We start from the raw sequence: 72089 nt of genomic DNA, 5'->3' as shown, positions 1-72089 counted from the left end.
AAATATCTGTTTAAGGGAATATTTTGTGCTGTGGCAGCATGCAGACCTTTTGAGTTTCACAACACTCCTCATCAACCAAAATGAAAAAAGAGGAAAATATTTATCTGTCATATATATATATCCATCTATCTAGCACAAACTTTGTCAGTAGTGTTCCATTACAAAGGTAGATTGCAAGCAGCTGGAGACGGTTGCAGAAGCAACCGTGGATATCTATTTTACAAACATTCAGTGCTATTAAGGAGATAGTCACAGTAGCTGAGAATTCCTGATATTGATTTAAAGCCATTTAAAGGTGATATGCCTCTGAACGTGAGCTGCTGAGCAACAAAAGTGGGGAGAGTGATACTGCACTCGGGTGCTGCTTGCGAATGTCACATGGGCCTTTGGTCATGCACTGTGAAGCTGGACTAGATTGGTCTTTGGTCTGATCAAGGCTCTTATCATCTTCTGTTCACCTCTTGTGTCAGTGTGACTTCTGCAGGGTTGCCTTTGAAGTCTTGCTAGAAACTTCAGTTATTTCAGAATATTTCAGCCAGAATCTTCAGAGGATGGGATATAGGACTTGTTTCCCTCTTTTTTCCCCAGCTTCATTGCCTACCTGTTCATTTCCAAACACAAGTCAAAGTTTTAATCTATAAGGCCCGAAACGGCCATGATTATCAGAATGACTACTTCCCTCTGTATAATCCTGCCTGTGAACTAAGATTTTCTACTGAGGCCTTTTTCACTTTTCAGGAAGCTGACATGCACATGAAATTCTTTTCTGTCATAGTCCCCACCCTCAGCTTTCCTGCCCTGGGATGTCTGCGTGACTTCGCTGCTCACATATACTGGGACCATTAAAACTTTTCATTTTAATCAGGTTTTTGGAGCCCCCTAGATATTTTGGCTGTTCTGGGTTTTGTTGGTTGTTTTTTTTTTCTAACTTTACTGTCTGCAATGCCCATGTATTTGATTTTTATGAAGGAGGGAAAGTGGGACATAAATTAATTTTAAATAAATAAAAGTATGCAAGGCAGTGAGTTGGCTGGTTGTGAAAAAAAATGAAAGGCAGTGTGAGTGGGTTTTGTTTTTGTTGTTTTGTTTTCTTGCGACAGTGCTGCTCCTGTGTCCATGCTCAGCCATGGAGAAGGAGATTGCAATAATCGGATGTCTACCCAGAACTGCCTAGCAGTAAACCAAAAGCCTTGACAATTCCTGTATGCAAATCTCATTTAGTTTTTCCCTGCTCCAGAACTTTGCCACAAAGAGTTCAGCACATCTCTAATTGAAAGCAAATAATGTCTTTAATGATTTGAGCCTGAATAAACCTTACTCTCCCATCAAGAACTATGCCGTCTCTTAAAGAACAAAACACCTGCATAAAATCGCTGCTGCAGAGCACAATCAATCCCTCAATCTCAGCTTTGTTTGCCTTTGTATTTTCAACGGCTTCTTCAGTTCTCAGGCCCAAATCAATCATTTGCTAAAGAAAGAGATGTGCAGCTCAGGATGTCCCAATGGAATACAGATAAGCAGGGAAGCCACTGTTTCATTCAGGAGGCTTAATTTATTTCAGTGAACTACATAAGCTGAGCATTAGAAGGCAGTTCAGGGAGCAGACTTTCCCTGGCCTAGATAAACCTTCTGTCCACCAGGAAAACACACCTTCCTTGCAACTTCTGCTACTATATTTAAGTACCCTCCATTAAATCATTAGTCTTTCGATTATAACACTTAGGACCAAGTAATATAGTTATATGTGGATTCATGACGAGCTTTCCTCCCCCCCTCCACTTTCCTAAATCCTTTGCAGCTACTCTGCTTTCTACACGGAACATACCACCGATCACTTAGTTGTTTTGAGCTGATCACTTAGTTTTTGGGCCCTTGGCACTAGCAGAAAATCTATCACGTCTACCATTTACTTAGTGTCAATGCAATTTGCTAACTTCAAGAGCCAATTTGAATACAAATTGTGTTTGCAATAGGATTTGTATTGAATCTGACTTGATTTGTAATGCTGCAAACGGAAGCCTATCTAAAGGTGGGATTTGTGTTAGGAAGGAGACAGCGTACTGTAAAGAAAAGCTACCATCTAGCTCGCATGAAAATCACGGCTGTCTCAAATCCATATTTCAAACACCCTATATGAATGCCAGGCCCCAAATCCTGAATGAATTACAGCTGCATTGTTTGTTTGTTTGTTTGTTTGTTTGCGTACAATTCTGTTCCAAAGAAACCAAAATCTATGGTAAGACCAAAGTACGCAAATCGTTTTAATATGTACAATTTGTTGAAACTTAAAGGAAATGTTCTGCATATCTGGGGATGTTTTGGAATGAAAAAACACAGGGACTATGTAGTGGTTGAAGGATGACATTTTGAATATTTGTAGGAAGAGGGGAATTCTTGAGCCTACTGAAGGACCAAACCCTGTCCATTTGGAGTTCTGCACATCTACAATTGTTTTCTGAGGGTCTTATTGACATGCTACACCTATCATGGTGAGAATGTTTAAAGAGTTTATGCCTGGTGATAATTCTACCCAGAATTATCTGCAAAGGCAGAAAGTTTCTCAGATGTGACTCTAATCACAGAGACATTCTATGTTAGTGCTGGGCATTCCTGGTTGAAGGTGGCACACACACAAACATCCTCAAATCAGGGCTATCAATATGGTGAACAGCTTTCAGACACTGTGGCCTATACATGGCGAGATTTGATGCATACATACCTTACATGCCTCATATGAATGTTGTTTCATTGTTGGTAGCTGCCTCTTCTACAGTCCTTCCTAAAAAGACCATACAACAGCCTCTTCGGCCTTGATGTACTTTGGACTGACAGTTAAAATCCTTAACAATTAAAATTATGAGCATTTCATGACACTACAGAAACTTAGCCACTGGTTGAGCATAATGCCCAGTCAGATTTCTGTGACAGCACACCAAGTTAGTCAATGGCTAGTGACTGCTGATGGTTGTGGCTCTACATCTGTAATTTGCTTCATGACATTTCTTTATTTGTGTCCATATTGACCACATGAGCAGTTAGGCTCGGTTGGTTGGGTAGAGTTCATTTTATAGGGGCTCCTTCCTCTGGCACCTGGCCCTGTAGTGGAGAAGCAGCCAATTTAAAGCTCAGATAGGATGGGTAATGTCAAATGGCCTCAGGTAGGGGGAGCTAAGATGGCTTCCTGATGTGCAGACAGGTAAACATGGGCAATAAGGCAGCTTGGTCCAGGCAGTGGCTCTCAAGCTGGTATTCCCATTTATGAGGGAGCAATTTGCCTCATGACTTCTACCGCCATTTGGCAGGACAGCCATGCTAGGTCCCAGGGTGTGGGGTGTGTGCAGGCATTCTCCTCCAGCACCAAACTTTTATTCTGTACTTGTTTATTTGTAATGTTTTGCAGAATTGTAATGGTTGCTTTACAATAAAGTTGTGGCCTATTTTATTCCAAGCACTTGCATCCATCTCTTCTTTGTAAGTTCCCTAAAATGGAATGTGGGCAGCGTGGAAACCACATAAAGATGTACAAAATGATGGATAAAGAGATAACTCTGTCACCCATGTCTGAGCACTGGACTTTGAGACAAGTTAAAGACAGGGGAACTGGTCCAACCTAGCAACCTGCTGTCTTCAGTTTTCTTATACAGCTTATAGATCAGACTGTACATTTAAAAACTGTGCAAATAATTGTATCCTGTAATTAGTTAAGTAGTAAGGAAGTAAATATACATCTGTGGCTACATTTCATAATGGTTTCTTTTACATAAATTCATTCTCCTTCAAACAACCAGAAAGTCACCTTGATAATTCTATCCAGTATCACACTACTAAGGTTAATGAAATTTTCCAACAAGGCTCTACAAGCATCATTTGCACAGTTGTAGTTGGTAAGTTGTGAAGAATTTAAATAGCAAAAGACTCATTTTCAAGGCCTCTGTGAACAACGCACTGCAAGGTACAGCTCCAGATATTTCTGCTTGATAGGTGGTCAGGTTTATTTACTTTTTAAAGGTTAAAATAATAACTGCTTTAATTTTTTTCTCAGTGTGTCCCCTCTCTTCTTAGTTTACATTGCAAAAATGTATCCAGTTTAGAAGCTTTAGGAGATATCACAATGAAAATCTCATGTGATGGAGCAGAGAATATAATCTGATTTATCACACTGGATACAAGTAATCATCTTAAAAAAATATATACCTAAAACATTTATTAGCCATTCTTCAGCCATGGCTCTTGGGTCAGTTTATGGGATAAAACATAAATATACAATACAATACAAATTGCAGCAGAAAGTTAAAAACAAACATTTAAAACAAGAGCAGAGCAACATTAAGGGGTGAGGGCAATTTTTTAAAAAAATCTTCAGGCATCAGATTCAATTACAGGCTCAATTGCCAGCAACCCCAGTAGGCCTGAGAATGAAAACCAAGACAGCCACTTCCAGTCAGTATTCATAATGCTGATCTATTTGGACCACTGGTCTTACTCAGTATGAGACAGCTTCCTATATTAGTTAAAGGAGGACATGGAAGTAGGACATTGTGCTGAAGCCTTCATGGAAAAGATAGGTTGTGAGGAGGGATTTGAATGAAGTAAAAGAGGTGGCATCACCCAGGTGTCCTGGGAAGACAGTGGGGATGGGAGAGAGAAGGTCACAGGAAGGGATGCATTGGGATATAAGTAGAGATAGATACGATAGATGGAAGACTTCAGTCTTGTGGAAAACACTATTTGATAGCGAATTCAGTTCTACCACACTAAACATTATTTTTTTTAAAAAAATACATTCCACATCTCAATAAAATATACAATATACACAATTTAAAAATATAAATTAACCCTCCAAAAATGTATACCTGAAGAATTTTAAATCTCAAAAAAGCATAAAATCTGAGAAACATTCAGGGTGCAAAGGCCTCCTGAAAAATAAACAGGGGTCTGAAACTCAGTAAGGATGATACCTATCTAACTTCTTGTGGGAGGGAGTCCCACAGGCTTGGGCCCGCAGTGTCTCCTTATTGACATGAGATGTGTTTCTGGCCCATTTTGGGTGCACAGTTTGTAGCAACTTCCTACATGGCATCTGCATTAACACAGACCCAAAATTTCACAGGAAGGCTTGGATCAGAATTTCCACTACTACTCATCCAGCAGACAACAGGAAAGGTTCCTAGTTCATTCTCTATCAAATGCACCATGTTCAACCCTCAGAGTAGATTATCCACAGGCCAAATTAGGCGTTGCATGGAGATGCCTGTAACATTATCCTGACTGCCTCTAAAAAAGAAAAAGACAGTTGCAATAGGCTGCACGCTCTCTCTCAGCCACTGGAGGAGGGGAGTCCCTTTGGATGGGGAAATAGCCAACAGGGAAAGGCTTAATCATCCTATCAGTTCTCTGATCCTTATCCTCCTTCCCAAAGCAGCTGATCCTTTTTAAGCAGGGCCCCTTAAAGTAATGTTCCATACATCTGTGTGCGATATCTAATTTGGCTCTAACTGCCTTTCCGTTGAATCGTCCTTAAAATTTACCTTACATAGCCGCAATATAAACTTATCCCTGCTTTGGACAGCTATTTGCTCTGCAACCTATCTTGGGAATGGACACAAATGTACACAAAAAAATTAGAATAGCAGAATTGTATTACAGATATGTGCATCTCAAATGGAGGATATGCTGGGATAGATTTGCCATTCATTCCATAATCTGCCCTATCTCTAAAGCTCAGCACGGTACCATTTCTTATCATCCTCAACCTCATAATCATATTCTGACATAAGCCCACATTGTTTTACAAGACAGTTCTTGCCCGAGGCCACCCAGTGAGCCTATACTGAGTAGGGATTTAAACTGCAGGGTTGTCAGGGTCAAGGCCAATACAGCACCACCTGCCTCTCATCAGGTGCTCTTCTCAGTGACTTGGCCTCAAAGACAGGAAGACTGATTTAGCAGATTAGTTCACCTACCCCGTGGGATCCTAATAAATGAATCCTTTGCAAACTGTGTATTGACATGTTTCTCCAGGAGAAATGGGGGAGAAACAACAGAGAAAAATCTGTTTACTGAATCAATTTTTGTTGTCTAAAGATGCAAGCATTCAAAGACCCAGCTGACCCAATACTTTTCTGCCCATTTGCAACCAGAGATATTGGTTTGAATCAAAATGTATCGTTCTTAGTTGTTTAATTTTTAGTAGGTTTAATTTGACTATATCCAGCTGGTTCTTGGATCTGCTTTCTCCTGAATCAGCTTCATTAAAAGCCCTCCCCAGGCTTCAGTTAAGCACACATGAAGAGGGGCACACAAGGATGAGCAAGGTAGCTCTGTCCCTTCTGTCACCGGTCTACTTGCCTTTCAACTCATGGAAAGCGGCCTTGTGAAGCCAGGAGCCTCCTGAATTCATGGAGCATCCCTACACATTTTAGATCCCTGGAAAATTAGTGTTCTAAGGCATGTGGAGAGCTTCCATGAGGGCAGAAGGCTCTCCTCTTCATGAGGACACCCCTAATGAGTGGAGGTCCCACATTCATCCCTTTCACATTTAACATGCTATTTTAGCTCCTGCAAATGACTATTGTATGAGGTTGTGCTGAAGAGTGCCATTCCAAAGAAGAATGCATGAAAGCCAAGCATGACTACTATATGTGTCAACTAAACAGGATGAGGGTGGTTCAAAAGGACCCAGCAAAGAATGGGATGCACCGGAGGCAACCTTTCTTGCTGGGTTGCTCAGGATTGTTAAGATGGGATTTCCAGGTTGCAACTTGAATGCAGTCTGCGTATGCAAAATGACACTAGAGAGATGCTTAAAATTTTTCATTTGCCAGGACAAGATAAGCTCAAGCCATAGATTCTTTAGTCAACTACCTCCTCTCATTCTGGAGACTGAATGGGGAAAGTGGAGGGAGGAAAGACCGACATTGACTCCCAGTACATTTCTGAGCACAATTCAAAGGTGCTGACCTTTAAAGCCCTAAACAGCCTCGGCCCAGTATACCTGAAGGAGCATCTCCACCCCCATCTGTCAGCCACTGAGGTCCAGCTCTGAGGGCCTTCTGGCGGTTCCCTCACTGCAAGAAGTGAGGTTACAGGGAACCAGGCACAGCGCCTTCTTGGTAGTGGCGCCCGCCCTGTGGAATGCCCTCCCATCAGATGTCAAGGAAATAAACAACTATCTGACTTTTAGAAGACATCTAAAGGCAGTCCCGTTTAGGGAAGTTTTTTATGTTTGATGTTTTATCGTGTTTTTAATATTCTATCGGGAACCGCCCAGAGTGGCTGGGGAAACCCAGCCAGATGGGCAAGCTATAAATACTTGTTGTTGTTGTTGTTATTGTTGTTGTTACTATATAGGATGGAGTAAGAAATAGAGTAAGAACTGCCAGAGATCTGATATCACTGGGGAAGTTTTAATCCAGAGCCAACCCACTCATGACCTGGGGTGAAGCGCCCGCCACTCAGATAGCAGAAATGCAAGATGAGGCGCTTTGCTTGCCCTACCACTTCTGTCGCTGAGAGGGAAGCATTCCAGTGTACAGTTTTGCTGATTGTCTTTTCCACCCCTGGGCAGAGAATCCCAGCAAATAGTGACACCTGGAAGGGTACCCCAGCTCCCAGCAAGATTGGCAAGAAGTGGGGCGCCACAGTGGCAGAAGTGGGGTGTGGTGGGCAGGTGCAGGAGGAGATCATTCCCATTTCACCTCAGGTGGTGAAACGGTTTGGGCCGCCCCTGGCATTGAGCATACCTGTGCCAGATCACTGAGCGAAAGAAAAAGGAAGCCTTGGAAGTAGGATTCAGGCCTTTTGTTTCTAGATGGAAACAAAAAACAAAGGGAAATGACCTTAAGGCACTTCTCCAAAGCTACAGCTATTCTCAGCAAATGGAAAGCATAAGCCTACTGAATAATTTATATTATGCAGTCACAATGCTGGGGAATTCATTTAAATACAAAATGGCTACTTCCTGCATTATATGCCTTGTTGACATTATGCTGAAACCATTTTACATACCTAGGCATTACAGTTACTTGTGAAATTATGGAGACACTGTCCTTTGAAACCCAAAGAGTTTCCCTTCCCGCAACTGTATTTCTCAGCCAGATTCAAAAGTGGTGTTTATATCCTCGATGCTGTGTTAACAGGAAGTAATATGACAAGCCACTTCTTTCTCCGGGGCTATGATAATAATGACAATCCATCTATGAATCAACCAAACAAGCTTTCTGAGACTTAACGGCTGGAAGTTGGTGCATCGTGTCAGACAAGAAGTTAGCCATTTTAGGTAATACACATTTCCCAGTCGCTTTCCCGTCTTTGCCATGAGACTAAAGTATCAAACTGTGTGTACTTGCTATTCAGCACATGACAGCTCATGCTGCCACTTTGACCTTTCCAGTATTTTTCTGACAGGCCAGCTATTTCCACATGGGTTTGCGGACTGATCTAGGGAGCTTAACAAAGATTGAAAAGCAAGCTCATCAGAAACATTGAGCAAGTCAACATGACTTGGATTTTGGTGCTGAAAATATTCAGTTCAAGCTCAATACATCCTGCAACCAACACATTAGAAATAAATAGCCTATCAAAACAAAACACGTTTCTATGTAGATAAATCATATTTGGAACAAAATCGTCTATAACCTTCTAAAATACAGGGATTCTTGCCTTTATGAATACATTATTCCTCTAGACACAGTCATTGATAGACAATGGGAAGTGGAATGAAGAATGACTAAAAAAGACTTTAAAGCCACAAAAACTTCAAAACACATTAGACATTTATTTGGCTAGCAAGACAACCAACAATGAAACTTAATATATGAACTTGCTATTGAGACTATTGAGAATTTGGTAGCATAATTTATTTTCTGCATTATACTTTTATTGTAAAGGTATTCTGGTTCTCAAAGAGGATTCCACCCCCAAACTGGGTTGGGACCCAACCCAGGCAGCCCTGTTCAGGGAAGTTTTTAATGTATGACATATTAGTGCATTTTTGGTCTTTGTGGAAGCCGCCCAGAGTGGCTGGGGAAACCCAGTCAGATGGGCGGGGTACAAATAATAAATTATTATTATATTATTATTATTATTTCTGAAGTCTAGTATGCCATGTATGTGTATGTATACTGCAATAATTTATATCCTGCATTTCCACATCTATGCCCATGATGGGTAAGACCATGGAGGTTCCTGGGCTGTTGGGATGAATGGGCACTGCCCCACCAACCTTAATCTGCCCTTACCCAAGCCTCTGCCTGACTGCCCTTTTTCTTACAACCTGCCAGCTTCCTCCTTCTTAGTGTCAGTGTTGTTCTTGTAGAACCCAGCAGAAATTGGGAGAGGAAAAATTAGAAGCAAGCAGGAATAAAGGGACATTGTGGGGTTATTGCTGTTTCAAACAAACAAACACCAGTTTTAAGAAGGAGAAAGAGCAGAAATGGGGGCAACACATTCTCGTTGTACTCAAACTTTGTTTTAAATTCCCATTCCTTCCCAAGTGTCACCCCCTGCTCACTCTACTCAACCCTCTGCCATTGTTTAAATCAGACACGTTCCTCCTCTCAGTATCTCTCCATCCCTGCTTTACTCAAACTCATGCTGTTGTTTAAAACCACAATTTCCCTCTCATTTTCCTCCACCCCCTACTTTACTCAAACCTCTGGCATTTTAAAAAATCACCGCTTTCTCCCTCTCAGTGTTTCTTCCTTCTCATTCTCATGCCACTGATGCTATGTATTCTGCCTTCACTTTTGCTCCCGCCCTGACTTCATGCAAATCCAAGATTTTGATGTGGCACTATAAATCCTTCAATGAGGAATACATGATGACATTTTGACATTTTTATTATATACAGTGAAAAGATGCTGCTAGTAGCTTGGAATCTTGACCGCCTCTATTTTCTTTCAAGTTGGGTGCGAGATGTCTCTGGGAAGTTCACTACATCAAGACATAATATCATTTCTGGGGTCACTATGGAAAACAAATGTGACTGTTCTTGTGTGACTATGAGAGCAGCCATCTTTCCCCACCCCATGTCCCAAGTAACCATAGCTCATCATCACAGAATGCCATTTCCCAGGACTGTTTTTGACTACAGTTAGAAAGCATGAAGCAGTGCAGCTGTTAAACTGTGCTTTTCTTTGAAGTTAGATTAAAAATAATAACAAAAGAAAAGGACCACCCAGTCAGTACACATAAATAGCAAATGCCTACTCTGTGTGTATGGTAAAATATATGTGTCAAGAAAAATTGGATGGTGCAAAATAATATTTCACACCTTCTGATTTTACCAGACATAACCAAACACAACCCAGACACAACACTTGAAATGCCAAACTGTCTAGATTTTTTTAAAAAAAGATACCTGGCCCCTCTACTATTAATAATCAGACCTTTCTGTTGGGTCCCCATGACATGGTGAGAGAATCCAAAGCATGTCATGTAGGCTGGAGCCAAACAGTGCTGTTGCCCAGGCATACCAATTGTACGAGCATATGTGGGCACCTATGGTTCTTTCAAAAGATGTAGCAAGTGCTCGGAATAATGGAACTTACCAGAACTCATCACAGAACCATCTGATTTCAGGTATAGTACCTGAATATTTTGACAGACTGGCTCAGGCTGGAAAGAAGCAGAAATGCTCATTCAGAGAATTTGTCAAAATGAGAATCAAGAGAAGAATTCTATTGGAAAAAAGTTTCCCACAGTGCGGGGGGGGGGGAATTATCTTAAAATGGGGAGGGGTGTTTTCACTCAGAGAAGAGACTAAAAAACAACTGTAATGGGAATTGGGGGTTGCTCGTGCATAAGTTGCTGCCACTCTCGGCGAGGTTGCCTGGATAAACCTTCCCCTGGCTGGACAGTCCTGATTTCGCATCTGTCTCAGTCACTGGCAGAATCCGTCAGTGGGCGTTTCCTGAACTTCTTCCAACATAAAAGTTCCTTGACGGATAGTCTCCGCCTAGCCTCCTTGCGCGGAAGTCTTCTGCGCAGGGTGGGTGTGGGCAGTGGAGGACCCATACTCTCCCCGCTAGTCTCTGGCGAAGAGTCCTGGAGCCATCTCTCTGAAGGCCGCCTCTGCTCGCCTTTCTCCCTGGTGTAACGCTGATTTCCTTCCCCGGTAGCTGAGTCCCCTCCTTTCCTGCTGGGACCTTCTCCGGCATCGCTTGGGAGCCCTTCCTCCACTCCTGGCTGCGATGGCAGTTCCCTGACAACAACAACCAAAGATTATAGAATAGATTGGGTTTGGTACAAGAAGGCTCCCTTGTTGCAGTGAGCCTGTGAAAATGGATCTTAACCATGTATCTTAGAACACAGTAATTGTGAAGAATAAATAGCTCAAATTTTTATTTTACATTGATTTTTATGTGTAATCACTACCTCCTACTGAAAGACAGCCTTTATCTTCTCCTGTACATGCATATGGCTCCCTTCTGACTGACACTGATTTCACATCAGCTGGGGGCATAGCCAGTGTGTGTCACCCTCCTCTAGGTGATGAGGCCGGTTGCTATTTTTTCGAAAGCCCCTTCATCTGTCTAATACACACAGCTACCAAATTACTGAATAAGGCTTAATTGAATTGAAACAGGCTTGCTGTTCATGCTCCCTCTTGACAGATGTTTATACAGGTCTTCTTTAAAAGATGTTACAATACATTTTGTTATTCAACGCTTCCTACAGTTAATAGGGTTTTTATTGCATTCATTCTGGGCTGCTGAAAGTTAAAGCTTGTTCAGGCAGTGGCTGTTAAGAAGCTTTGTTCTCTGTCTTCAATACGCACTCAGCGCATACTTTAGGTAACAACAGCTTGATTTCATATGCCAAGTCTGGTTTTCCTTCCAAATATATGACCTTTGCCAGTGTCATATTTTTTTCTAATTCCTTAGGATGCTGCACATTCTTCTGTAGCATTTGGCCTTGGCAGCAACTTAAATCAATTACGTAGCGCTCAGTCTATTTCCCATTTTCATTACATTTTCCACTCCCTTGAAGGGCCCAACATGTAAATGGCTGGTGCTTTTCTTCCTGACCTAGAAATTCACAGACAGTACTGTAATTGGAACATAGAGCCGAACAAGCAGCTTTGGGATTTACAGTCCTAACCTACTGGTGAAGAAGAATTAACTCATCAACACACCAGTATATTAAACCTCTGTTGAATAGTTAAAAAAAAAAATTAGTTAACTCTTATCTGGAGTGAGCAATGTAGAAGCTCCAGGATGTGGTGTTTCAGCTCAGTCTCTTCAGTAAAATTGCAGGTAGAGCTTTCAGAAATACCCAAGTTGTATATGAAATGAAAAAAGGAAAGGAAATGCTTGTTCAATGATTTCTTTTTCTAACCTTTAAATAAGACTGATGACTGCTTAAAGAGAATCCATAAATATTTCTGATCAATAGATGCTTTGAGAAAAATCCCTTAAAGTCAATGGGGATGCCTTTCTGCCTTCCAATTTGGATAAAGCCAGAACTATCAGGGAAGTATCCTGGATGCATCTTTATCACCAGAGGCCCAAGTGTCCTCTGTGGAAAACAGTGCCTTTTACCAGCATCAGCTTTACACATCTTTAAAGGTAAAGGGACCCCTGACCATTAGGTCCAGTCGTGGCCGACTCTGGGGTTGCGGCGCTCATCTCACTTTATTAGCCGAGGGAGCCAGCGTTTGTCCACAGACAGCTTCCGGATCATGTGGCCAGCATGACTAAGCCGCTTCTGGCGAACCAGAGCAACACACAGAAAGGCATTTACCTTCCCGCCAGAGAGGTACCTATTTATCTACTTGCACTTTGACATGCTTTTGAACTGCTAGGTTGGCAGGAGCAGGGACCAAGCAACGGAAGCTCACCCCGTCGTGGGGATTCGAACCGCTGACCTTCTGATCGGCAAGTCTTAGGCTCTGTGGTTTAACCCACAGTGCCACCCACGTCCCTTACACATCTTTACACATAAATAATTTGACTGGACTTTTTAAAGAGTGTAGTACACTGATCAGATGGAGTGTGGGGAGGAAATTGGTTGGCACGACTGGGAAATAGTGCTTCTGTCATAGAATAAGGAGGCTCCCCCAATACAAACACACAAAACATGCATACAAGTGTATATGCATGCATGTTATGTTCTAAATTTCCATCAGCCTTCTGCACCTTTGAGGCAAGAGAACTAAAGAAATTGCATGGCTATGCTTATAGTGCATTCTATAGCAGTGCCAACATTTTACATTAGACTTTCAGCCTGAAGTGATCTGAAACATAGACACTTTGCAGTTTCATTTTTAAAAAAATATCAATCCTTATCCCCTTTTGTTCCGGTACTCTTTAATGTCATGATTTTGATGCTGTTATTTCCTTAGGCTTGCACAATAACTTGGGTAGTTGCAACAACTAACTTGTTCTTCCAATACGCAGGATAATTTGTCAGGATACTGGGAGGAAGATGAGCCAATGGAACTAGCTGACCTTCAAGGTGATTTCAGACTTACGCTATTACATGGAAAGGGCAAAGATACTCTAGTTATCTGGAGACTGATACATATTTAACAAGGTAACATTATTTCACTTACAGGGGAAACTTATGTACATGAGAAATTCATACAAAAGTAGTTGATACAACTTCTAGCTGTGCCGTATTTCAAAAAGACTCTCAATAAAGTCCCTACCGGATCACAAGTTTCTAAAAACTGTATTTTTAGTCTTTTTTTATGCCATTGTACTTGGCAATAGAGTAATTCAAAATGCCTGCGTACAGATTTTAGCAAACTTAGCCTAAGGCAAAAGTGACTGTAGAGCATTTCATCTGGTTTGCCAACTTCTGTTTTTTGTTGTGCTTTTCTTTTCTTTTCCTTTCAAAAAGGGAAAAGTACAGTCTTGACAGCATAGAGATTTGATTTACTTTTTGCTGTGCTGCTGAGTGTTTCCTTAGCGGCAGTGTAGAACAGTATTCAAAAGGAACAGGTCCCCCGCCCCTCACCCTTCATTATCTGGGCTCATCAGACGAGTGGATGCTTCTAAAACTGATCAGGCCATCTCGAAATCTAGGAAGGAGTCTCTGAAGAGTAACATTTGCACATTTTAAAACACTCTTTCTTACAAGTGGCAAGATGTACAAATCTAGTTTAAGAGCCAAGCTGTGCCAACATAGCAATTTAAAAGTTACAAAGTGCAATGCTACAAACTTAGGTGATGCCACTAGGAGTGTGGATTCCCACATTGGATTGTCCAAAGTCTTGGTAGCTTATCTCTTCCAGTGATGGTAACACCACATTTAAAGCACTGTTTAAAGCACCACTGTTATACCATTTTAACATTCATGGGTTCCCCCAAAGAATCCTGGGAACTGTAGTTCGTTAAGGGTGTTGAGAGTTGTTAGGAGACACCTATTCCCATTAAAGAGTTACAGTTCCCAGAGTGTCTACCATCTCCATCTGGTACGCAAGCTGAGACCTTACCTGCCTGCAGACTCTCTCGCCAGAGTGGTGCATGCTCTAGTTATCTCCCGCTTGGACTACTGCAATGCGCTCAATGTGGGGTTACCTTTGAAGGTGACCCAAAAACTACTCGGTAGTGGTGCCCGCCCTGTGGAACGCCCTCCCATCAGATGTCAAGGAAATAAACAACTATCTGACTTTTAAAAGACATCTGAAGGCAGCCCTGTTTAGGCAAGTTTTTAATGTTTGATGTTTTTATCGTTTTTTAATATACTGTTGGGAACCACCCAGAGTGGCTAGGGAAGCCCAGCCAGATGGGCAGGGTATAATAATAATAATTTTATTCATACCCCACCCTCCCTGGCCAGAGCTGGGCTCAGGGCGGCTAACACTAGTAAAATTATAGTAAAAACATAATAGGAAAGAAACCACCAATTTAAAAAAAACAGGTTAAAATGCAATTTAAAATGCAGCCTCATTTTAAAAGTAGCCCATAGATCAAAACCATAAGGGGAGGGAAACATTAGGGTCAGACTGAGTCCAAACCAAAGGCCAGGTGGAACAACTCTGTCTTGCAGGCCCTGCGGAAAGATGTCAAGTCCCGCAGGGCCCTAGTCTCTTGTGACAGAGCATTCCACCAAGTCGGGGCTAGTACTGAAAAGGCCCTGGCCCTAGTTGAGACCAATCTAACCACCTTGCGACTTGGGACCTCCAAAATGTTGTCATTTGTGGACCTTAAGGTCCTCCGTGGGGCATACCAGGAAAGGTGATCCCGTAGGTATTATTATTATAATAACAATCAGTCTCTTTTTTCCAGGGACTCTCCTAGCTTGACCTGGAACCTTCTGCATGCAAAGCAGTTACACTACTACTGAGTTTCAGCCACATCCACATCCACATCCTTGAGTCAGTAATGAAGCCAATGTGGGCTATAAATAGGTCTATCTTCCATGAAGTCTGTTCTCCTGAAAGTTCTGTAGTTAGAATTTACATCATTGCAAATATCTGAAATATCTTAATGGTTACATCATTGGGAAATCATTGTTTTTAGAAATTTCCCCATATATTGAAAAGGCCAGCATTCTTGCATACATATGGTAAAGAATTAAAAGCAACCACAGAAGAATTGAATGTGGCTTACTGCTTTCAGCATATAGGGTGGGCTCTCAGAGCAGCTCCAATTATAAAAGGGCAAGGAATTATTAATCAAAGTATGGCATGTTTTAATTTAACAATCAAATGTAAACACCAAATTAAATCCACTGCCTGAAAATTAAATTCAAACAAATGAAAATAGCATGAAGAAAAGTCGTGAAAACCTGTAGAGGGCAAATGTCCTAGCTGAAAATATTAAAAGTGGGCATTGCATTTCAGTAGGCAATTGCAGACACATTTAATTGTCAGTTCAAAAATTATACCGCAATTGGAACCATCTGTAGTAGTGTAAAAATGCTAGGGGGGAAGGAGGTGTAAAAAGTCAATAACATTTTTATTAAAAACAAATCCCTCCCATGCACAAGGAATTATACGTTTATGACTAAGCTGCAGTACATGGCATTTCCATTTGCATTTGAAGCAAGCACTATTTTGATTTTATTCCCATATTGTTAGGAAAATGGAAAAGTCTGAAAGTAAGCCTAGAGTAACAACACTGAAGTCACTGGTATTACTGAATAAGGGCTCATAAAAGAACTTGTTCAGCCCTAGGGACATAAGCAGTTGGGTAATATTTAATTCAAAACTAGGTGGCTCTAGCATTGGATTGGGCTATCCAATGGGCCTTCATGGAAAAACAAGGTTAAAGGTAAAGGGACCCCTGACCATTAGGTCCAGTCGTGACCGACTCTGGGGTTACGGCACTCATCTCATTTTATTGGCCGAGGGAGCCAGCGTACAGCTTCCAGGTCATGTGGCCAGCATGACTAAGCCGCTTCTGGCGAACCAGAGCAGCACACAGAAACGCCGTTTACCTTCCTGCCAGAGTGGTACCTATTTATCTACTTGCACTTTGACGTGCTTTCGAACTGCTAGGTTGGCAGGAGCAGGGACCAAGCTACGGGAGCTCACCCCGTCACGGGGATTTGAACCACCGACCTTCTGATCGGCAAGTCCTAGGTTCTGTGGTTTAACCCACAGCGCCACCCGCTGTACCTTTGTTCTTTCAAATGGTGGGCAACCCTGGCTAGAACTGACAGACCTCACAATTATCAGACTTGGGAACCACTTACCCACAGCATCTCTGTCTTAGCAGAATTTAGTGTCAATATATTGACCATCGCCCACTCCACTGCTGCATCCACAATATGAAGCACTGATGTGTAGGCTATTCTCAGCTGTAACAGAAATAGCAGCACTCATGGGGAAGTATGGAGCAGTGGGCCACCCAGTTCTGCATTAGGGTTCAAGAAAAGACGAGATTGGGACAGCAGTGACAAGTACATTATTCCATTCCAATCACCCTCCATAAATTTGAGGTTGACTGTATAAATCAGGGAGCTTCCTTTCCTCTAGAAAGTGAGGTTTCTAAAATACCTTAGTTGCTTCCACAAGTATAGGAGGCTCCTCACTTCATATGATTGCTATTCAACTAATGGGGGGGGTCACTGGAAGGATAATAGTTGATAGAGTTAGCATAGTCACCCCCACTGTCCTTGCCTTGTGTTTACTTAACCGTAATGCGTGAAGTAGGCATAGACATGTTGGATGAGTGTGCAAGTGTAGCATGAATGGGGCAGTTATACAATATATCATTTCATAAACCACAACAAGCTTTTCCATGTACAGAAGGGTCTGGATCATACCTTAAATAGAAAATAGGTATCTAATGCCTAAATAATCCAAGATAAAATGGGTAATTCTGAAAGCTTGTGATATAGACTGTTTTGATGTGCCAATTATTCCACAGCATAAGTCATTCTCCTCATTGAAAGTACATAAATAGAATCTAAATTATAAAGGTATGACATGGTTTGGAAAACCATGAAACATATCCGTAGCGCAATAATGTTCTGGTGGTCAGTAGTAATGGAAAAACATTCTTTCTTATTGAAATACTGTCACAAATATAATGTTAAATATTTTGTTTATGCCAGTTTTGAAGTTTCAGGCGTGATGGTGATGGATTATTCCCTAAAGGGGAAATGTTAAATTAAATTTTATCATCTCTTGCATTACTACTTTGTTTTACTATATGAAATAGCTGATCTGGGTATAAATATATCGCAATTTACAGCAAACCAACAAGTTTTCTGTGGTGGCTCCCTGTTTGTGGAATTCCCTCCCTAGGGAGGCTTGCCTGGGGCCTTCATTACATATCTTTAGGGGACAGGTGAAAACATTTATCAACAACCAGGCCTTGGCTGACTAACATTCTATGGCCCTTTAAATGTGTTTGTGGGAGGGGGGTTATTGGTTTGTTTTTGTTTTTCATTTTGCATTTTTATGTTGTGAACTGCCCTGTGATCTTCGGATGAAGGGCAGTATACAACTTTAATTCACAATAACAAGAAGTTGTAAAAACCCCAAAATTTAAGAAATATACCAAAGGGGTTGAATGTATTCCAATTTACAAATGGTGAATATGTCTGGAGGTGGTTCCCACTCTACTCCTGGTGGTGTGATTTCACCAGTGTCAGTGTGAAAGTGCTTGTGAAATAACTTCACAATATAAGTCATTAGTGTAGCATTCCCTAAAATCTGAGGTTTATGGAAAACCACATAACAGGCACAGATTCCCTCAAAAATATCCAATAGCAACTATAATCTGCTTATGTAAAGAACAATAATCCCCTTTTCAAACCCAAGTACGTTATGCTAGAATTGGCCTCATGGTGGACTGGAGCAGCTACTCTAGATGCTTCATCACCCGGGGGGGGGGGAGTCTGCTTTGCAGAATTGTCTCTGAATTTTCTCCATAATTTTTCAGTGGTGGCTGCCATTCCACTTCCAAAATGCCCAGGAATTAAAAGTCTGAGGCATTGTGGAAGATACAAAATGGTGGTCAGGCTTCCAGTAGCAGCTATTGCTTCTGCTGCCAATTCCCCACAAATAGGGTGAATTTTGAAATGCCATTTGTGCATAACTCGACAACAAATATGCTGCCTCATGTATCTACCAACAAATGTCTTCATGGTCTCTCTTCAAGTCAACAGTCTGAAAAATCTCTCCCTCATGCATGCACAGTGACAGAGTTAGCCTTTCACTCACATAGTCTACGCTCCTTCAAATGACACAACCATGTCACATTAAAGCAGCCATCTGATAGGTCCCTGCCTGTTTACATGCAGGCCTAATGTTCTGAAACATGACCAGCATGTGAGACATTGACATTTTATTGCCATGGGAAGCAAAGCAATTTTACAGCCAGCACGCTTGTTAAGAAGGGGGGAAAACTCGATATCCCTCGAAACCAGTTTAGAAACTAATAAACTTCCATGGAGTGTGTCCTCCCAACTTGCTGTAGATGAGACATCTTTCTGGAAAATGGAGAGAGGATGTGAGGGGGTGGAGACACCTCTCAGGTTCTGAGAATCCATTGAAAAATGTGTAAATTATTTACTTCCTTTGAACAAAATATCCCAAATGGAAATTCATCACTTCCTTTATGTGCTGTAGTACAGCGTTCAAAGGGAAATGCCACCTGTTTGTGGCAGATGGCAAATTACCATTGAGAGAACGATCGCCTGTACTGAAGGCACCATTTGCTTATTCCAACATCCAAAGGTAATTCAGGTGGTGCAAGTCTAAGCGAAGTACTCTATGATTTAGCTTTTTCCGCTATTTGGCTAACATTCTATGCTGAATATCGTTTCACACCTTTTCTTCCCATTCATCATTACGAAGACATCTCTACATTAAAGCCTCTTAGATACATGTGAAATCTCTAACCTTACAGCTCTTTTGGGGTATGCTCAGCTCTTTAGTCTATTTAATAAAAGGTAAAGGGACTCCTGACCGTTAAGTCCAGTCACGGACGACTCTGGGGTTGCAACGCTCATCCCACTTTACTGGCCGCGGGAGCCAGCGTTTGTCCACAGACAGCTTCCAGGTCATGTGGCCAGCATGACTAAGCTGCTTCTGGTGAACCAGAGCAGCACACGGAAATGCGGTTTACCTTCCCACTGGAGCGGTACCTATTTATCTACTTGCACTTTTACGTGCTTTCGAACTTCTAGCTTGGCAGGAGCTGAGACCGAGCAACGGGCGCTCACCCCATCGCGGGGATTCGAACTGCCAACCTTCTGATCAGCAAGCCCTAAGCTCTGTGGTTTAGACCACAATGCCATCCACATCCATTAACTGCATCCACAGCACCCTTAAGAAGAAGAAGAAGAAGAAGAAGAGTTTGGATTTGATATCCCACTTTATCACTACCCTAAGGAGTCTCAAAGCTAACATTCTCCTTTCTCTTCCTCCCCCACAACAAACACTCTGTGAGGTGAGTGGGGCTGAGAGACTTCAAAGAAGTGTGACTGGCCCAAGGTCACCCAGCAGCTGCATGTGGAGGAGCGGAGACGCGAACCCGGTTCACCAGATTACGAGTCTATCGCTCTTAACCACTACACCACACTGGCTCTCACACTTAACCCACCGCCGCATGAGGTACACAGTCAAATTCCATCATTTGTTGACGGTCCTGGGATGTGAGCGTTGATAATCCCAGGTGTCTTTTGTGGACATTTGAAAACTCTGAGATATCTTTTGTTTGTTTTATTTTCAGTTTTTTTTAAATACTTATAACAAACAATCCTTATATACCCATCCCAAGAAACAGTCTGTACTCATGCAATGTAAATAATACCACCAACCATTGAACAGGTTTGTATTACAGTTTAAAGTTGGTTATATTCATTAAATGTCTTCTAATCTCCACTTTGTTAGTCACTTAATATGAATCATATAAATAAATTTATAATCAGGCAAAACCTCTGCTGCTATTTATTTCATAAAATTGATATATTGTTTGATTGCAGAAAAGCCTCAAAGCGGTTTACAAAAAAAAGATAAAACAATAAAATCATCACTAAAAAAAAATTACAACCATAATTTGAAGCATACAGAAGGTTAACATTGCAATGAAGTAGACTAAAACAAATTAAAACTCCTACAAACTTTCTAAACATTTGGGTAGGCTTGTTTAAATAAGAATGTCTTCAGCAGGCACCAAAAGGAATATAGTGAAGGGGTGTGTGTTTGTGTGCATAACAATTCTGACCTGGGCTTTCTCCAATAAGCTCGGAGTTGCATGGTTGCCTTGCATCTTTCCTGAAAAGTAGGTTAGGATTGGAGATAGTGGCTTGCCCATGGCTATTCAGCATGCTTCATAGATAATCAGTGATTAGAACATGGTTTTCCACACCGAGCTAAGCACTCTCAAGCCTAGCCACTATATCAAACTTGCTTGTTACCTCTGATCATTGCAAAAACAACAACAACAACAACACAACAACCACTGGCTGAATGTGCAAAAGAGAAACTGAAACTAAGCAGGAATGTAGCAGGCAACACCATCAATCATTAGCGGATCCATATTATCTGAAACATATTAGTCTTCTAGGCAGAAAACTAAGTCCTCTGTGTCCCAGGTGCCTGGCTACAGCCTGTTATTCTATTTTGTATAGCACTCGTCATTATCTGGGGAGGAAGAATGTAAGAGAAAATGCCTCTGCATTTAAAGCCCTTTTACTTTATTGAAAGTCTTTCTAATGTGAAAAATGCTCACACAGCCACTTTTTGTGGCAGCTGCATCCCCATTATTTTCACCACTCAAAGTGCAAAATGAGATTACAGGAGGGGTTCAAGTGGTAGATTTAAATCCAATTCCACAGCTTCTGAGTCTGCGTTAATGTAATATTATAGGATTTGGAGGTAAGGGACTCAATAGCTTAATCCTAGCTTCTTCTTCTTCTTTCAGACATCTGGGTCATTGGCAATGTCACTGATGCTTTTATTCTAACTAAATCAACAGGATAATCAGAAATATAATCCCTAATCAGAGTTACTTGCCCGTAAGCTACTGAAACAGACCTATTCCACCCCCATCCCCAACGTACCTGTTTTACAGTCAAAGGACTTGAAAGAGCAGCCAGCATTAACCCTTTAGAAGTATAGGACAGGTTTCCAAAAGGAATAAATGACACCTTGGCTCTGAAGAAATACACAATATGGCGTGTTAGGAGCAAAAAAAGAGAGAGGGTTAACCTTGAATTAAGCTGTTATACCAAATACTGTCCCAGTCTAGTGCTATGTCAAACTCAAAATATGAGCAAGGGGAGAGAAAAGGAGGCAAGATTTTGGTTTATATAACAATTCACTGGACTATTCACTATAAAGGTTAGGCTACATGCTTTGATATGGTAGCTTCATGCTGCATGATGCCTGCTGCATTCTGAAATTCTGAAATAAGTAATAAAATCAGACAAGTTCTGATGTCTGCCACAAAACTGTGCCTTCCTTTGACCCATTTCACAGTAGTGACCACTGCTGGCAGATCACCACAACATGATGACATCAGGATAAAGATAGTTTTTGTAGGCATTTTTACTTCACGTGGGTCAATCCTATTTATTCACACGTGCAATTTTGTCCTAAGGCTAGAATTCATCTCAATGTTGTTGCTATTTAAATATTTCATTTATGAATTGTTTCATCTTGAAGTGATTTCACACAAAAATTAAAAAATGCATATATAAAAGCAATTGAAACAATTATATATAAAAAGAAAAACTGCATATATAAAACAATTTCAGATAAATCCAGCTACTGCCTGGGGTAAAAAATCTCTGCTTAGAACGCTTGTTGAAAGAGGAAAGTCTTCCATTTTCCACATTTTTTCATCTGTGGAAACAAAGGTTTAGGTTCTTTATACTCAAAACAAAAAAACTCTCAATCATTATATATCCAAATCCCATTAAACTCTGCTTCTTCAGTTGTTTTAAGCACCTGACTGTCCCCTCCAGTGCTGGAATTACATATAAGCTAAACAAGCTATAGCTTAGGGTCCCACTCTCTTGGGGGCCCCCAAAAAATTAAAGGGGAAAAAACTGGATGTACATTTCCAAAATATAAGATAAAAAACAAATAAAACAAAACCTACATACAGCAACAGTGTTTTGTGTTGTGTAGGCTGCTATGATGTAACAGCCTGCTAGCTATTAATATACTTCTTCTGAGTTATATTTCACTATTGATATACTTCTTAACTGTATTTCAGTTCAACAATTACTTAATAAAATACATATTTTGTTATGTGCAAATGGCTTTAGATACCTATTAGGTTCATAAATTACCATATAGCATATAGGTAAAGGTAAAGGTACCCCTGACCGTTAGGTCCCGTCGTGGACGACTCTGGGGTTGTGGCGCTCATCTCACTCTATAGGCCGAGGGAGCCGGCGTTTGTCCCGTTTGTCCGCAGACAGCTTCCGGGTCATGTGGCCAGCATGACCAAGCCGCTTCTGGCGAACCAGAGCAGAGCACGGAAACGCCGTTTACCTTCCCACCAGAGCGTTACCTATTTATCTACTTGTACTTTGATGTGCTTTCGAACTGCTAGGTGGGCAGGAGCAGAGACCAAGCAACGGGCGCTCACCTCGTGGCGGGGATTTGAACCGCCAACCTTCCAATTGGCAACACAAAAAACAGCGACAATTTGTTGTTAACAAAGGACAGCTTGACATATAAAGGGCCCCCTTACCTTCAGTAGCTTAGGGTCTCAATCAAACCTAAATCCGGCCCTGGTCCCCTCTCAAATATTTGAAAACCACAACAAAAAACGTCTAGCACAAAGAAGAAAAATTGTGTTGTGGCATCCATGCAAGCAGCAGACAATCGCATGGATCCTTGCAGAATGATAAGTCACGCCATGCATGACACCAAGCAGCAACCGAGCAAAGGCTGGAACACACAGAATCATAGAGTTGCAAGGGACCCAAGGGTCATCTAGTCCAACCCCCTGCAATGCAGGAATCTCAGCTAAAGCATCCATGAGAGATGGCCATCTAACCTCTGCTTAAAAACTTCCAAGGAATGAGAGTCCACAACCTCCCGAGGAAGACTTTTCTACTGTCGAACAGCCCTTACTGTCAGAACGTTTTTCGGTATGTTTAGTCAAAATCTCCTTTCTTGTCACTTGAGGCCATTGGTTTGAGTCCTACCCTCCAGAACAGGAGAAAACAAGCTTGCTCCATCTTCCATATGACAGCGCTTGTGACCCCTTCCATGTGACATAATCTGCATCACACCTTATTTGAGCCTAAAATTATATTGGCTAGGTCATAGTTATCAACCATTTTGTGTGTGTGTGAAATCCACTGAATGGAGGGAAGCTAAAACCAGTGTGTTAAGAACCTAAGATTTCAATTGGAAACTAGTTCAGTATGAAATTCCCATGTATTCATTATTTCTGAAGCTAAAAACTAAACATTTTCAATTCCATATGGGCTCCAGATGGCTGCCTACACAGAAAGGACCAAAAACAAGCCAAAAAAGCTCTAAATTTGGTTATTAAAATTGTTGATTCCCTTGGGATCATACTACAGGCTTTAACAGCACCCAAGGGCCCAGTTTTGCTTCAAAACATTCAACTTAATATTAAACAAAAGGGGACCACACACATGTTATACCAATGGCAATGTTTTTTTTCCTGTTAGGGCACAATGGAACTGCTGAATATTTCCTAGGCTTATTCATAAATATAATGTACAATAATTTGTTCAAACAAAATAGTAAAGTAACATAGCTTTACTTAATTAGCAGAGAAACACTTTAAAGGCAAGGACAGGAGAATGGGAAAATGGAATTCTTCTGAAGTCAGTTATTGGTATCAATAGGGCCTGGGAATTTTCCCCTAACCTGGTTTCTTTGTATTATTAGTCCCATGAAAATTGTATTTTACTTCTTGGAAAAGGACACTTGTGCAAAGGAGACTTGGTGACTTTTTACTTAGACATGATAGAGTACAGATTCAATTGTATGTTTTATACATACCACACATTCTTTGCTCTCTGTCTAAACTGCTGAAATAGGTATATGTGTTTCTGGTTTCTTACGTGTTGCACTAAGCATGGTTTATTGCTACAAACCTAGGTAGGATCCCTGAAATACAGTGAGGCCAAAGTGCATTTAACACATTTCTTTCTTTAAAAATGTCAGCAATGATGGCAGGAGGAGATTCAAGAGTGAGACCTCAGCACAAGGACATGGGGGAGAATTAATCCATCTTTCACATGCCACAGTTCTAATCAGTATCACTTCCACATGCTGCAATTTGTTGTGACATCAAAAGCATATAGGCAAAATGCAAATGAAACAAATTACAAAAACTCCTCCAGGTCCTTTTCTAGTACTATGGAACATTATTTCCCAAATCTGCTTTCAGGCTTTTCCAACGTTCTTATGGTAATTCTTTAAAATATGCTTCCAATTTCAAGGTCCTTACTGTCCTGTTGGTGGTGTTGAAGCCCTTATCCTTGTCCCATGAGATGAATCAGGGCCAGCACTAGGGTTAAGGAGGTCCTGGGCAAGCTACCCCCCTCCATCCCATTCCTCTTCTCACCTTGGAAATTACAATAGTATTGAAACCACTCCATCTAGTATTTCTTTGGTGAGCACCAAGATGAACACCAACAGCTAGCCTCACTGCCTACTCCCATTGCCCTTGTGAAATGAGACAAGGAAATGCCAGAATGATTGTGCTCTTTTCTCTTTGGCAATCACTCATAGCCGAGTAAGATTGTCTTCCATAAACACGGTTTTAACAATGAGTCCATAAGTAACTTTGGAAGCCAATTCTGGATCCACACATCCTTCCACAGCGGGGACATTGGTTTCCGGGCAGGAGTTGATCACCGTGTGGATTTGCCAAGTGTGCCTTCCTCTTAGCATGTTTCTCCCTTGCGTCCTGAGTTTGAGTGTCTTCAAAGCCCATGAGACCTTTGGTAAAGGCTGTTCTCCAACTGGAGCGCTCGCAGGCCAGTGTTTCCAAGTGGTCAGTGTTTATACTACATTTTTTTAGATTTGCCTTGAGACAGTCTTTAAACCTCTTTTGTTGACCACAAGCATTACGCTTTCCATTTTAAAGTTCAGAATAGAGTTTGGAAGATGATCACCAGGCATCCATACAACATGACCACTCCAACAAAGTTGATGTTGAAGAATCATTGCTTCAACACTGGTGATCTTTGCTTCTTCCAGTACACTGATATTAGTTCGCCTGTCTTCCCAAGTGATGTGTAAAACTTTTTGGAGACACCATTGATAGAATCTTTCGAGGAGTTGGAGATGGCGTTTATAAGTGGTAGGAGAAGTGATCAACATTTTCCAATGTTACACCATTGAGTTGGATTTGTGGCGCTGCAGAGGGGTTATTTTGTACTTGTTGGTGCAGCACTTTTGTTTTTTGGATGTTGAGTGATAGGCCAAACTTTTTGTAAGCTTCTGCAAAGATATTTAGGATGTTGCTAGGACCCCCAACACATGCTTTGGCCCAATCCTGATCCCCCTGATGTTTCTATGCTAAGAAATCCCTAATTTTCTAAACTAACTAACTAATAATAATAATATAATTAAAAGGATAATTTCTCAGCCCTGGTGGGTCCCCCATAGCTATGGGCTCCAGCATTTGTTCCACTATGCAAGCTGCTCATATCAGGCTTGATATAAGTCACTGGAATTGTGTGCAAAAGTGTTGTGCAAAATCAGAAGCCACACTACTAAGGTAATGTAGGAGCCATTCTTCTGCCCTGAAGGAAAAGGAAGCAGACTACAGCACTGTTTAGTGGAACTCTGGTTCCCATGCTTTTAATAGCCAAACTCTCTTACAAAATTCAAACCAGTTTTATCAAGGTACTTTGTGCATTAATCTGCTGCCTTTTACTTCTGGCAATATTAGTAAAATGGCATTACCTGCTAAATGCAGATTAACGAGACCAGGCTTTCATTCATTGTTTCATTTACTGCATCTGCAGTAAACACCATTCCTCCGAGATACAGAATTAGACCATTTTGCATTTTGGCTTGATGGGATATTTGGTGGTGCTGTTTAGCTTGGCTTTACTTTTGCAATCTATCTTGGATTATTACAACCTGATGCATATCCCAATGGAAACAGTGGAACAATTCCATTTTAACAGATCCCGTGCCAGGCTCTTAATACCTAACAGCACCCCAAAACCTGGCTGTTAAGTGCTTAATAAACATTTACATTATTTGCAGCAGCTCATCCAGAAAAGGCTATGGTTAATGGCCCAATTGCTGTTTGGGGATTGCCTTCCTATTCAACAGAATAATGTTTCAATAAGGTATTCTGTTTTTAAAATGTGGGTAATGGTTATACCTCATTTTACCTGTCACTGTAACTTGCGGGGATCTAGAGTGCAATCACTTTAAGTTTGCTTCTTTTATATAAATTGGCACATGCCATCACTCTCATGTACTTTGATGTCTTGGGGAATTTGTGTCAAGATGCTACAAGCGAAATGCGCTCTTCAGGCAGCACACTAAGCAAAGATCCACTTCAGAAATAGGAGAGCTTGCTCTGGTTTACCTCCCATGGAAGCTACAGCAGGGGTCAGCAAACTTTTTCAGCAGGGGGTCGGTCCACTGCCCCTCAGACCTTGTGGGGGGCTGGACTATATTTTGAAGGGAAAAAATGAACGAATTCCTATGTCCCACAAATAACCCAGAGATGTATTTTAAATAAGAGCACACATTCAACTCATGTAAAAACATACTGATTCCCGGAGCGTCCGCAGGCCGGATTTAGAAGGCGACTGGGCCAGATCTGGCCCCCGGGCCTTAGTTTGCCTACCCATGAGCTACGGCATTGCAAGTAGCCTTGCAACGGACCCCAATTTAAAATGTGGACGTGGCTGCTAATATAGGCAACTGTCACAAGCACCTGGGGGTTTAGGATGTACCAGAAAATATCAGAAGGCCCAGGTATGGAAAATTTTTACTTCTTTCAGCAGAATTGAAGATCCAGCTCTTGTGGGAACTCTCCAGGCAACTATATACACAAACTGGATTTCTCCTCACTGGACAAACTGGGCTCAGCTTTCCTCTTCTGTCAAGACCAGCACTGAATATTGGGGCCAAACTTTCATCATTTGAATGTGAGGTTGCAGAAGTGATACCAATCTTGCTAAGAACCTTGGTGAGGCTTAAGAAAGCAGGGTTCTTCTGGTTGGTTCATAGTGGTGGTGAACTGGTGGCCTTTGTTGGACTACATCTCTCACCATCATGGACCAATGGTAAAGGCTAATAGAGTTGGCTTTGTCTGAGTCCTACAACATCTGGGGGGCATAGGTGTCTCATTCCTCCACCTCTGATATTCTAGTATTTGTATGAATTCCCAATTTTGTTCATTACAGCCGTACCTTGGATCCCAAATGCCTTGGTACTTGGACGTTTTGGCTCCCGAACGCCGCAAACCCGGAAGTGAGTGTTCCGGTTTTCAAATGTTCTTTGGAACCTGAATGTCCGACGGGGCTTCCGCGGTTTCCAGTTGGCTGCAGGAGCTTCCTGCAGCCAATCAGAAGCCACAATTTGGTTTTTGAACATTTTGGAAATCGAATGGACTTCCAGAATGGTTTCCATTTGACTTTCAAGGTATGACTGTATTTTTTTTAAAAATGCATCCATCTGCCTCTCTCTTCCCTAAGGAATTTGTACATAAAAGAACATAAGAACAATCTTAACAAACAGAAGTTTGTCAAGAGCTATCTACTTGCTGACATTCATTTCTCACTGACAGCCCACCCCCACAAGCAATCTGAAATAACTTCCCATATGTGGGCAAGGCAGGGGGAGTCTTCTGCAGTAGTGATTCAGTTTGAAAAATTCAAAATGTATTTTTACCCATCAAACCACAAAGCTACATTTTCAAATTTCATGAAGGTGCAAGAGAAAGATGCTATTGAAGTAAGTGGTCTGAAAAGGCTTCACTGCATAAAGGGATTCCTTGCCATATATTTCCAAATGGGATCACAAGTCTGAAATGTTCTCTCTCTTTTCCTTTGCATGGTTCTTTTTAAATTTTGCAGTGCTTTAAAAAATTTATATTTATTCTGTGTCCAAGTGAAAAAGACAACATACTACATTAAATGTGATATGCAAATATGTGTTTTCAACATTGCTTACCCAACACCCTTTAAAAAGAAGATTTGTATTGAGAAAAATAGTATTTTTAAAAAAAATTGAGAAGGAAATAAAGATTCAAGGATTCACCTGACAAATCCATTCCTGTCGTCAAGTCGGTATTTCATAATGCCCTGAATTAAAGGCAAATTGATTCTTGGACTTGTTTATTTTACTGACTTATAGAATGAGATGGACAGAAGGGATTTCATGAAAGGAACCAAGAATCTGCTGTATGTAGGGCTAGATATTTTCTTCCACATCTGCAAAGTCTACTGTGCATCCTAATTTTTATTCCCTAGAGTCATAGGCCATCAACCTTACTAGGGTTGGCCTACACAAAGCTGGCCTACATTGAAAGTAGGAAGCTGGCCTACATTGAAAGTAGGAAGTTTTGTCCTCCCTCTAAGTAGGTATTGGGCATTGAATAATTGCAAATCTTTTTGCTGTTATTTCCTGCCCTTCCCTGAACAGGCACTGAAAAGTGGTGATGTGCTTTTTTTAGAGAATAAAAATGTTAATGAGCATAAACACACACAGAGAGGGGGGTTGGCTCACTGCTAGTTTAAACAGATTCAAAAACTCATTTAAGAAGTACTTTTGGAATGAGAAGACTAATAGGTTCATTAGAATAAAATCTGCTAGTTTTTCCCCATACCGTATTTACTTGGCTCCATTGTAATAAAGATAAATCACCCATTTCACAGTGCTATAATAAAAACAATAAACCAAAAGTTTTTACACTACTGTTTAACATGCTTTTTAAATATCACTTGAGTTGATCTCCCAAGCAGGAAATGAGTATTTACTTTTTTAAGTAACTATGTTAAAATGCCGATTGTTATTTTGTACTTGACACACCATGAGAGGACGGCATTATCAGTACATAGTGGACTGTACTGGGCATTGAATATTCAGAAGTGCAGTCAAGAGCAAAGTACTTGCAAGGTCAATTCTCCCTTTAGGTAATGCTTACCTCTAAAGTGGTTTTCTGTCTCTGTTATTAACTCAATCTCTTATGGCTAGAAATCTCAAAAGGGAGAATTTAGAATCCATAATTGTCTGACAGCCCATGTACCTTGCATATGAATTTTCCCGTGAACAGATGAGTAGCCTGTTTGAACTAATCTCAGTAATTGGTTTAGTAAACTAATCTCATATAATTTGGCTAATATTGCACATTTACTCTGCTCTAGAAAAAAATGTTTGTATGCTATACTGAATTAGAGTTTTAATGCATTGCCAGGAGGTGGCTAACTATGGCGATCCCATGATAGGACTTGGGGAAAGGGATGAAGAAGGAATTCAGTTTGGTTTGAATTCTAATGAGAACCTACTTAATCTACAATTTTTGAAACAATGTATGGCACAAAACCAAGGTATCCTTTGAAATCTGTACTTCTCCGAATTTTGTAATGCAGTTCTGCAACCAAATAATAATACAACAAGGCATTTATTATGGGAGAGGGAAAATATGGTAAAATACATATCATTGTATAAAACGACATGAATAAAGGAAGTTTGCTTCCAAAAATGTGTACGTTAGGCAAAATAGCATATAAAAATGTGTATAGTAGGAAAAGTGTACACTGGAGGGAATTTTCATAAGAATTTCATATAGCTATATTAATCATATGCAGAAATTTTAAAAACTGAACTTAAGACTGGGAAAAATGAGAAATGAAATTGACAAATTCACGCATCCCTGCTTCATTTGTATAAAACTGTACTATAAATCTGATTGTTTCATCCATATTTGAAATAAATATTGGATTGTATCCAGCACTTGTGCAATGGGACTTCAATTTCTGCACCTCCCCCACAGTGGCAGAGCTTCAACCTCTGGCAGGGGGGCGGAGAGCAGGCATGGGTGTGGCTGGTGCACGTCCTGGGGCAGTCACGATGGCATCCCACCAGAATCGTGACGCCGGGGGCAGTGCACTTTTCCCCACCCCACCCCTGTTCCTCCACCAGTGCTCCTCCATGCACCCCCCAAATCTTGCTTTAAAGAGTTCCCCACCCTCCAGAGCCGATTCTGAGGTGGGCTGAAGGGGGCAGGAGAGGCAGAGGAAGTTCCATTGCACTCACAGAAGTCTGCTGTGACAGTGAAGCTACAGTGTTGCATAGAGCCCATTACCTGAAAATAGACTGAAATTCTGCATCTCTTACATACAAAAACACACATAAGACACTGTTGCATAGCAATTACTTGATGAAGAGGTTCACACATGTAGCAGGGCTATAGGATCTTGCCCAGAATTACTTAGGAAACAAAATTGCACATTATATAAGCTTGTATCTATTTAATTGAGGAGGGAGGAGGATGAAAGCCCCAGGAGAAAGGGGGGAAAGTGACTTAGGAATAGTTGAGCTATCATTAACTTACCAAAATAAAGCTGCAGACATAAATCAATTCCACTGCGTCGACAATGATAAATCAAATGAAGTCCAGAAAGATGTTATTGATTCAGTGTCCATCACTCAAAGTCTCTTCATTTGATTCTTTGGCCATCTGTCTAATTGTAATGAAAATTCTGATGACTTTTTGGTAGGCCCCATGCCTGTTGATTTTCATAGAACATTATTCAATCAAATACAGATGGTGCATGACCTCTGCTTGCCTAAGAGTGTTACGCACATGGATTAGGTTTGAGAGTGATACATTCTGCATTATGGTATACAAGATGCTTCTGTCTAAATGTCTTCTTACGTGACCTTTGGCAGGTGAGGTTTTTGCACAAATCCTCCTCCAGTTTCAGGTAATGGTTTAGTTCAGAGTCCACAGCCCATTAGGCACCAAGAAGGAAAAACCAAACAACTAAATGGTTTCTGACATCTACCTTTCAAACATATTTGTGTCTTGATTTTTGCATGTGGCCTTAATCATTCTCTCTTACTCTGTCTTCAGGTTGTAATTGTAACTGTCCATAATGATTTAGAGTGTGCTGGAGATATTGTAGAGCATATCACATTTCAATATAACCACATTATTTGGCCTGTGATTTGATAATTTGTGATGTAAGCGATATGAAAATCAGTGTTGACATTCAGCTATAGGTATGATAGATATTGGGTGCTTCCCCCCCTTAACATTTCTTTACATTTTTAGCTAGATGGGAACTGTTGAAGATGCAAACTTGATGCTTGCAAAGGACATTTGGAGCTCATAAAGGTACAGTACTTCGAATACATTTTCATATTTGATATTAGAAGATTGAGGGGAGCTCTTCATCAAAATTTTGCAGTGTGGAGGACTCCTATTCGGGATTTTAGCGAGCCACACTCTCCCACAGGATACTCCTATTTTTCCACTCCTGCTTCTCCTGCTTCCATTTCCCTTTTCCATCAAACCATCAATGTTCTGTGGCTATTGAGCATGCTCAACTATTATTAGCCTACATTATGAAGACTTTGCCCCTTTGGGCTTTTGTTCTTTATTATTTTTTTACAGTTTTTTTCATACCTCTGCAAACAACCCCCTGGCCTCCCTCCACTGGAATTAATTGTTATTGTTGTAAGTTCAGGGAGAACATCTATGAAGTTGCTTTAAGCTATAGGCATCCTTACTCAGCAGGAAATCTCGTTGACCGGTTGGAGCAAGTTTCAAGTCGGAAGGGGTGAATCTGTCCATTTCAGTTGTTCTCAGTTTCTAATTTTTCAGTTCTCCGCATTCCTGCATCAGTTTGTGATTTGTTTATTTATTTTTAAAAAGAAAGTCCTCCAGAAAATTCACCAGCATTTTAATGTGAATTTCTCCTGACAGACGCATGCTTATATGATTCAATATGAAATCTGTTCAGTTGCTAGCAATGGTAAATGGAGCACTATGACCTACTAAACTGGTGAAGTTACTTCTCTTGGATGGACACAAAACGTCAAGAAATTCAAAAAGAAAATCTTATAGCTGAACAGTCCTCTCCCATTTTGATCTTGGATTTTACAGGAGTATGTTCAAATCGATTTTTTAAAAGAATCATAACAGGTCATATTGGTACTTTAACATTACCCCAGCACCTGCTGTTAAATCAATTATAAATACATTCTGAAAATTATCATGGTGAAGCTACTGTTGCCTGTTCAGAACTTCAAAAATTAAAATACATTGGAACATATTCAACATCGGGTAAAATTCATGTGTTTCATATGACACAAACACATGACTGATGTGTTTGGTAAAACGACAACCCAGTTTAATTTGTAGTCACCTACCTGATGTTGGGGGATGCAGGGGGTGCTGTGGTGTAAACCACAGAGCCTAAGGCTTGCCGATCAGAAGGTTGGCGGTTTGAATCCCCGTGACGGAGTTAGCTCCTATTGTTTGGTCCCAGCTCCTGCCAACCTAGCAGTTCGAAAGCACGTCAAAGTGCAAGTAGATAAATAGGTACCACTCTGGCAGCAAGGTAAATAGCCTTTCCGTGCACTGCTCTGGTTTCGCTAGAAGCGGCTTAGTCATGCTGGCCACATGACCCAGAAAAACTGCCTGCAGACAAATGTTGGCTCCCTTGGCCTGTAGAGCAAGATGAGTGTGCAACCCTAGAGTTGTCCGCGACTGGACTTCACTGTCAGGGGTCCTTTACCTTTTTACCTGATGTTGGACTGCAGAGTTAATGACATTTCCTATCACACTCTTCTATTGTCTCCCAAGACAGATGGATGCCAACAGCAATTTAGAGAACTTTCCCTGAATCAAGGTATCCAACCTCTTAAGCCAACTTCAATGGGTTGTATTTAATTCTACAGTCAGACTCGCTCAGTAGGGGCAGGGACCAGACCCCCCCAAGTTCCACAGCAGCTGTGCACACACACTGCAAGGCATGCTCACATCACACATGCAAGCTGTGGGGTATCTACATGACATGTCAGTGTCAGAGACTCATTCATCATTCACCCCATCTGTGGATGCCCCTCTAAATAATTTAGGAAATATAGGGAGCTGCCTTAAAATAAGTCTGATCATCCACCCATCTAACTCAGTGGCATCTGCACTGTCTGGCAGCGCATGTCAAGAGTTTAAAGGCAAGGATCTCTCCCAGCTCTACCAGGAGATGCCAGGGATTGAAAATGGGACCTACATGCCATGCAGTTGCTTTACAACTTGTGGGTCAGACTTTGGTTTTGTTGCAGCTGGTGCCCTTAGAGTGTAATCGTATGCATGTATCTTGAATTTTTATGCTGTGAACTGCCCTAAGATCTTCAGATGAAGGACAGTATAACAAACAAATAAATAAGCATGTCTGCTCAGAAGTAAGTCTCCTTTGAATTTAGAGCAGGAGCTCTACCTTGCCCGCCCCACAGCCAGTTCAGTTGTTGACTTCCACCATCTCTCATGGCTTCAGAGGCACCAGTACAGCTCCTTGCCAAGGGCACAAGGGAACCTAGATACACCTCTGCCTAAATCTTACCAGGGCTTTATCCCAACCTTCCAGAGATGATTTGTGGGTGGCATGGGGCACACATGGGGGGGGGGGAGTCCTGTCATACAAGAAAAGGCTATTCCATTTGGGCAATTATTTAGTGGGGTACTTTCCAAATTAAAAAGTAGTTTAGAGGTGGGATGGAGGGAGTGTTTCATAAGAACTTCACAAGAACACTCTGCCAGGTGTATGGATGATGGATACATCCATTCTTTGCTCTTCAGCAATAGTGCATCATACTGAGTTTCTAGGGTCAAGGGTTTTTATTTTATAGGCCATTGGCTTCTGTGAATGAGCTTGTACTTCAGAGTGTACCATGCTGGGTATTTATAGTTTGGTTGCTCATTCTCAATAATGCTGTTTTCCTTGTTTTGTTGAATGCTTCCTACATACAGAAAACAATATTATTAATGCAAATGGGAATTGAGAAAACCTATTTGCTATTTACACCTCTTACTCCGTGTTTATAATTCTAGCAGGAACTAGCATATGAGTGCGTAAGATTGCCCCATGTGCCAATAAATTGTGAAGCTGGAGGGTAGAAGTAAATTTAATACCACCGTGTGAGCCATTTGTAATACAGTGTCTTCCCATTAGCATCAATTAGTATGCTATTTACAACAAGTAATGCATTTTATTAATAGTGCTAAAGTAACTAAATCAAGACATGTAAGGAGGTATGAGCAGGGGGGATGTATCCCTGAGGTTCTTTGCCTTTCGTGCTAATTTCTACATATCAATGATGAGAAAGCAACTAAAAGAGACTAATTTTCCCCCGAAATGATCCCTGTAACCTGCCTATTAGTGGTATATTTTATGGTTTTATTGCTAACTTTTATAGTTTGTCAGGGAATTAAATGTTCTAAAAGGCAAGAAAAACCATACATAATCAGCATTCCAAATGCATGTCTTGGTGTTAAATAGAATCCTTCTCAGTTCTCTTTCATATATAAAAAAATTCAATTTGAAAAGCAAATACAGCAGGCGCTAGAGCAGTTGGTGGGAGAGTTCTGCCTAGAATGCAGACCATAATTGTCTGCAATTAAAGCTGATAAATATAATTGAAGGTTGCAAGCCCAACAAAACATCTTTTGTTCAACAAACACTTTAATAAATAATTCCCCATGTAAATGAGCTTCTTTCTCCACCGCCTTCTCCTTCGGCTATCGATTACCACTAGAGAGAAGTGAATATTGGCATGTGCATGAAACCAGAACAGGTTGAAATCAAGTTTCAGATAGAGTATCTCTGGTTGGTCTTCGTGTTCAGAATTAAAAGGGAATTGCTGAGCTTCTGAAATAGATTTGATGGCCAGCTCTACCACAGACCTGTCAGGGTTGGCTAATCAACCACAACCTCATTCCCCTGTAATCTGGCCAAGAAGCTGTGGCAGGGCAAAGACTTCAATTCTTAAAGAGGGATTTACCTCCCTGAGAGGTCCAGCAGACTCAACACCCTCTGTGCAGCTTCTTGTTTCGCACAAAACAAAACATGAGATTTTAATCTTCCCATCTGGTTGGCAGAGGAGTGGGGAACACATTGAAAATGATTTGTTGAGAAAATGCCATGGTTTTTTTTGTTGTTGTTTTTTTTTTGAAGTGGACACAGAGCAGGACAGGGGGAGAGAACAGAATGCCTGAATGTAGGACAGAGCATTAGTGTTGCCATTTTTCTGCAATCTGCTTTGGACTCTACAGCAGTAAAATAGGCCCCTGAACTTGGTGTTCATTCCCAGTCAAAATTCCCTCAACAGAATGAAATAAGAGCATAACATTTGGCTATATAGAGTGATGTCTTTTTATGGAATCTGGAGATCTAGTATAATGAGGAAAGGCTGAAGGATTTTTGCCCGGAGAATATTTGGTATTCATCTTCAAATATTTGAAGTTGTCACAGAGATGAAGGAACAAATTTGTTTTCTGTTGCTCCAGAGGGAAGAAGCTGAACCAATCGGTTCAAATTATAAGAAAAGGGGTTTAGAAGAAACCTTGGGAAGAACTTCTTGACTGCATGAGCTGTTCAAAGGTAGAAGAGATTTCATCAGAGGGTGCTTCATTATAGATTTTCAAGCAGAGGGAGGACTAGATATCATGTTACATCACTCTGAAACCACTCCAAGAGGAAAGCAACCAGCCACACTTCCTACAGTTGTTCTGGAGTGATGCAATGCCACATCGCCCTGAATCTCTTCTGGGAAGAGCAGTCATAGAGGAACTAACACTGCCCTGAGTAGCACATGCCCCTTATTTTAAAAGGCTTAAAAAGGGAAGAAGAAACCTCAGCCAACCTCCATCCTTTGTAAGAGCAAAGCAGTCAGAGGTGGGGACTTGAGTCGTTGGAAAGCAGTTTCTCCAGAGCTGCCTCGAACCTGGCAGGGCCTCTGAATGTGCAAAGAAAGGAAGTGATGTTGACAAAATCCTAAGTTACACCTGCAGTTACATCACCCTCAAGTCCACTCAAGTGGGGCAACTGGTGCATCATCTGAATCAGACCCCTGATGCAGGGGCGTAGGAAGGGGGTGCAGGGGTCCGCCCTGGGTGTCACCCTGAGGGGGATGACAAAATGGCAGGCCACACTCACCACGGGGCCTGCAGCATGCCCGAGCCACGCATCTTGGGCACCCACAGGCTCCGCGCTGTCTGCCCACTGCCTCCCCCTCAGCTGTAAGGTGGCCAAGGGAGCACATGCACCATCGTTATGGGCGCCGCTCAAGTATGGGCCTGTGCATCGTCCCTCTGGGTGCTGCTCGAGCGCTGTCCATTTGGGCGCCACGCGTGCACCATCCATATGGCCGCTGCGTGTACACCGCCAGACGGCAAGCCCCGCCCATGTTGGCGGTTTGTCCCGTCCCTCAGTGTCCCGCACCGGGTGCCACTGCCCTGATGCCAAACAATCCGCTGTGATCTGCTGCACTACATTAGCTAATGTGATGTCATCAAACCTTTTAATATGGGTCTGTTTACACATATTCGGGTTTGGCCGAGGGCTGGGTGACACAGTTGCAGGAGCTGACTTAGCCCGAATTCTATGATACATATCAACTGTACGTACTTGCACTTCTTTTGAGTTGTTTCCAACATTAGATGCTTCATCTGCAATGAGTCACCCTGCGCAGGAGAGTTCTTTCAGGTGGCTCCATGTTAAAAATCAAAGGCTGCTTGTTGGGGGTGCGATGTTGTATGTGGTTATTGCCCACACCTTGCAGGAGTGTGAACTCATGAGACATTGGTATGGTGCGCACGATCACAACTTTATTAACAAGAACATAAAGATCCACAGCAAGAGAATAAAGAACTGCAGATTTGGATGTGGGGAGAGAGTAAGGGCATGCCACATGTTTTCACCTCCCTAGTGGGGCAACACCACCATAGCTCAAAACTTGCACCTTCTCCAAATATATGTATATTATATTTAATGGTAACATCAGGAATGGCCTCCCATTATTGAAACAACTTATGAAAATCTTTATTAATGTTCTATGAGCACATTCCTAAAACAGGTATGGGGGGAAATCAGGGAGATTTTCATAAATGACTTCTTCCCAGTGGCCTTTCTAGATGTTGTGAAAAAGAACTTTGCCAAAATTTATTCATATATCCTAGTTTTTATTAAATCTTTCTCTGCCACCCCTTCCTTCACTCCTTTTAAAAAATGTTTGCATAGTATATAGATTTCATAAACGCTAGCCAAGGCTGATTAGATTTTTTTTTATATAAAAAAACAAAACTTTACAAAGACAAAAAAGGAGCACATTATCAGAAAATGCTTGAACAATGCAGTAATCTAAAAAGCCTAAAGGATAAAAAAAAAACCCTCAAAGAAGAAACAGCAACTTGTAAGAAGATGAAAAGAGAAAAGTTGTATCCATTAGAAGGATTGAGTTTGTTGCTGGGATACAATCCACTCTCCTGCAAAATCACAATGCTGATGTCAATCAAAGCCAACTAAGCAGAGTGAATAATTCAGTTTAGACCTTTAATGAGAATCCATCTTTAAAAATGAGACGTCCTGCCTAACTATGGCCACAACAGGTATTCTCATGCTCACACTTGACTGGAGGATCAAAGACATGATGGGTACATCAGCTAAGTGAAGTCATTGTTAGAACGCACCATGCTAAAACGCACACTACTTTGATTTGTGATGATTATTATTTTGCTGAGGGTGTAGCAAATAGACCTTTGTGATCGGAAGGTTAATCCCCTCCTTTCATTATGACCTGTGTGATGTGACAAGCAGGAATGTTATCATAATTTAAAGACAGCAAGGATTAGGTGAATGACAGTTGTTTGAAGAGCCTTGGGGAGCCTCTTTATCCCACAAAGAAAAGGCAAGGTTCCCAAAAGCTGTTGCACCTACCTATCTATTGGGGAGGGAAATGGCTAAATATGCTATGTAAAATTTAGAAAAGGGCCGTTGTGAAGAAAAACAGGTGAGGTTTGGCTGCTAATACCTTGGCTCAGACTAGCTTTATCGAGGACAATTTTATGTGTCACTTCTGTCAGCTTAACCAGCTGTTAGACACAATGAAATCTGAAACTCTTGATCTAGTTGGTGACTTCAAGCAATAAACATGGCTAGGAGAGAAATGAGGTTCTTTTTAGAGCATGATGACTTTTCCCCATTTATGATTCTTACCAGGAATAATGAGAACTATGCATGGATAAATGGTGCATCAGGGAACTGGACTTTTTCCTATCAGTTAGCATTTGACTACACTCATATTGTCACAGGTTAACAATGCTCACAGTGCATAATTGGTTGTGTTCATAGTGGGGTGTTAGCACACACGTAGGTCATTCAGATCCTAGAGTCATGTGTAGCATGAACCTTCAGTTCTAATCTCAACACCTTCATTTTATTGTGGCACTCTGTAACACTGCAGGTCCATGATGTCCACACATGGACATCTCTTGCACACATGCTCCAAGGGGTCTCAATTTCTGTAACTCCTATGTACCTGCTCTTGTTTTGGTTTTGTTTTTTTATCCCACCAAGGGTCCAGAAGGTCCAATCACAGCCACCATGCCCAATGTCTGCTAGAGTGAGGCAATGGGCTGCTGGAGCAGGAACATTCTCCGCCATTTGCAAAACCAAAAGCAGAATCTAAAAGCAAAACTAAGTTTGCAACGTGAAGTCACTGGAAACAGCATGGATCCAGCCACCTGTTAAAGACAACACAGATGTGGAGGTGTGAAGGGGAATACCAACAAGAACATCAACACACACGTGAAGAATGACCCAGAACAATGGTGATGTCACAATGTACACTCAGTGTGTCTGCAGTTGGGCAATGTGCAATTTTATATTGCTGCCCCGCCCAAACAGATTATCCAGAGACTAGGAAAATACACATTAAATTGGGGGAAGTTCAGACTGGCCTTTCGGATGAGGATGGCTTCATGCAGATAATGGGGGCAAGGAGAGAACCATGCATGTGTGGGTTGCATCAAATCTGCATTAAACTGCTGTGTGTAGACACCCTCAGTATTTAGTATTGTTTCTTCTTTCCAACTTCAACTTTAAACAAATCAGCTTTTAAAACTGCTGAATGTAGCTCCTCCTCTTGCTTCAGTCTGAAATGGTACTTTGAACACAGCTAACATGGTATTCTTGCTGATATTCTGTGAAGATGACTGGCCCTTTTTTCATTTCAGGTGGGGTGCAATAAGCATTTATTACAGAGTTGTGTGCAGTGTATGCATATATCATTACTCTCCTAATGCAAATCTTCTGACACATTGGATCAGAGCATTTGTTTGCTCCCCCCCCCCCCCACTACTCATTATTTTCACTGAAGCCTTGGTTTGTGGGAATGCCTTCAGGGGTACAAGGAATCCAGATGGAAACAATGCATGCAAGCCTTTTGCAGGCTTATAAAACAACATTAGCAACAAGGAGAAATGCATTCTGTGACATATTTTTCATATATCATAAGTAGCGGTGACCTTTCGCAGCATATTCTCTTTAGGGGGGAAATGGATTATTCTCTTTTAAACAATAGAAGAGTTTTACGCTGGAGTTTGCTAGTGTCACTGTACCATACCTAAGGGTCATCAGGCTTTTATCAGTAAACCTATTCCAGCAGGAATTTGTATTTGAAATTTGCTTTAGTCTTGTAAGGATATATTCAGCACACAAAACATTCCTGCATACAAATTTCTTCATTAAAAGTGGAGGGATGAGGTGAGACTGGCTTCTTAAAATGTTTTTGGTGTGTGAAGGGTTTGAAAACATTCAGGAAGGTGTAGTTTTAAAATTGAGGCATTAGGAGCACATTGACAGGTCCATTATAATCGCTGATATTTTTGTACATGCATTCTTAAATATTTATAAGACCCATTATTCTGGTATAGTTAGAAACACAAAGAGTTGGAACAAATCCCACACACACAACCCTCCCCCTTTTCTTATATGTATGTTGACTATGATTTTCAAATAATTTCTGGGTATTTTCTATAGGTACTTGACATCCAGTGATTTTTAATGTGTAGTTTTATCAATATAGGATATGTCAGAGTTGATGTCTGATGTACTGCATCATAGTCCATTTATTTAGTCACCTGATTTCTGGACTTCCATTCATCATATAGTATGATCTCAGGACGTTTCTAATATATTATGTTCACAATCAAGCAATACAAATATGCTTAAAACCAAAAATTATTGAAATGCAGCAGCACAGAAAAAATCTGAAACATCCGACAGCATCAAATGATTTCCAGAGATCGAGAAGAACAGATATGTTTTCATTTGGTGGTGGAAGCTGAACAAATTTGTCATCATCCACATGTCCAGAGGAAGGGAATTCCATAGTTGGGGTATCAGAACAACAGCAACAAAAAGGCCCTTTTCTGCATCATTGCACAACAGGCTGCATAGAAGATGCACACACAGGAAGAGGTACTTCAGCTAATAACTGGGTCCCAGGTTGCACAGGACTTTAAAAGTGCCCAAAATTCTATCCCATGGACCACCCAAGCTTTTGAAACTCTGCATATAGATCTGAATGGTTTCACCAGGCTCACGTTTCCTAAGTTTTTCACAATCTTATAATGACACTGAATTTCTTACAGATGCCTGCCTGGAGCCCCATACTGACTTCACCTTGTGTGTTGAAAAAAGCTGTTAATTCTCCATTATGATTTCTTATACTACATAAAGAACTGGAGTCATTAATGTTGCAGTCTCTGTTCCCAAGCTAGCTGCTCTGCCATAAGTCTTGAGCTGTATAATTAGATATCTCAGCGGGGAAAGTTACGTAAAGAATTTTAATCCTTGCCCACAAAAGAATTCTCATCCATTTTCAGAAGAATTTTCACAGCTAGGAGAGGGAACTGTGCCCTTGAAGAACTCCGATTTACAAAGTTTCTACTTCCCTCTCCTTTTATATTTGGCTTTGCCATACCCAGACTGTTTGTGCCACTCTTGTGTGGGCATGAGCCTGTTTCTAAAATTTCTATCTGCTAGCATTTATCAGCCACTTTCCTACCCATAGGCCTTCACATTAGATCAGCATAAATAAGGGCTGAGAGACATCTGGCCCTCCAATGTTATCAGACTGGAGAATTAGGGTTCTACAACACATGAGATGTCTCCACAAGAGCAGGGCTTGGACAGGAGGCGAATGGGAATGACAACAGGGTAAGACCTAGAGCACTCATCCCCATTGCCCCTCCTTATGTACCCTAAATATAATGTCTGAAGAATGACAGAATTATAGTATAGTATAGTATAAAAAAAACCCTGAGATCTAGATTCAAATACCTGCTTGTTCATAAAGCATGGTGTGTAAGCATAAATGCATACATACCATGCATTTAAAGAACATTTAAATCACATTTCTCTGTCCCCCAATATGCACACACACAAAATCCCAGGGACTGTACTTTATCTCTCCCTCAAAGAGCTTAAATTCCCAGCACACTTAAACTACAATTCCCAGATTCTTGGGAGTGGGAGGACGTTAAATGTTATTTAAATGCATGGTATGTACATGAGGAATTGGGTGTGGACATGTATGGCAGGCATGCAGGGCCTGACCATAACATTCCTCACCCACTGGCTCAACTTTGAATGTTCATAATGTTACAGATCTGGGATAACAGATTTTGGGGCACCCCTAGGGCACCCATATCTGCTAGAGTTAGTGAATGTTAGAAATCAATAAATAGCAGACTTTAGATAATATTTGGAGTATTGAAGGGAAGGTGCCAGATATTAGATTTAAAATGAAGGCTGAACCAGTTCTCCTTTTCAAGAGATCACTGATAGTGATGCCATTAAGAACACAAGGAGAACTAAGTACCTGGCCATTAAAACAGGTGCTTTCTTCCCCCACTGTGTGTTAGTTAGCAGAAGAAATAGCAGAGTTGACAGAGGGAGGTTGCCAGGGTAACGAGGGGCACAATGTCACACAGGAAAAAATGTGTCCTTTTGAAACTTAAGAGGTAGGGAAAGTAGGAGGAGAACTTTGTTGTGGAGGCCAGAAGCATCTTGGCAGGATGGCTGAAGGCAGGCTGGGAGAGAGGCATTCAGATGTTTGGGAATGCAAGGCTGGGCTGCTGTGAAGGATGGACTCCTCCTGAGATGTGAATGCTGTGAAATCTCTCTCCGTTGAAAGCTTCCAGTGTAAATATGTGTAAATAAATAATATTCCAAGGACACTGCAGACTATGCCGTGCCTCGTCTTCCCCAAAGGAAAACAGACGCTGGTCGAGTGCCAAGATTCCCTTGAAATTGCATGCATAGGCCTGCCATACGTCAGGAAAATTCCTGATATATGCTGGTTTTTGGGTGTAAAAATGGCTTCGGGGGGAATTTTGCCAGGGAGAAACCTGGATGTATGGCAACAGATGGAAAAAGCAGCAGAAACAGCTCCAAATGCTTGAAATCACTATTTTGGGGGGAGGTTTCCCCAAAAAAGCTAAACAATTTGGGTTTGTTCCCCCCAAAAGCTCAACTTTGCGGGTGTTGGGAATTTTACTTTTTGAAATATAGCAACCCTACGCATGCACCACTCAGCAGAGAATGGGGTGGACTGTAACATTACACTGAGCATCAACATCGAAAGGGATGATGGAGATCCCACAAAACTGAAATCTGTTTCCCTTTGCAGTGTACTATGCTGACATAACATATCAAAACGTTTTTATTCTTTTTCATCCATATGTAAATTGCCACATGAATGATATTTTTTTTTTTTTTTAAGATTTTTATTGGAGTTTTACAGAAAAGAAAGATAAAAGTTCACAGAATAAAAAAACCCTAGATTACAGAAAAAAGAAAGAAACACCAAAAATACAAAGAGAAAGCACAACTAATTAAGAAAAATTAAATTTAAACATAAAAAGTTAAAACCAATCCATTTTTCAAATAACCTCAATTTCATATGCTTATGTTCTTGACCTCCTCCCGCCTCCCCCCTTTTGTATTCCCATTCAAATATTTAGTTCAGCAAATTCTTACCCTTTTTCAAATGTTAAACTTTATACCATAACATTTACTATATCCATATTTTCAAGCATATCAATACCTATTTTTTTGCATAATCTTATTAACTTTTATCACTAATTACCACTTATTGCCAATCCAAGCACAGTTTTAGCATTCATTAATTTTATAATATTTCTGAAGATAGTCTTTGAATTTCTTCCAGTCTTCTTCCACCAACTCTTCTCCCAGGTCTCGGATTCTGCCAGTCATTTCCGCCAGTTCCATATACTCTATCAACTTCATCTGCCACTCTTCCAGGGTGGGTAGCTCTTGTGTCTTCCAATACTTTGCGATGAGAATTCTTGCCGCTGTTGTTGCGTACATAAAGAAATTTCTGTCTTTCTTTGGCACCAATTGGCCCACCATGCCCAAGAGAAAGGCCTCTGGCTTCTTAAGGAATGTATATTTAAATATTTTTTTCATTTCATTATATATCATCTCCCAGAAAGCCTTAATCTTTGGGCATGTCCACCAAAGGTGAAAGAATGTTCCTTCACTTTCTTTACACTTCCAACATTTATTGTCAGGCAAGTGGTAGATTTTTGCAAGCTTGACTGGTGTCATGTACCACCTGTATATCATTTTCATAATATTCTCTCTTAGGGCATTACATGCCGTAAATTTCATACCTGTGGTCCACAACCATTCCCAGTCAGCAAACATAATGTTATGACCAACATCTTGTGCCCATTTAATCATAGCAGATTTAACTGTTTCATCCTGCGTATTCCATTTTAGCAGCAAGTTATACATTCTTGAGAGTGTTTTAGTTTTGGATTCTAACAACTCAGTTTCCAATTTAGATTTTTCCACCTGGAAGCCTATTTTTTTATCCAAGTTATAGACTTCTCTTATTTGAAAATAGTGCAGCCAATCTCGCACCTTATCTTTTAATTTCTCAAAACTCTGCAGTTTCAGTTTATCTCCTTCTTGTTCCAATATTTCCCAATATTTCGGCCATTTGGCCTCCATATTGGACTTTTTCAATGCCTTTGCTTCCATTGGTGACAGCCACCTTGGGGTTTTATTCTCCAGTAAGTCTTTATATCTTAACCAGACATTTAACAATGCTTTCCTGACAATATGGTTTTTAAATGCCTTATGAGCTTTAACCTTGTCGTACCACAAATATGCATGCCACCCAAAAACATTATTAAAACCTTCTAAATCCAAAATGTCTGTGTTTTCAAGAAGCAGCCATTCTTTCAGCCAGCAAAATGCGGCCGATTCATAATAAAGTTTCAGGTCTGGCAGGGCAAAACCACCTCTTTCTTTAACATCAGTTAATATTTTAAATTTTATTCTGGGCTTCTTGCCCTGCCAGACAAATCTAGAAATATCTCTCTGCCACTTCTTGAAACAGTCCATCTTGTCCAAAATTTGCAAAGATTGAAACAGAAATAACATCCTTGGCAATACATTCATCTTTATAGCCGCAATTCTACCCAACAAGGAAAGCTTCAAGTTTGACCATATCTCTAGATCTTTCTTCACTTCTAACCAACATTTCTCATAGTTATCTTTAAATAAGTTTAGGTTCTTAGCTGTCATATTAACCCCCAAATATTTAACTTTCTTTACTATTGTTAGGCCTGTCTCCTTCTGAAACCTATCTTTCTCAATCGGTGTTAAATTTTTCTCAAGAACTTTAGTTTTAGACTTATTCAACTTAAAACCAGCCATCTTTCCAAATTCTTGAATCACTTCCAAAGCTCTTTTCGAACTAGATTCTGGCTCATGAATGATATTTTAAATGTTCCAGCATAAATTCCAATTTCTGCAAAACCCAGGTATTTCCCAATAAGAATAAATTATGCTGATATAAACTGATTCATCTTAATTCATCCTATTCACTTTTTTGTGATTTGAAAGGCCACAGAGCACCCTTCCACTCCATATCAACTCCTTTTAAAGGGCATCTGGAGGAGCAAGAAGGTAAATTAACACATTGTAAAGGTTTATGCTTGTGATTACTTAGCAGGTTCTGCAAAGGCAGAGAGTAAATTTTTAACTAAGGTCAACAAGTCTGTATTAGGGTCGTGTGCAGCTAACTCCTCTCTCATCATCACTTTGAGAGAAGAATTAAAAACCCGAGCACCAGCAGTGCACTTGACTTGTTCATTTCCAGGAAAGATCAATCTTGGCAGCACTACTAATATGAAGCCGAACACAAAGTATTAAACTTCTAATATAATTTCTGGCAACAAGACTCCTGGAGATCAATAGTGCTGTTTCCTAACCTCTAAAGTTGTTAGTGATATACTGGATTTCCAATGACCAGTAAACCAAACTGCTGATACCTCATCTGTGGGTCACTTCTGTTTAAATAATGTTAAGCTGGAATTCAAGAAGAGAAAATATACTGAGGTGTGAGGAGGTGACAGGGGACAGGTGGATTTTAGTTAAATCACCAAAAAAAAAGAACCAACTTAAATAACTGATTCAAAGCACATTTCCAGTCTTAGGAATACACATATTATGCTGTAACAGTTAAAGCACAAATAAAGTCTGACTAGTACATAATCCAAAGCTTGAATAAAAGTTTAATAAAGCTTAAACCAAAATCTGTGGTCATGGTACTACCAAGTTATATCCCCTTAGAGACAAGGAAGGCAACTGCAACATTAAAATTTTTTTTTATTATTGCAATTGTTTTTATTGATATTCATAGTATATATTTATACATTCTTACAATATTAGTAACCTAAAACTCTCAGGATTACCACTTCCCTCTATCCCTCTTCTGGTTTTCTTGTTTCCACACTATAATATTTACACATGGATTTATATCAGCATACTGTTCATATCTATACATAGTTTTTTCTATAATCTCATATAGAATGCTCCCTCAATTATATGTTGTAAGGTTTATCTCAGACCTGCCAGTGTTCTTATATGCAAACAGTGTTTCTCAAGGTGAGTTATAAATTTCTTCAAGTCTTTTTGGAACGTCTGGTCGTCCTGCTCACGAATTCGTCCTGTCAGCCTGGCTAATTCTGCGCACTCTACCATCTTTGTTGCCATTCCTCAATGGTCGGCAGATCTTGATGTTTCCATCCTTGAACTATTAAAACTCTGGCCGCCGTTATCGCATACAGAAATAGTTTTTCATCTTCTTTTGGTAACATTAATCTATTTAAACCTGATTCTGTGTTCTGTGTTCTGCTGTTGCTGCCAATCCTGTAAATGGTGCTTCATGTGGAAGCTCAAACTCAGTGGCCTGGGTCTTCACTAAGAGGCAGCTCAGGTGGTCTCTGTACTCTTCAGCAGCCTCCGCTTTTGTAGCAGCAGTAAGTCAAGGCTCCACCTTCCCAGGCGAGATGGGGAAAGGCCTGCAAGGAAGGGAGCAGGACTTTCTGGGCCAAAATGGTGTCTTATTGAAGTCAATGGGAATTTAGTAGTCTGTGAAGCTCTTACATCCTATTCAGCACAGATGCTTTTAACAATCCTATGTTGCGTTGTTAATGATCACACAGTTCCTAGGATGCCTTTCCTACTTCAAATCCTCTTTGGCACATCATTTTTTCTCATGTTGATGAAGCAAAACTGAAAATGATTTGGGTTTCTCCTGGATACAGCAATAATTGTAGAACAGACCAGTCAGCAGTAGACCTGGGTCACCATACTTCATTTTCTCATCTGGATCTTTAAAGTTGAACTCTCTGGGGAAACATAACCTCTTCCTTTCTCCGTTGAATATACAACAGGGAAATACGCACAAGACATAAATAAGAAATGGTGAGTGTGTACCCCACAATAACATATATCCCCCAGGTGCTTCACAGTTGCCTGATGCTTTGTTTAGGGTGCACAGTCCCAGTTCCTTATTCATCTGTACATATTTTGGCTGTTGCTGGCCTGGGACGCTGCCTTGCTGTCAAAACAACTGATGCGATGAACTGAGATTCTGTGTCATCTCTTAGAGGACACACTATTTGAGCTGTGGGTGTATGACTCTGGGTGGGATGCACACTCACACTTTCTATAAACATTATTATTAGCACAGGGGTATCATGCTTATCAGTGTCACGTGCCAAAAAGAAGCATCGGGAAGGATGTGATGCTACGCTACCTCCCTGAACTGTGCTGGGTAACATTTTTCAGTCTAAGGACCACATTCCTTTCAACCTTTGGAGAGCTGCATCCCAGTGCTGAGGTATGCCAGAAGCAAAAGCAGGCTGAGGATTACCTGTGGATTTTACCTTTGTGCAACAGACCAGTTTCTTTTCACATCCCTCACTTTCCTCCATCCAGGAAGCATTACTGGATTTCAAGGCAGGAGAAAAACCACTCCAGGAGGATGAAAAGTAGGGCTGGTGAGAGGTATTGCACAGGAAGGTATGTGGCCTGGAGAGAGTACTGGGTACCAGGCAGAGAACCTGGAGAGTCACCTTCAGTCCCTGGATCTGAAATTCCCACCCCTGTTCTAAAGACACTCTCTTGGAGTGCAGGTCAGTGGTGGTTGGTGGGGTGGTGACACTCACCTGGCCTCTTGTTGCCCTATCTCTGCTGCTTACCAGGAGGTAGAGAGGCAGGCAGCAGCAAAGTTAACATGGTGAAACATGCCAGCAGAGTCAATCCTGTGTTCCCACAGATGTGTTTGTTCTGTGACGACTTTGCTGCCACCTGCCCCTCCAGCTCTTGCCTCCTACTAAGCAGCAGCAACACGCCTGGTAGGTCAAGTGAGCACTACCGCACTGTACTATGGACCAACGGTGGTGTGGGTCCATGACTTGGGGCGGCCCAGTGCTTTATTTTGGGTGTGCACCTCCACTTCCTTGTTCATTATACATGTCATGGTTATTATTGGTGTTGGGGCACCATACCTGATTGAGTTCAGCACCCAGAGAAAGCATTGGGATGGATGATATTCTAGGGCACCTCATAGAGGACACTGTTGTGTAGGTGTAAGTGTTTGGTTTGGGGTCATCATTGGCTATTATTAACATGGTGTGCCATGCTTGGCAGTACATTATTCATGTTTGATTGTAGCATGGCTTAACCACATGCCATTCTGGGAAAAGGTCTCAGTAAGCACCACACAGGAGGGTAACCTGCCATACCTGGAATTCTTGCTCCCCATCTGCCTTGTAGTAAGACCAGTACAGTCGTACCTTGGATCCCGAATGCCTTGGTACTCAGACGTTTTGGCTCCCAAACGCCGCAAACCTGGAAGTGAGTATTCCAGTTTGCATATGTTCTTTGGAACCCAAACGTCCTATGGGGCTTCTGCGGCTTCCGGTTGGCTGCAAAAGCCATGCTTTGTTTTCCAAACATTTTGGAAGTCGAACGGACTTCCGGAACGGATTCCGTTCAACTTCCAAGGTACGACTGTATAACAATTGAAGATGAGAAAGAACTGTTTTGTACTGAAGACTGAAATGTTTAGTGTGCTATTGTTATACTAGTCTTATTCTCTTAAAAATGATTTCTTCTGCAATTATTTTAAAGTTTGCATGTATTTTTTATTATCTTTAGTGTACTAAGAAGATGCATTTAAAATTGATCTATTTCAGAATCATTTTTTGCACACCTTATTTTTCCTTTGTACGGTAAATCTATAAGGTAGAGAATTGGGGGGGGGGGTGTAGGAGGAGAGATGATTTCTGCACACCCAGATTAATCAGAAGGACATGAGGGGGAAAGGGGGGGATGAAAATAATCTATAGGAGCAATGTGTAAATTAATAACGGCAACTAATATTTATGGACCTCATTATCTCAACGTGCTCTTTTTTAGATGATTTTAAGTGACTATTAAAAACAGGCATAGCTAAAGCTAAGATTAATAATTTAAAGTTCAACCAGTTGGCATTTTTCAGATATGCAACTGCTATATGACTGTATTAGTTGAAGGAAGAAATGGAATTACTGAGGCTAACAAGATTTCACAGAATAAGAGAAATTATACAGGAAAATGACTCTGTTAGATAAATCAGGAATGGTTATTAGGTGACTGCATATCAAAATCCTTGCAGCTTCTCATTCTTTTCTCCACTTGATATATCTATATATCTTTGTGCATACATACACATATCAGCACTTCATTTGTGTAAGAATGATACCTCCCTCCCCCATACCCTTTAGGAAATTGAGCAAAATTACTGCTCTGTTTTCTTCCAGAAAAGAATTGACTCATCACCTTCAGTCCTACCTGCCTACAGAAGGGGAGCTACCCATTCTGAACTGAACATTTCAAGTTAGCCTGTGGCTTAGCACATTTCAGGGTAGTAAAGCCCCTATCATACCCACAACACACCGTTATATCCTTCAGTGCACAAAGATATCCAGACTTTTATTGACTTTTGTCTTCAGGGAGCCACTGGGAGACCTTTATCTAATCTTGAGAAAGCTCTGTTACTACATCAACCTGTCTCCTAGTATTTGGAAAACATGCATATAGACTACGTAGGCTGCAGTGTTCAAGATAGAGACCGTTGGCCAGTAAGCCTAATTTGTGTGACTGATTGTCTTTCTCTCTCTCTATCTATCTCTCTGTCGTTCTGCTGTTTTGAGATTCATCACTGTGCTGTGCTGGATATTGCTGTCAAAAATGCACCTGACGACCTCTATGGGAGCAAAGAGGAATCCATTCAAGGAAGAACAAGAATGAAAGATCTGATTGGTTGTGATTGACCAAATCTTCTGGAACATTTTCTTCTGAAGTGTAAGCAAGTATCAGAAAGCCATTTCGTATATTCCAAAGGAAGAGGGAAAGATGAACTGTGAATGGGTTAAACACAAATAATGGTTCTAACGTTACATAGGAAATGAGCAAGGATCTCACAATAAGGGGTGCTATTCTCTTGCGATATGATGTTAGAGCAAGGATGGGAAACTTGGAGACTTCTAAATGCTTTTGGACTCTCATTTCAATCAACCACAGTCTGAATGGCCAAAGGTCAGGGATGAGGGGAGTTTTTTTCCACCATCATCTGGAGGACCAAAGGTTCTCCAGCTCTTTTCTAGAACCTCAGGCAACTTCCAAATGTTTTTGCGCATGCAAAACCTATGAGTTGCACTTCCCACATTACATAAGAGGGATACGGTCAAGAATAAAGTGAGTAAAAATCACAAGCTTCATAAAGTTTGAAATAGCTCCGAGACAAAAAGATGGGTTCACATTACTTACTTATTTATCAATTCCTCAAGATGGTATGTGAAATTTTTTTATATATATAAAACGTTAAAATAAAAACAATAAATACAGCTAGTTTGATATGATCAGTGCATTCTGTTTTAGCACAAAACTTTATTTCACCTCACTGTCTCACAAATTTGAATCATATGCAATAGGAATGCTTGGATGGCTTCATCATCTCTTTCCAAAACTAATTAAAGGATCATAAATTATTTAAATTGGCACCATATATTCTACCAATTAAATGCAGAAAGAGGATGGCCTTTATGGCCATCCAGAGACCATTAGAAACCCCTCACCTGAACCTTCCAGCACACAACGGGAGCAGTTCGGCATCCAATTTCACCCTTTCTCTCTCTACCTTCGGCAGTCAAGTTTTAATGCGTAACCTGTATTTAATCACAACCTTTGCCTTCTCTGCATAAGAGAATGTCAGGGAACCAAAATTTTATTGCAGCAGATTTATTTCCCTCCTGATAACCTCTCAAGCAAAAGGCAAATCAGAAAACCTGGTTTGATTTCCCTTTTCCACCTTAGACTAATAGAGCTATAACTACAGCCAGATCTATGCCTCTGCTAAAATTAAATCTACCTCTGTTGCCCAGTAAGTGCCTCCAACAGGACAAAATAAATCTGGGCAACTGGGAATAATGAAACAAGGCTGCAAAAGCCCTGAAATACCCGACAGTCTGCAAAAAAACCAAAAAACAAGCCCTCTTCTTTCTGAGCTCCCTCCCTTGCATGGTGTAGAGCCACGGGAGTTAGTTTTGGCTCCCCTCCAAGCCCTCTTGAGCAGTAAAGCAGACCATACTGTTTGTGCACCCAGGAAGGCTCTTTAAAGTTCCTTCTAACCTTCAAACTATGATTTAGATTGGCTGGCTGACCTAACTCATTTCCTGCCACTCCATAAAACAGAAGGGCCCAGCATTCAGATACTAGCCGGTGTGCTGAATGGCCTACTTTTGTGCGCGAAGCACTTTGCTGTTCATCATAAGGCTGGTGGCCTGCTGTGGAGGTGCTAAGTCACTGGAATTTTCTCAAGCTCTCTTTTGTCCATTGCTGTTTCAAGGTCAACAGCATAAAATACAAGCCAAGTAGAAAGCAGGGCCTGTCTGATTCCCAGGGAGTCTGTATTCAAGGAAGTGTGTACAGCAAAGGCAGTACATCATAGGTCCCCAGTGTGCAGAAGGGCCTCTGCTGAAGAAATCTTTTAAAGCAAAATAAGCTTGGGATGAAGAAAGTTCAGGCAAAACAGATCTCTGCCATCTGGCATAGTAGATTGATAGGAGGCATGAAGATACCTAGAAGTCAAGAAACGATTAAAGAGGAGAACTTCAGATCTTCACCCCAAATACATAGACCCATTACAATGAACAGGCAGCTGTTTACACAATTTCATTCCCTACAACACTAGTGTTATCTGTGTTTGCCTGAGCTTGAGTCTGGACGAAGGATTCTGAGCCCCTGTGTTCTGATTTGATGCATGATATCCAATCACAGAACATTTCAGGATTTCAGAATGAGTTATGATTTGCAGCTTAGGAGTTTAGACAGCCAATCACGTTGTGAGTGGGAGTGGCCCAGGCCTTCAGAAATGTATATAAGCAGTTGCTTTGCCCCTGTTGTCCAGTTGTTAGTTCAATAAAGGTTCTTGCTGTTATCACTGTGCCTTGCTTCATGGGACCCCACCTACACTTCAACCAGCATATCATATGCACTTTAACCTAGTAAAGGGACATGCTCAAGGTTCAGTTGTCATTTCCAAAAATTCCCAGAGCATGATAGTTAGAGGATGCGTTACCATGCTGTAACAGCAGTACAGATATGATTGCCTTTGAAATATATGGGAGTATTCATTACACACAAACTCACACACTTTCTCAGCCTTGCATTGCACGTGTGATGTGTGTGGGCTGTGCAACGGAGGAAAAATGGGCACCAGAGTGTTGGGTGATGGAGTGGATGGAGAACATCTGCAACACAACTCTGAAGCCTATCATCTGAGGTGTCCCCATGAAACAAACAAAAGGTGGACTCATGTCTGCAGTGGGGCAGGCTGCCAAATACATAGAATTGTAGGGTTGGAAGGGACCATAAGGGCCATATAGTCCAACCCCCTGAAATGGAGAAATCTTCTGCTCAAGCTGGGGCTTGAACCCACGAGCCTGAGTTTAAGAATCTCATGTGCTGCCAACTGAGATATCCTATGTATAATGGAATCCTGAGCACTCCACATGGATAGCAGCAGGCAGTGGCCTGGGGAGGTGCCGGGATGCACACAGGATGAATGTATGCAGCTATGCTCTCCCGTCTCCCACAGTTATACTTGTGTGTTCTTGAATGTCCAAATAGGACTATGCATCCCTTGGGAGGAAAAGGTTAAGCATTAGCATATTTGAAGTCTAGGGCAAATTCCACACTTTACCAGTTTATCTAAGTATACGCCTCTTTTTTAGCTCCCTTAATCAAAAACACTAAGTGCTTGTGCTTTTAATTATATCCTATGAGAAGAGTAATTTGGCATTATGCAATACACTTATTAGACTGACCTCCAGAAGAAGGCAATCAAAATTACATTAAAATGTTATCAATTTTCAAAGACTCATTCAAGCAGCAGTGAGGATGTGGAAATACCAACCAGTTGCTAAATCTCTGATTTATACTTATCCGATATACTGCCAAGGGTTTTTATATCTCATCCATGATCATATTTTCGGCAGATGTGTTTTTCTTTCTGATGTTTTCAATTAATTCCTTTTAATGAATTGTGCTGAATATTGATGAATGTGTGCTTTCATCACAATCTAATCGCCGTGATCTGCTGCTGGAGCATGTATGCTGGGGTAAAAGCTTCCTGCCTCTGGTGGAACGGTGCAAATTGTATGCTTTTCCCTTTCAGAAACTTTTATACCACTAACCACCACCATCTCAAAGCATGTAAGGGCTGTTTTTGATAAAGATGCATAGAATAATTTTGAAATATGCATGTGGGAAACGTTGGATGGCAGCTACTGGCTAGAACAGGGATGAGGAACCTCAGACCGGGGAGCCGAACCTCAGATCTCATGATCAAGTCTTCAGACCATAACCTGGCCACATCTCCTTTCCATGCCACAGCAGACCATCCAAGTGTCCCTATTTTCCAGGGAAGTCCCTGATTTAGAGAAGCCATCCTGGTTTCTGATTTGATCCTTGAAAATCCCACTTTTTCTTAGGATGTTCCTATTTTTATTTTATTTTATTTTTTGAGAAATGCTGGAGGGTATGGAGTTATCCGACCCCCAAGCCATCTGAAGACACTCCTGCATAGGGAAGTTTTTAAAATGTTTAATGTTTTGTTATGTTTATATATACGTTGGAAGCTGCCTAAGAGTGGCTGAGGCAACCCAATAAGATGTGTGAGGTATAAAATGTAAAATTATCATTATGGAATGGGATGTCCCTATTTTCATTGGATAAATGTTGGAGGGTGTGCCACAACCCTCACCAGTCCTGCTCCTCAAGTGTCTTTGCCAGACTGGAATCTGTCCTTGAACTCTGGTTTAGCAGGGTGGAGGAGGTGTGAATGAAATGTAGCATGACATCCTGATATATTGGTCATAAAGCCACAGTTTCGTAACACAACAGGTACTGTCCTATGGAAGGAACATTAGAAAATGGGACAGAAGCTCTAGTATTGCGATCAGGAAAACTAGCACAATATATTCCATGTCTGAATGCACTCCTACTTTGTTTCTGGTAGCTCATTGAATATTATGAGATTGATCACTTTGATCACTATGACCAGTTCAAATGGTGGTGTAAAGAGGCCTATACAGTGGTACCTCTGGTTAATAACTTAATTCGTTCTGGAGTTCCATTCTTAACCTGAAACTGTTCTTAACCTGAAGTACCACTTTAGCTAATGTGGCCTCCCGCTGCCGCTGCCGCGCAATTCTGTTCTCATCCTGAAGTAAAGTTCTTAACCCGAGGTACTATTTGTGGGTTAGAGGAGTCTGTAACCTGAAGCGTCTGTAACCTGAAGCATCTGTAACCCGACGTACCACTGTAATGGCAAAGTGTTTTCCTGCACTACAGAGCTATTGTGAAGTGCAATCCCAAACCTGTTTGCTCAAAAGTGTAGTCCCCTGATTTCAATGGACCTTATCTCCACGCATGTGCACAGTGTACATGAGATTGTAGCCAACAACTTTAAAGAAACTCCTGGTGAAGTGTGTAGAGATTTGGCAAAATAATCAAGAGCTGTAGACATGCTTTTGTCTCTAGCTATCAAAACTGATACTTCAGCTAGTCAGAAAGGTATCAGATCTCTTTTTACCCTTCACAGCACAGGCAAGGATTGAATTCCCTGGCGTTACAGTGCTTCTCAGTAAGATTATTATGTTCTCTCAATAGTTTACTTGTTGCTATAGGATAGTATATTACCCACCAAGTGGGCTCTGCTGAATTTTTCTAAATGCAAGTCCTTCTACTTTCCTGGAGTTATCACAACACGGACTCCTTGGAAATTGAATTACTGAGATCTGGATATTTGGGTACTCTGTAATCAATGCATTGCTTCATCTGACAAAAAAAACAACAACCCCACAACACTACTACTCCCTAACTGGACACCAAAACCAAATGCTATTTTGCTTATTTTCAGGTATGCCCGTGTCATTTCAAAAAAGAGGGCTCCTGATACCAATGACCTGACACACCAGGAAGTGCAGAGTCCTTGGAGATGAACCGTATACCCGCCCCCACAGGTCAGGGACCTTGAAAAGCAGGCAAGGGCCCCTGAGTCCAATGTTAAGTAACCTTGTGAGGGGCCCTCTGGCTTGGCCTCTGAAGATGAACCCCTGGAACTCTCAGAGGAGAAGGTGGGGCGCACCCCTCCCCAGTCCTTTAGATCAAGGACAAAGAGCAATGGCACATTATGTGACTATGGACCTAGAGTCATTGGTCCACTTGTGAGTAAGAGGGCCAGTCTTGAGAAAGCCATCAATGATACTCCTTCACTAGCAACTGTACTTAGGGTGTGGTTTAGGAGGCCATAGTAAGCCTTCTAGTTGCTGGAAAGAATAGATAGATCTCTGGCCCCTTGTTCTTTGGTGCCTTATTCCTGAATCTAGTTTCACTGCCTTGCTGTGTTGTGCCTTGAGCCCCTAATATATTGACCTTTGTTTGTTTGGGCTGTGCTGCAACTGCAACCCTCCCCTCCTTGACGACTACTTTGGTAGAAGCTTATATCTTCTGTAACTGGGACCCTAGGCCCTGAGGGCATTCCCCAGAACATGGCAGGTGTAAGAAATCATTCAGGAAGGGCAAGAAGGAGCAATCCTCATAGCCAGCCACCCTGTACTGTACAGCTGCAGAACTCTCTTCCTCTGGCACCATACAAGTCCTTCTTGGCTAGCAGCAAAATATCAAGAGGTATAATATAATAATATAATAACTCTGAAAGATGAGGAATTAAGAAATCAAAGTGTGAGTGTGTGCCGAACAGAGGTGCCTCCTGAAGCAATCACAAGCTTGGCAGTCCTATAGACTGCCAAATTAAACCCATCAATGCTTGGACCCTATGCTCTAAGGAGCAGGCTCTGTGCCACTGGAACAGATGGGCCAGAGGAAGCACAAACAGCCAAGAGTCCTTTTATGCGCATTAAATATCTTTGCTGAGGATATAATTTCTGGCTTGGAACAATGAGTTAGACATCTAGGTTCTGTTAAAGGTGCAATGTAATCTAGACTAGATTACATTTATATAGGGGTTAAATAGAAAAATACATGACTACACACAACTAAAGATAGCAGTGACAGGCAAAATTCTTATTGATTCTAACATTTCTCTTTTTAAACATATGTATTTGAAGCCAAAGCACATGTTCATGTCCAAGTTGGAATTCCACAGCCAGCAACTAGACAAAATGGGGGGAAAGACTGCAGGAATTTGACTGAATATTATCTCTTTTGCTCAGTTAGGTGCAGTGATGGGAAGCTGCAAATAGGCATGAACTGTTATTCAAATGAGCCTTTCAGTATCAGCTTTGCACAGAACTGTGTGCACCTTATTGCTGGTGCAGCAAGCTTGTGCCAGCTTCTCAAACGGGCTTTCCAATGGATAAAAGCACTTATATTTGTGGCCAGTTTGTGAAATCTGCTTTACGCTGAAAGGCATAACAGTATAGCAAACATAATAAATCACTGTTTGTGTGTCAAAGGAGACTCTGTCCCATTTTAAATGTACTTTTATACAGAGACTTAATTATATCAAAGGCAACCTTTTGTGGGAGACAGCAGGTTCCAGAGGAGGGGACTTCATAATTAGGCTACAAGTTGCACAGGAAAGTCGCACAGATGGAGGAAGCATAAAGAAGGTGTCAGACTGCACGGCTTTCTCAGACACGGCAGAAGGCATTATTCCTTCAGAAGCTTTGTGGGCAGTGATGACACCAAGAGAAGGAGAGATTGGTGTTAAGATTCAGGCAGATCATGCACCATGCTGTGTGGATGGTATCATTATCTAGTTTTATCGAAGCCTTCTATGAACCATACTTTCAGGTCTATGTAAAATGAGAAAACAATATGTTAATTTATCTTTTGCAGAAGATTCCTTGTCTGATGAGGAAATAGTCAGTATGAGAATTTTTACAGATATGATGAATGTTGCACTCTAGAATACCCCTTTAGTTAATTGCAAGTTATATTAGGAGTCCCCATATGGTAGGTTCCTGTTTGGTCAGACTCCACTTTGTAACATACTTAGCATAATGATTAATCCAAACCATATCTCGTTTTTGCAGGCTATAGTACTGTATAAATAGTCACACTCCAAATGATCACTATTAAGCACTTACGTGAGATTAACAAAGAACATCTTTACTCTTTAGCCACAAGAACTATAAACACTAAATCAAATTATTTTAAATCCCTTACCTGTCTTTACTTTGCTGGGCAACACAGAGACTCTCAGTTCTGTTCCTCCTTCTCTGCATGATGACTTCACCAACACCTCAAACGGATGACCTGTAGTTCCTTGCTCTGTTTTAGGTGTCAATTATGTCATCAACTGTTTCAGGGTGAAAAGAAAGAAACATGAGATCCTGGAGGATTTGGCAGGTAAGAACCTTTTCAGATTCTTCATAAATAGTCAATGAGAATTGTGCCACTGGCTGTCAATGTGGCAAAGCTGGAGTCATAATGGGAACAGCTTGTTAGTGCCTCTGCTAAAACCTTAGCAGATTTTTCTAACATTGGCACAATCATCTTCTGTGGTGAGTAAAATCTGCCCAGTGCATTTGGACAGATGCCTCTCAGCAGACACAGGCAAGTTCTGAAGGTCACTGATATTTTCTGATAATCACTACTGAATTGAGCTTTGAGTGCATTCTTGGATTTTGTAGCTAAAGAGAAGCACTTCTGCCTGCATTTGAATAGTTCTAACTTAAAATTATGCCTCAAGTGCTATCCCTGAGAGACACCCCAGAATAATGCTATCCTTGATGGTATTGAAGCCATTGAGATGCTCAAAAGAACTAACAAGGATACACTTATACTGTTCAATAGAGTGTCTTAGTTTACAGAGGGAGTCCTTTATTTGGCAGTCTGTGAAGGGACAGTTCTCTGTTTGAAGGTGTCCTCTATATGAAAGGCTGTCTGTTCCTAAGCACCCTCCAGAGGGACCTGTAGCCCTCATTTTGTAAGGAGAGCAGGCAAACTTGCTATGGAAGCCCTTTGTTTATTATTATTATTAATAATAAAAACGTATTTCTGCAATGCATATACCTCGTAGCACCTTAGTCTCAAAATAGTGTACAATGAGGTTTTAAAATACAATAAAGTCAGTTAAAACTAACCATAAAATCAGAAAGCTTACCTAATATGCCTGCTGAAATAATAAAGTAGGGCTGTGCACAGACACCCTGATCCAATTTTGAGCTACAGCACAAATCACTACAAATTGATTCAGGACAGCTGAGTCTTCTGTGTTGTGATTTGTAACTGCTTCAACCCTCCCTCAAGGTATGCATCTCAAAGAAACATAATGGGTGGTATTCAAGAAAGTGCTTTCAGAAGTGCAAGGATTTCTTCTTGCACAAAGGAATTTCCTTCCCTCTCCCTGTGTGCTCCAGAGGAAACCCCAGAACAGATTTAGGGGAACACTTGGGAAGAGGAGTCCTGTTGCACAGACAAAAGTCCTTGCATTACCAGAATGTCTTCATTGAATATCACGCAATACCAGCTCTGTGAACTGAACTATAGTGTGGCGATCATGACTTAAGTTACACCTGTCTTTTCCTCCTTCTAAATGCTGCCCTTGCTCACATTGACATATGTTTAGATGTCCCACACCATTTTTTAAAATGTAATATTGCCTTCCACTGTCTTAGCAGTGTCTAAAACAGCTTGAGCAAATGCTAGCACTGTTGAATATTACATATGAAACAGGGTGCCAAGTCTCATTCATCTTGGATTTATTTTTATGCACTTGCGTCGAGTGCAAAGATGTACGTCATATTTCATTTCAGCCATTTAAAATATGACACACTTTCTCAGCAAATCTCTCTTACTGAGTTATTCACAACTGTGACTTTATTAGAAGGGTTGTGCTTAAATTAAAGTTGTGAGTTCTTCGAGAGACAGGTTCAATTACATATATATATATATATATATATATATATATATATATATATATATATGCATTTCAAGACGTTTGGTTAAATCCTTCTGGATGGCTTTATTTGTGTGATTCTTTAAAGAACAGGAGAGCCTGTGACATTGATTTCACCACTTTCAGTGCTCCTCAAAATATAGGACCCTTTCTCTGTGATCATACAAGAGTTTCACACAAACTCACTCAATATTTCTTCATGATGAAAAATATTTGCTAGTGAACTGTAGAGAGCAAGGCGTGGAGGAAATATGTCGTCCAAATTAACAGAGTTTGGGGACAGACATCTCATAGCATATCAGCTCATTAAAAGCACAGGTCCGAATGATCCAGATTTTGATCAGAAGGATATGTAATAAAAGGCCCTCTGGATCAGACCAAAGACCTACCAAGGGCAGCATCCTGTTTCCCAATGTGACCAACCAGATGCATGTGAGAAGCCCACAAACAGGCCGTGGTGTCAATAGTCCCCTCCCACTGTTCTCCAGCAAGTTGTACTCAAAGGCATGGCCAGCAACAAGTCTGAGGGGCAAGGTGCCCTCAACCGCCTCCCCCAGTGCTGTCTTGGTGTCTTCCTGAAGTAAGCTTATTGGGTATGGGTGAGGAAGACCGACAGTGGGTGGCAGCAAGCGCTAAACCTGCTGCTGAGAAGAAAAACACTGGCTGAAGTGGATGCAGCAGTTGCCAACTTCAGTTCCGCATAATGCCTTTGGGCCCTGGTTTGGTACAAATTTGGGTCAAGGTCCAGAGGCATTAGGTAAAATCAACATGCTGGTGGCTGCAGCCCCCCTAGTCTGGTGCTTAGCGTCAAAATGCTGGGCCTATAAAAAGAGTTAAAGGTAAAGGGACCCCTGACCATTAGGTCCAGTTGTGACCGACTCTGGGGTTGCGGTGCTCATCTCGCTTTATTGGCTGAGGGAGCCAGCATACAGCTTCTGGGTCATGTAGCCAGCATGAGTAAGCCATTTACCTTCCCGCCGGAGTGGTACCTATTTATCTACTTGCACTTTGACGTGCTTTCGAAGTGCTAGGTTGGCAGGAGCAGGGACCGAGCAACGGGAGCTCACCCGATTGTGGGGATTCAACCTTCTGATCGGCAAGCCCTAAGCTCTGTGATTTAACCCAAAGCGCCACCTGTGTCCCTAAAAAAGAGTTACTATGGCGCTAACAGTGAGTTTGTTTAGAGCCATGGTTCCCAACAAGGGGCACATGCCGCCTGGGGGGGGGGACTTGGTTTTTAAGGGGGGCAATTCGAGAATGAGTTATTAACAGTTAATGGCCTTTTAGGCTTCCTCCACATGAATAGGAGTTCACTTTTTTAATAAGAATTATATGTCACGGAGGGGGGGCATCAGGATTTTAGAGATGCTTAGGTGGGGCATGGCCAAAAAAAGGTTGGGAACCACTGGTTTAGAGTCATGTTGCTTGTGATCCTGGGGGTAGCACATTGGGCATCCTTATTTTGTAGTTATTGATAGACTTGTCTTCAATGAACTTCCCAATGTTCCTTTAAAGCCATGTCAACTAGTGACCATCGCCACATCTTATGTCTGTCCTGAATTTCTTGCCAATTCGAGTATTCTCCATACTATTTCAAACTTCTTCATTCAGATCACTTTTGGGAGGAAGTTGGTTTCCTTCAGTCTTCCTTGTCATAAACATTGGTATTGGTGCACACCTCCAAACCTTGACATTTTCCGTGCAGTGTCACTGAAGCAATCCTAGTAAAATGCTTTCAACAGAATATATTAGGTGCTGTTCAAAATTGCAGGCCTTTCCCCATTCAGAATTAGCAAGTGCCAGCATTTCACCAAAATAAAAAAATAAAAATACATCACAGACACTTTTGAAGCAAGTTAAAGCCCAAGGCTGGACAGAGTCCAAGATTCTACGACAAATGCTACTCTTATGCGCAGCCCATGTAGCTTCACAATGGAAGTCAATGAAGGGTGTAACTAAGAGCACAGTATGATCTATTAGTCTGTGTGACACAGAGGAAGCAGCTTTCAAAGACGGGAAGGTCATAATAAAAAGAGAACGTAGTGTTTCTTTACCAGACATAAATCAGGTGAGGGTTATTATGCAGCACTCATTAATTTATTTGTAGCTCCCTGTGATCTATTTCCATGAACTTATTTGAACATTAATACCGCTTTCAAAATTAAGTGGAAAGGCAGGATCACTGAAATGTTACCAAGAGAATAAGCAAAGCTCACTTTTCCCTGAAACTTCTATGAGCCATCTTGAGGATAGAAACTGAAACGGAATGAAATACAGAACCAAACTGATGTTAGAGGCTAGGCTAAGGTCACGTAGCGCACTAGAAGTAATGATGGCCACTAACTTGGGTGGCTTTAAAGGAGGACTGGACAAATTCATGGAGGGTAAGTCTATCAGTGGCTACTAGCACCAAAGCTATGTTCACTGTTTGAGGCAGTAACTCAGGTCCTGCTTGCAGGATTTCCATAGGCATCCCAGATGGCCATGCGGGATGGCAATACAGGTAGAATGGTGTTAAAGCGAGAACAGAAGAAATGCCAGACACCTGGCTGTCAAGTACCTTCACAAAGCTAGTTGCATCAAAAATAATGGTCTTGGCATTTGGGGGAAATTCTAGAACAGGGAAAGCAGGAAAGTTGCTTCTGAGCCCATGAAGCACAGCATTGAAGTGGATATTTGCAAGACATCATAACCTGATTAAATTCTGGGGGTGGGGTTTCACGGCTCCATTTAAACTGCCAGTGTTTTGTGGGCCCTCAAGACTTGTATTTGATAAAGTTCCAATGTCTAACTGTGTGAGAAGGTACTTTATCTGTCCCAAATCTTCCAACATTCAGCTTCATTGGATATTTGCAAGTTTGAGTGTTATAAGAGAGGGAGGAAAACTGTCCACTTTCCTCATGCCATGCATAATTTCATAAACTTACCTTGTTACCTCTTACTCTCCTTTTCCCTAAAAGCTAAGAAGTACCAAACACTGGGAACTTAATGACCCTGAAAAATTTAGTATCATCAGCAAACTTGACCACTTCACTGCTTATCCCTAACTCTAGATTGCTTATGCACAAGTTAAAAATCACAGGTCCCAATACCAATCCTTTGGGGATTACACTTTCTGCATCCCTCAATTTAGATAACTGCCCATTTATTCGTACTCTCTGCTTGCTGAGACTTAACCAATTTCTGACCCAGAAAAGGACCTCTCCTTTTATTTCATGACAGCTCAGCTTACTCAGAAGTCAATCTGAGGTACAATAGTATGCGTTCATCTGCAGAAGCCTGAATCTATTTGTTCATTTTACAATTTATTTCCATTCCTCCAATGCTCAATCAGCATTCCCAGGGCAACCAACAAACACTACAGGAGGGGTGGCTAACTCTGCCGCCCTTGAGGTGCTGTTGTACTCCACCCTCATCTGTCCCAGCCAGCATGACCAACAGTAAGGAATGATGGGAGTTGTAGTTCAACAATGTCTGGAAGGCCATAGTCTTGGTCTATGCCAGGCATGGCCAAACTTGGCCCTCCAGATGTTTTGGGACTAACTCCCATCATCCCTAGCTAACAGGACCAGTGGTCAGGGATGATGGGAACTGTAGTTCCAAAACATCTGGAGGGCCAGGTTTGGCCAAGTTAGAGGATGAGACAATAACCAACATACAGTCTGCCTGTTGCAGGTAACAGCAGTACTGCAATTTGATGGTGGCAGGTTTTTATGACCTTTATACAAATTGTTCTGTTAAAGATCTGGTGGAAGAATCCCACGAGATAAACAAATATGTAAGTCCACATGCAAATGCCATGCTTGCATTTTAAAAATATGGCTAGATGATTTATGTAACTGAATTAAAATGATGTTTCATGATTTGGTCTTACCTACATGCAATAAAGAAAATGTGCTGTATTCTCCCCAGTTCTCCCCAATTCATTTAATTATACTCTTGGCACATCACCATGAGCAATAAAACTCTGCAGTGCTGAGATTGTAGATGTGTCGTGTCTCTTCTTTACCATAATTTGCTTCTGCTGAGTAAAATCAAATTCATTTCATCATTAGTAAAATCACCACTGAAACAAGCAGGTGTGCAAGCTGGGGACAAAAAACTTTCCAACTAATATTTAGTCCAGATTTATATTATTTTTGTGTTTTATTAATGTAAACAAAAAGTTGTTTTTTCTGTTTGCTTGCTTGTTTTTTGTTTTTGTTTTTAAGTTTTTCTGAATGAAAATCCCTGGATGGATTTGTCTGCAATTTGACAAGCCTAATTCCCTCTGAAGGGGCTTCTTTGCTTGCAAATTTTATCCACTTATGTCAAATAAAACAAGGTTTTCATTTTTAGATTCTCCACTATAGTGAGAGGGGTGAAGCAGGGGGACAGAACTTTGGGTTTAATAGTTACTTAAGGTGGGCCAGGCCAGGCTGTGTGACATACATGGCACTCTCTTCCAGGAGAGAGGAATGGCTGTGGGCTTTAGGTGGAACAACCAGGAAGGTGCCACTGCTGTTCTCAAGCATCTCAATTTGAGAAAGAGAGCAGCACATGCAATGTGCTGATATAGATGAGGCAAAAGGTGAGAGAAGGAAAGTGATGGAAATGATGTGGTTCAGAGAGAAAGTACTGGAATGATTCTCCAACAGTCCATGGACCTACATCACAAAGAGTTAGGTCCACTGGACAAAACATCAGGCGCAGCCTCAGTTAAAGGATAGGTTCAACTGAAACCAAGCTGTTTCTCGACCGAAATCACTGATATAGGACTGGTCTCAGCAATGCTAAGAGATTAAAATAAGCAAGACCGTACCAAAAGAAAAAAAAATCTTTGAGGTTCCATCTCACTTTGTAATTATTTGATTCCTGCTACAGCTGAGGGCAATGATGTATAAAGAAGGGTTAGCAGAACACAGAGCATTATAATCTCTCAGCAGCAGCAGCACTTTGGGGGCCTAATTTTCTTGCCTCCAACTGTGCTTACACAGATGCTATAGAGTGCTATTGTTTAGCAATATCTATTTCCTGCAAAGGTTAGACACTTTCATTTCAAAGAAGTTAGAGGTGGAAAAATTAAGGTTTATCCATGCAGTCATGCAAATACAATCACCTGGGCATAATACTCAAAATGCCCTTAAGTGTTTGTGATCTCAGAGTTCAGATCAGGGTCTCTTGCAAAATAATCTCCTAAGGATTTGCTTGTTTCTTCAGCAGTTTCTTACACCTTCTCTCTGGTAAGGTCATTTGCAAGGAGAAATTTTTGCAGTGGGGAAAAAAAATGACCACAGGAAAGGAAATAAGAATTTCACAGAGAGATGTACAACACAGGAGCTATGAATTAAGAGCAGACAACCTCCTGCAGAGGAAAGAACAATTGTGCTGCTGGAATATTTATTTTACTTACTAACTTACTTAATTATTTAATGAATCGAAAATGTCTGCCTGGCTCCATCCAAAGGCTTGAGAGGATGCAAGTATTTTAAAATAAGCACCTACATTAAATATCTGTTAAAATCAGACACACAAAATCAAAACAAAACATGTGTTTAAAGACTTGACTCTTTGTATTTATGCAGAGATCTCCGTAAGATATGAAAGACCGAAAAGAAGCCACTGTTAGGATAAAAAATGGAGAAACTTTAAAGGGGAAGCAGATGGACAAAGAATAGAAGTTAAGGGATTTGACCATCATGTGTGAACAAGGAAAAGGTTGTATATGTAATATGCTTTAACGGCAGATTTATCATATTTAGGGTGGGGGCATCTTTCATTCATGAAGTCATGTCTACTTATGGAAATGTTGCATGACCACTCCATACATGTGAAAGAACAACATGTGGGTATCAGGTACAGCATGAATTGGTGTGGGGTACAGACATCGGGGGCAGGGTGATCTACACACTTGATGTGCATGCACATTCTTTTTAAATGTATGAACAGGGCTACCGAACTCCATGCTTCTGCAATTGAAAAGATGTGATTTGTCCAGTAGCATTGTTTTTAAATACAGCAATTTACAGCAATGTTTATGAAGGGAATATAATGCGCCAGCAAGATAGTGACTATCAAAGTGGTGCCATCTTGCCACATGGCAGGGAGCAGGGTGGATGGTGGGAGGAGCCTGAGCAAAGGTCACATCTTTGTATGGAAATGTTGACATTCACAGCTACCCAAAGCCATTCAGAATTCCAAGGGCCAATTCATTTCAGCTTCTGATGTTCCCCGCAGTCGACTGTGTGAATGATTGCCAACCAACACAACCGGGCAGCAAGTACGTGGAGTTAATGGCATCGCTTTCTGTGCCAAAGGAAGGCAATAAAACACTGGAGGCACACTTGGCAGGAGGGAAGGAAGTTCTGGAAAGACGGGAAATAAAAAAATACGCTCTGCGCACAACAAAAAAATTGCCTGCCAATGCAATTTCTGAGTTATTTCTGTATTATATTGACAAATACAGCCTTCCTTTGCCTGCCAATATAAAACAGTCCAAGAGTCCTTATTGAAGAGGCTTTGTTTTAAACTCAGGCATTAGCATTAGACCTTTTCTGAGGTCTAGTGTGCTCCGCTTGTAAAGCTTTGATTACTCCTAATCTGCTGTTATTGGTGAGAGGGGAGCCAAGAAGGTGCACTTTTGTTTTCAGAGCAGAGCTTACACATGCCCTGCATGAGTATCAGCCTCTTAGCTGGCCGAATGAAGGCTGCATCTGTTTCAGCGAAGACACAGTGCTCCCTCCAAAGGCAGCTCTTGCAGGGCATATTCTTAATGTGGTTTGATGTCCTTCCAAACGCAAGAGATTAAGTCACCAGGAAGCGCAATCCTTCCATATCCAATCCCCTCTTTTCAACGGTATTATTTTGAGATGCCATTAGATATCGGTAGCGAGGCTTGGCAGGCGTACATACATCTGTTTAATTGCCTTAAAACTATTTCCCTAGCAATATCATTAATAACACTAAGCCCAAATTGGATTAAGCATTACACCGCTATAAAGTTAATTCACTGTGATACTAATGAAATGTCATGTGCAGCTTCCTGTAAATCCAAGTGAACACTCATTGCTAAGGTTTAAATCAATGGCCTGTTCAGCTCCCATCCTTCGAAAGCATTGTCCTTATTGCTGCCAGGTGATTTTCATTAGCGCAGGCAGCTTCACTTTCTCCAGCTTTAAAAAAAGGGTCGTTTTCAGATGCAGTGATAAACTTGCAGTTATAGCTGTACCGGCGACAAGTAGGGATTCACATGGCTGAATACATCATCATCATCATCATGATGTCCTTGCACATAGAGATGTCAGAGAAATTGCTGGGTTGGAATTTTTCTCCCTGACATCTAGTTTTCCAAGTTCAGGAATTTATTTATCCATTCATTTTGCATGGGGGAGCATTCAGTCACGTGATCTGAAATGCCACAGTTCAAAAAACAGGCTTACTTCTTCCTCATCTGCTGTTTGTAAGAACTGGGCCTTACAGAACTAGCTTTGCAGGAACTGCAGCCCATTCCTTTGATGCACGATGCTCGTGTTGCTGACATAGCTCATAAAGTATTGAGTGCAAGTGCCAGGTCACTCAGCTGTGACACATAACCATCAGACTTTTGATGGTGTCTCAAATTTGCTGGAGTTCTTGGCTTCCCGCCTGCAGTCAGCCACTTGTATACATCTGCCATCGCGCACAGGATTAAACATTTTATTGCAAATGTCTGAAAACGTAGGTTTGGGGTGGTGTGCAAAAAGGATGTGTTGATGTCAGCACATGACAGGCCAGACGTGGGCAGAAAGAAGACACGGGCAGCCATTTCAAACCACAGTCACAAGATCAATAGTTGCCTGAATAGACCCTAAGATTGTGGGGGAGGGGGAGGAGGGGGAATAAATCGAAACCTAATATTAGACAGTTGGGGAATGGCGAAATTTGTGTGTTTTTTTTCTGAAAAGATATTCAAAACAGCTTGCACAACAAAAAACAACAACAATTTTATTATTTAGACCCCACACATCTGGGTGGCTTACAGCATATATAAAACATAGTAAAATATCAAGCATTAAAAACTTCCCAATACAGGGCTGCCTTCAGATGTTTTCTAAAAGTTATGTAGTTCTTTATCTCTTTGACATCTGAAGGGAGGGCGTGCCACAGGGAGGGCGCCTGTTATAAATGTACATACTGTACATACAGTTGTAACTGTAACAGAACAAAAAACAATAAAGAGCAGCAATAAAACTATGAAGCAGTTGTCATAGAAACATCAGTCATGGACCAATTTAAGAACAGAAGCATAGCTGTCAAGTGTCCCTTATTTGAAGGGACAGTCCCTTATTCCAGCACCATGTCCCGCTGCTGTCCCTTACTGATGGATGTCCCTTAAATGTCCCTTAAATGATGTCCCTTAAATTTCAAAGGAAGCAGCTCCTCTCCCTCCCTCCCTGCCGGCCAGGGAGGAGGGAGGCTCCAACTGTGTTGCTTGGCTGTGTTGCTCACCCAATAAGAAGTCTAAGAACGACTGGGAGGTGGAGCTTGCATGCCTTGTGTGTGGCTAGTTAATGCAAGCTGAGGAGGTTTTTGAATGCTGGACGCCATTTTGTTGCACGTGCTGCTGCAAACTTTGCAGTGCAAAGCCAGGCCGGGGAGCCATCTTAAGTTGAGGCTACATAGGCCTTGTGGTGCATGTGATTCAGATTCTATTCAGTTGAACCTCTGGTTACAAAGTTGGTTGGACAGTGTTCTCGAAGCTACCAGCATGAGTTCGACCAGACTGCAGGAGGACAGGAATACTGGAGTGCCTGGAACAGGTGAGGCTGCAGGTCCCTTATTTTGGCTGCTGGTCCCTTATTTTCAAGGCTGCTGGTCCCTTATTTTCAAATCTGCAAGTTGACAGCTATGAACAGGTCAAAAGATAACCCTCCCAACATTCCATTATGGTGGTCCTTTTGTATCCCTCCCGCATGCCTGTTATCCACCACCTGGAAACTGCAGTAGTAGTAATTGTTGTTGGTGGTGTTATATTTATATGCTGCCCATCTGACTGGGTTGCCCCAACCACACTAGTTGGCTTTTAACAGTTATAAAAAAATAATAAAACATCAAACATTAAAAGCTTCCCTATACAGGGCTGCCTTCAGTTGTCTTCTAAAAGACATAATCTCCTTGACATCTAATGACATCAAATATCTCCTTGACATCTAATGGGAGGGTGTTCCACAGGGTGGGTGCCACTACCAAGAAGGCCCTCTGCCAGGTTCCCTGTTACTTCACTTCTCATGATGAGGGAACTGCCAAAAGCTCTTGAAGCTGGGGTGTATGCATTTTTTGACTGCATTACTATCCCATGTTTCCTCTAAAGAGCTCAAGATTATGTACATAGTGGACTCTGTCTTGTAGACTATAAAAATACTGTGGATGGGTCAAGGGTTACCTTCCTCTTGGCATAGAGAAGTCATGGAATCCTCTTCCATGCTACGTGAAGATTCTTCATGCAATCCACATACATATTTAGTGATTGTTCATGCTGCAGAGTGCAATCCCAGCAGCAAGCTCTGTAAACCCAGTCAAGGATGCTGGAAAAGCTGCACAAAAAGAGGTTAAGCATGTATTATTTGTACATGCATTGGGACCATACAAATAGCCATGTCAAAACATGTGGGTCAGAAGTGGGGCTTGCCACCATAATCTCACTTCTGCTTATCCCCCCCCCTTTCACTCCCCATGCATTCATACTTGAGAAGAGTGATTTCATAGTTGCATAGACAGATGTTAAGCTTGTCATTGGAATGAGGAGGGACTAGATGAGCTCACCGGGGTTCCTGCCAGCTTTGTGACATAGAACATAGAAGTGTTCTGGTTTGTGCTATCACAAACTCTATAGTGAAGAAAATTTGAAGAGGAGAAAAAAGTATGCCATAGATGCCACTTAAGAACTTTTTAGCATTTAGCATTTTAGAAACATATATGTTATTAATGCATGTGAAAGAGCAGTTTGTTTAGATCAATGAGTTCATACACAGGTGCACCCACTCTGATGACAGTGATGGCATCAAATAAACATAATTTCCGCCCTTTCAGGTAGATATCTATAGTTCTGAGTAAGAGAGAGAATTAAAAAAAAAAAACACTTTAAAGTATTTGCAGGAAGCACAACATCCAATTGTCTCCTGTTCTCGCGCCTCTTCCGTGTCATTTTTCCACGGCAATTATTCTTTCATCATGAATGATTTATCAAACCTTGTCAACTCCACTCTCCTCCAGACGATCTAAGGTTGTGGGTCATATAATAAACTGCTCCACTGCCACTAGGCACTATAAAATTGCAAAGACACAGTTCTTCCAAATGTCACTCAGCTCTTGACCAGAGGCAAAGGTCAAAGATGACCTTTGAACTTAGCCAGTGACAAAAGATACAGTGTGTGGCATTGTCTACAGAAAAATGTGAACTCCCTCCTATGGTATTGCAGCTTCTAAATTTAACTCCACACTTACGTGTCAAGATTAGTGAAAGCTTTTAGAGACTAGATAATAAAATCTCATGTTTCACCCCAGGACAGAAATTTTAATTAAGGTTCTTCCTGGAGGAATTGATAATGGTGATTTTTCCTAAGTTGGGAAGAAAGTCCCAAGATATATGAGTTTAAGATACAGACAGACGCTAATTTAGAAAACCGTAGTGCCTGGCAAATAGGATTACAAGTTTTTGATTTAGCACTTCATTAGTTGTAAGTTGTTCTTCTTCTGAAATTGCATTGCTATTGCTGATAGCAGATGTCTGTAACTGCAGTGCTGTTTGAACAAGTGTTAAAATGTTGTCCTTCCTTAAAGGCATTTTGGAGTTATGAGTCAAAAAGAAGCGAAGGAACTGCCATAATGAAGCTGTTCAAGTCAACAACAGAGGTAGTGTAAACTGCTTATTATGTTGAGTGGAGGTTGTGCTCAGAAGCACAGCTGGGAATTATTGATGAAAATAGCACAGGGATTCCTGTCAGCTTCTGCTGGATGGATAATGATCAGATGTGCAACGAATAAAGCAAATTAATGGTATCAATGGTTAATTTGCAACTATAGGTCTCACACAACTCAAGACCCAGAAACTCGAATGGTGCTACAAAACCCAGTTTTTCTGATGGGGAAAAAGCTTGAGTTTCACATCCTCAGAATTGAATTTTGCACTGATTTCAATATGTCCACCAACAACTCAATTTTCACTGTGACTTTTGAGCAAATCAATATAATGATGTATGCATCCTAACCCTTAATAAATTTCAGGCTGTTGTTATTATTTGTATTGGGAGAAGATTTGCATTGCCACGTCACATTTTCTTGACACTAATGGTTATTCCCTCTTCTGCCCCCCTGCTGCCTAAGACTTCTATCAGTGCAGAAGACCATGTTACAGTCCTGTTGTGGTCATGGGGAATGAAGAAATAGGTCTCTCTTCTGTTTTTGTTGCCTTTTTAGTTACAATTCTCTCCCCTCCCCTCTCCCTCTCTCACACACACACTTGTAAGTATTTAATGAAAGACAATATAGGTAGCTGCATGCTACATATTAAATGAACATCTAGGTAAAGGTTAAGGGACCCCTGGCCATTAGGTCCAGTCGTGACCGACTCTGGGGTTGCAGCACTCATCTCTCTTTATTGGCCGAGGGAGCCAGCGTACAGCTTCCAGGTCATGTGGCCAGCATGACTAAGCCGCTTCTGGCGAACCAGAGCAGTGCACGGAAAAGCCGTTTACCTTCCCACCGGAGCGGTACCTATTTATCTACTTGCACTTTGACGTGCTTTTGAACTGCTAGGTTGGCAGGAGCAGGAACCAAGCAACGGGAGCTCACCCCGTCACAAGGATTTGAACCGCCGACGTTTTGATCGACAAGCCCTAGGCTCAGTGGTTTAGACCACAGCGCCACCCGCGTCCCTCAATGAACATCTAGCTTGGTCATTACTCTAATATAGGGGAAATGGTACAGGCATTGGCATTTAGGGTGCATTGCTGGATGCCTCAGCTCCTTATGACTGGAACTCCTGGGCCTTTAATACCCAAGTCCCTGGGTGTGTTACATCTTGTCTGAAAGAAAGGGGTAGGCATCCTGCAAGCTGCAGTAAGTTGATCAGTGCAGAAGCAATGCAGAACCTAGGCAAGCTGGTGGCCTATCTGAGCTGGGGCCTATCAAAGAGTCAAAGTGGTGAGGGGAGATCCACATGGCCAGGCTCTGTCCTACCTTTCTGTGAGAGTCCTCCAGAGAATATTGCTTTTATTTTCTACTACCTCTAAAAGCAATCAAGTTTGTTTTTCTTCAGCTTTCCACAGGCATTGGGGGGTGGGGTAGAGGAATTCAATACAGTTTATATTTAAAGGTGAACCTACCTAATTCACACTTTAACTGAAACACAGCTATCCTTCGAAATTTGCACTTCTCTGAATTTTGCAATGCAGTTCTCCAGCCAAGCTATGTGTACAAAAATGTGCATATTAAGCAGAATTGAATACAAAACGTATATGTGAGACATTTGGACTGCCTTTGAATACTTGGATGGACCACTGGACTAATAGTATAACACACTTTCATATATTCATAAAAGCTAAATATCTGTAGAGAGTAGCTTAATTATTTCACAGGGGTTGTCTATATGAGATTAAAGGACTCAGCCTTGGGTGCCGGCTTCTGTAATTCAAACTTGAAGGTGCCAATTTTACCCAAGATCACAGAGAAAGTCAGTGCTAGTATCTTCAGAAGATGCCAAAGAAAGTGAGTTGCCTCTGCCTTTAGTAGCAGCTACCAGATCATGACCCTGCTCACATAATTATCAAGTCATTAAAGAAAGGCTAAAAATTACCACTGTCAAGGCATCATTTGT

The 72089-nt window shown here is 41.3% G+C and overlaps 1 long non-coding RNA gene across 1 annotated transcript; it reads right to left on the bottom strand.

The window, feature by feature from the left end:
• Window positions 1-56819: 56819 nt before the first annotated feature.
• On the bottom strand, window positions 56820-68926 carry LOC128413445 (uncharacterized). Its single transcript, XR_008330347.1, has 3 exons — window positions 68658-68926; window positions 57523-57655; window positions 56820-57149 (listed from the first exon to the last, which is right to left on the bottom strand). It is a non-coding gene; the product is annotated as an uncharacterized LOC128413445 (long non-coding RNA).
• Window positions 68927-72089: the final 3163 nt, after the last annotated feature.

Source organism: Podarcis raffonei, chromosome 5 (genome assembly GCF_027172205.1).
Source record: "Podarcis raffonei isolate rPodRaf1 chromosome 5, rPodRaf1.pri, whole genome shotgun sequence".
Taxonomy (NCBI): Eukaryota; Metazoa; Chordata; class Lepidosauria; order Squamata; family Lacertidae; genus Podarcis; species Podarcis raffonei.
This window is presented reverse-complemented; position numbering and strand designations above follow the sequence as displayed.